The following is a 70,275-nucleotide window of genomic DNA, read 5'->3' on the forward strand; positions in this document are numbered from 1 at the left end:
AGAACGTCAATTTCTCACCTGTGCATGATAGGTAACAACCAGATGCCAGAAGGGGCAAAATATAGTCTGGGTGGCCTCAGTCTTCTTGTCACAGCGTTTCCTGGAAAGTCACAGGGAAAGCAAAAAGTAATGTGTTCAGAAGTTCATGGGTGAATCCATAGCTGTATTCTCCCAAAAGTTACAGAGAGGCGCAGGATTTCCTTCCCAACAGCAGGTTGTTCCTTGTTAGTGGAACCTGCAGCTGCATTTTGCTCCTTCAGAATCTTCAGCTCTTTGTGGTAGTGGGTAATAAACATCTACAACAGAGAATGATAGGTTCAAAGCAGTAACTAGCCAGGTATTCACCAGAAACACAGTTTCCGACTCGGCACAAGCCCCCTGCGTGGTTACAGCTCTCTGGTCCATGAGCATCTCCTGTTCAAAGAAGAAGAAAATTGGTGGGTAAAATGCATGGGGTTTCTTCTGGTACCGGTCACCCAACCCAGCACTGCAAGCGTGCACAGAGCCTGAGCACGCACGGCTGCAAAAAACACACCCGGGATCTCTGTCCCAAAGGAGAACTTCAGACACCTGTGTTATAAAACCCAAGGTCCAGAGCCAACCTCACTCAAGGAACATTTTATCACGCGGTTGTTTTTTCAGGACGTTGGCAAAGACATTGGGAGGTCAGAGCAGTTGTCCTCACCCTACCAAGGAGGCAACTGCAGCCTGAGAAAAGCCAGAAACATTTTCCCAGAGCACAGGACATCTCCTCTAGGGCTTCTCCAACCCATCTGCTGCTAGAAAGGCAGCGAGGTGCCTCATTTTCACAGCATCTTCCCTGCTTATATTTCTGTTACCCCAAGGGATTTAATCATGCATTTTTCCAAAGTGTCTGACCCACTGTCTCATCCAGAAACCTGAGGACACCTTTCCCCCTCACTACCTATAGTATTTTGATTGATTACGCAGTGAGGAAAGATTATTCCTTTTCCCAGATACCTCTGTTTACCCCTCTTGGCCTTCCTGATCTTACCGTGACCAATCAAGGAGACGAAGATGAAAATGAACCAAAGAATCTCCATTGCTTTGGTTCTGCTGGAAAACCGTAGGGCTGAGCGTGAGATTTTGCAGAAGCCTCTGCGTGCTGCTGGCATGCTGGATGGCATCTGGAGAGAGGGAGGGAGCAGGCAGGAGTTAATTATATTCCCGTCTCGGGAGTAACACTTGCTGCTGAGAAACCCTCCGTGTCGTTCCGACCCAGTGCTGTGGCTCCAAACAATGTTGGCTTGCTTCACGTTTGCTGGTTATTGGCTTCCCCCATTCCTCTCCCAAGAAGATGGCATTTTGTACTGGTAGAGTGCCAGCTGCAATGGAAAAAGAGGCTCAAGAGGATCCTCTGCTCTTCACCTGCAGCCAGCAAAGTCCACGGGATACTGATGGGTGGGAGGGTGCCAACCTGCAAGGAAAGAAACCTGAGGAGCTGCAAGGAGGAGAACCACACAGGCAAGGAGTGACTCGTTTTTCATCTGAGCTCATGTGAATATTTTCTCCAGCTGAAACCTGGGTGTGATTTTTTTCCTGCCAAAATGGCTATTCTGGCTTTGGCTTCTGAGGAATTTGGGAGGCTTCATTCCTGAGTGTGATGAGCGCAGAGCACTGGTGGAGGAGGTAGCTCAGCAATGCACCTCTTAGTGGTAATTATGTGATAGACGTGCGGCTCTTGCTGTAAAATCAGTTTGCGATATTCCAGCCGCCCTTGCCTGGTTGCTGCTCCTTGCCTGGTCTTGCTGTTTGCTGGCCCTTCAGCTGTGTTAATATAACAGTGTGTGTGAATTCATCCTAAAGTGGATGGTTGAAGGATCGAGGTTAAAAATTCCATTGCCTCTCAAAAAACATAGTTCAGATAATAGAGTCAAAGTTTGCTGTCCTGGATCAGCAGGCATGAAAAGCTTGATTTATGTCCCTTGAGATACCTAGGTATGCAGGATTTCTGTTTGAGTGACAGTGACAGACAAGAAGCTCTGGAAGCCCAGCCTGATACCCTCGGTCATCTCAAGTGACACCAATGTCCACCTGTGGGCACCTGAGTCTGGCCCTGAAGTCGAGAAGGATAAAAAGATTTTGTCTGTCTCTAGGCTCAGATGGGATAAAGCATACTGTTTGAAGGCAACCAGTCCTCATCTAAGGTAGTGATGGCAAACCCTTCATTTTGCTTGTCCACTTAATGTTCTGATTACTCCATGGTCACCTGCTGGACCAGAAATAGGTCCAACCACCCTCTTGGAGCAAGAACTAGTCCCTTAGGAGTGGGATTGTTCCCTTAGGTCTAGAGCAAGAGTGTCAAACTCATTTTCACCGGGGGCCACATCAGCCTCGCAGTTGCCTTCAAAGGGACAAATGTAATTTTAGGACTGTATACATGTAACAACTCCTGTATATAAAAGTCCTAAAATATCATTCAGCCCTCTGAAGGCAACTGTGAGGCTGATGTGGCCCCCTGGTGAAAATGAGTTTGACACCCCTGGTCTAGAGCAAGGACCTGTTTTGGGACCACCTGTTTGCACATCGTGGTGTTTGGACTTGCCCCTCTGGGTGGTGGGCAAACCTGCAAGGCAGGTCTGACAAAAGAGCTGCAGCTACAAACCGTTTTGTGCTAGAGAGATATTGATCTCAGAGGAGCAGCAAAGTCAGCAGACTCTGATAACAATTTCCAGGAGTGCCTGCTTAGGTTTTGCAAAGGACTGAATTTTTCTACCTCCTCTCCCCTGGCCATTTTTTGATGTGTTGTTTTTTCAGTGCATTTCCACTCCAACAAAGGGGTGTGGACTTGATTTTCCCCAAGCAACACTGGTCTCTTCTCCTCATTTTCTTCATGCCTTATAACTGATGACAAAGCTTGGCTGGTCCCACTCATTGCTGTGTGAGGGTGAGATGTATCCTCTCTTGAAAGACTTGTAGAACTTCTTGCTCCTCCTTGCTGTCTGTGAGACTGGAAGGTGTGTGGTAGACCAGGATCCTTCTCATGCTGTCCCAGATGCTGGACCACTCAGTAAGGATGCAGGGAAGTGAAACAACTCCTGAGTTGGAAGAGAAACTTTCTTGCCTCTGGCCCATGACAGTGTGTATCAGGTGAACCTTGCAAAGAGACTTTGGAGAGTCTTCTGTGATCTAGGGTGGCAAAAGAGGATACACATGTAGACGTATTTTGTAGCTGAATGTTTTGCACCTCTCATGACAAGAAAGCTCTTGAGGTGCTGGAGCGAGTTGAGAGAAGGAACGGAGCTGGGGAAGGGGCTGGAGCACAAGGGTGATGGGAGCGGCTGAGGGAGCTGGGGGTTCAGCTGGAGAACAGGAGCTGAGGGGAGACCTTCTGATCTCTGAGCTGCCTGAAAGGAGCTTGGAGCAAGGAGGGTGTTGGTCTCTTCTCCCAGGTAACAAGAGACAGGATGAGAGGAAATGGCCTCAAGTTGCACCAGGGGAGGTTGAGGTTGGATCTGGGGAACAATTTATTTCCAGAAAGGGCTGTCAGGCATTGGAACAGGCTGCCCAGGGCAGTGGCGGAGTCACCATCCCTGGAGGAGTTTAACAGACACATAGATGAGGTTCTCAGGGACATGGGTTAGTGGTAGACTTGGCAGTGTGAGGTTAACATTGGACTCAAGGACCTTATAGGTCTTTCCCAGCCCAAACCACTCAATTATTCTAGCACTCTAGGATAAGAGCTTGCATGGAAGGGGCAGGACACGTTGCAGTTTTGCCAAAAATGAACCCCTCACCTCTTTTCTTTTTGCCCCTGTGAGATAATTATTGGCTTTTTAAGACAGCACTTCCCAAGAGGGATTTGTCCCACGGATAGCACACACATACCTGTGGTTTGTTATAATCTGTTAAAAATATGGTTTGAGGTGACTTCTACAGCCCATCCCCCTGCCTAAAGTGTGGCCACTGTGGCTCCTGCCCATAAGGTGTGATTCTGTGTGTGACTTTCCACACACAGGCACACAGTTGGTTCACTCCAGAGTGGAAATGGGGTATAATTGGTTCTGTGTGCAGTACAGACAATCCAGTGCCCAATATCTCCATGCAAAGCAAGGGGTGGACCAATGTATTAGTACAGATGCACCTTTGTGTTAATTCCATGGATTACTGAGGCTAAATTTCGTAGCTGGACCGGGGAGAAACATTTGTTTATGAAAACAGGGGCAGCAAAGGCAAGATACTCAGTGCCAGGGTTTTGAGGGCAATGTCTTTATTTATGTGGATAAGCAAGATCCTTTCCACCTCTTTGGCAGAGTTGAGGTATACACGTCAATGAGCCCTTCCTCCTGCCTTCAGATAGCCCTGGTCCACGGAGAGCAGCCAGTGATGACTATGTGTGTCTTAGGAAGGCCGGAGGAACATGGTGTTGGCTTTAAAACCACCTCATGACATAGCAGTCACTGGATGCACACCATCTGCAAATCTGAGCACAGCCCTTTTCATTTGGCATTGACCCAGCATCTTCTGAGAAATGAAAAATGTTTGGCTGGACAGCTGCAGCTGCTGGGACCTTGTCCTCCATGAGTCCACGTAGCTGCTGAGCCATGGGGCTCTGTCACACCCCCAAGTCACTCCATGTTTTTGGTTTGCAATGTGCCTTTGCGGGTGGGTGAATCACTTTCATGACGGGGTTTTCATCCATGGTTATGGTGACTTTGGTGAGTCTCATGATGGGTTTCTTTGTGAATTGTGCAGACCACGTATTTTTTGGCACCTCTCTTATGAGGAAAGGCTGAGAGAGTTGGGTTTGTTCAGCCTGGAGCACAGAAGGCTCTGGGGAGACCTTATTGTGGCCATTCTGTACTTAAAAGGGGCTGATAAGGAAGATGGGGACAGACTTTTTAGCAGGGCCTCTTGCCACAGGACAAGAGGTGATGGTTTTAAACTAAAGGAAGGGAGATTCAGGCCAGACATGAGGAAGGAATGCTTTACACTGAGGGTGGTGAGAGCCTGTCCCAGGTTGGCCAGAGAGGTGGTGGATGAACCATCCCTGGAGACATCCCAGGCCAGGCTGGACGGGGCTCTGAGCAACCTGAGCTGGGTGAAGATGATTATATGATTCTATGTACTCTTTCCTGTGTGCTTTATCTGCACACAGGCCCTGATTTGGGGCTAGTATCAGGCTCTTTATACTTTGCTGATTTACATGTGATGGCACCTCAGTGAAATCTTCACTGCAAGCCATTAACTTGCTAGTTACAGTGCCTCTTCCTCCTGTACTGAAGCTGAGCGCTGCCCTCCTTCATGATTCAAGGAAGCTGAGATTTTGAATCAATTAGTGAACAAACTGCCACCACCCAACAAAGATCAGCTTAAAATAATGGAAAAAAAAAAAGACAAGACAAGGAAGAAGAAACTAAGACTCAATGGTGAGACTCCATACGTAAGACACAGGAAGATTTAAGCCCTAAATGTTTTTAAACAAATGGTTTTGGATAGTTTTGCCCAGCTGCTCAGAAAGACTTCCCATAGATGGTACCTGTGCAATTCATTGGTAAGAACAGGGAGAAGGGGAGGAGGACTTGACTGGCGTCCTGCTTTGGAGAATGGGAGTTGAGTAGTGTAGGTATGACCTGACCACACCAAATGAACAGTCCTTATTTCCATCACTTTAATAGAACGAAAAGACATTGTCTTTCCTTCTGTTGGGAAGGAAATGAAGGAAGGAATAATGAAAGACAAAAGGGAGGGAGGTGAAGTTTGGATTACAAGGGGATGTGGTTTCCAAGGATGTTATGGTGAAGTTTCTGTGGATTTCAGTGTGTAGGTGTACTAGAGAGACATTCTGCCTTTTTCCATACATATACAAGTGTTATACCTGATTATTTAGTATTTATTACCTTCGTTATATAAAGAAACGTGTCTTCTCTAGTTAATTATACACTTCTCATGTTGAGAAAAACAGATGTCTTCTCTACAACACTAGGAAGAGAACTTGTTTGTTTGCTTGTCCATGCATTTCTGCGTTTTTCTGCAATTCTGTGAGGCCATTATTACAATTCTGTGCAGCACTTCCATTCTCTGTGAGGGCAAAGTCCCACTTGTTCTTGCAGACATTTGATTTCTGGAGGTACACAATGACCACCCTCATCTTGACAAGTATGGAAGTTTGATGTCGTGTCTGGAACAAAATGGATTTTAAGTCAAAACAGAAAATATTACATCACCATCTGAACAGACTCATGCATGGAAGTGTCACGCAGTTCTGGTTACTGTGTCTCCAAAAGCAAAGACACAAAGAAGGACTATGGGGGTCATCAGAGCACTTCTGTAAAAAGAGGAATTTGTGACCCACAAACTTGGAAAAGAAACAATTAAAGGAGGGATATTGTAAAGGTATGAAGAAGGTGAATGCAGAATGACTGCTTTTCATTTGCTGTACGGAAATAGGTGGTGCTGGATAAAACTATGAGGGAAGAGGTTTCAAAACAAACAGAAGTAGTTCTTAATGTAAAGAGGAAAAATCCAGTAAGGACTTTTAAACACAAAGATGCTTAAATCTTAAAGTCCTGAGCTGCAAATTCATGACAGCCAGCAGAATTTATAAGGAAGTGGAATTATATGGTTGTGGCATTCACTAGGTAATTTGACTCACACACAGTAACTGTATAGAAACTTCCACTTCTGGCCACAGACAGATACGTGATGCTGGATCAGATTAGCACAGTTAGCTATAAATCATGTATTGACCTAATGATACACGTTGGCTATTGAGGTGCTCCAAAAATAAGCAAGTCCAGGAAGGATTAGACAAATTTACAGGGAAGAGGTCAGCTGGCCCCTGTTAAACACAGCAGTATGGGTGCAGTCAGCAGTTTCCCAAAAGGTGATTGTAGGGAGATATATCAAGGAAGAAGGACTCTGTGGGCCACAATTTTTGTTTTCTTTCCCTAGATATCTGTTCTTTCAGAGACAGGACATTGGGCTACGTGGTATTTGGCCAGCCCAAAATAGTGATGTTGTTCCTGTGCTCCACAGAATCATAGAACAGTTTGGGTAGGAAGGGACCTTCAAAGCTCATCCAGTGCCCCCCCTGCCAGGAGCAGGGACATCTGCACCAGCTCAGGTTGCTCAGAGCCCCGTCCAGCCTGGCCTGGGATGTCTCCAGGGATGGTTCATCCACCACCTCTCTGGCCAACCTGGGACAGGCTCTCACCACCCTCACTGTAAAAAATTTTTTCCTCATGTCTGGCCTGAATCTCCCCTCCTTTAGTTTAAAACCATCACCCCTTGTCCTATCACAACAGGCCTTGGTAAATAGTCTGTCCCCATCTTTCTCATCAGCCCCTTTTAAGTACTGAAAGGCCACAATAAGGTCTCCATGCTGCCATTAAAGGAAGAACAGTCAGGTCTATCTTTGTAGATGGGAGAAGGTGACTCAGGCCATTTGGAGACACATCAAGAGTGTTTTGCTGGCTTTAGTAACCTCCTCTCCAAACGTTGCCTGCCTGGGCAGGGTTTCCACACATACCTATGCAGCAGGTTTTCTGACGCCAAGAGCAAGTTCCAAACGCAGCAAATGGCTCCGGGCAGGATTTGGATCGGAAGCAGAAACCGTGGTATCCAAGACAATGTAAGGTGTCTTTGGGCAAGCCGAGACCTACAGGAAGAATGGGATTCCCAGCTACGCTGCAGGATCAGTCCATTTCTCATAGTCTTCCTCCTGCCGAAACCCCATGGATCCCAATTAAAGGTCTGATACAAATGCCCCCAAACCCCAACTTTTCCAAAAGTTTTGAGAAGCCGCGTGAGACCTCACAGGACTCCAGGTGAGGCCTTTGTACAACTAGAGAAAAAAGTAGCTGTTGACAACAATTTTCTGAACATATCCTGGGCATGCCTGTTGTTGTGGGTAGGGACAGATCAGACACCGGATGCTTCCAAGTTCTAGGGCTGCTTCAGTCTAGTCATGTAAGGAACAACACAATGTCCGTATGCTCTGAGATGTCCCTATGACTTCAAAAAAATCAAAAGCTGGGATCTGGCCCAGTTAACAGGGACAAGAGGTTTGCCCAGCTCCTTCCTTCTCTGAAAGCCTTACTCCAAGACAGGGAATTTCAATAAGCATGAAGAAAAGCAAAGCTAAAAGCATAAGCACTGACTGTGTCAGTGCAGCAGAAGGGATGAGGAAGAGCAACCAGCATATCCAGAGAACTAAAGTAAACTTCACTGATGTAGTTCAACTTGAGTAATACAAGGGAACGCCTCTGCTTCTCTCTTACTGTACAAAAAGGAGACAATTTATGACCCTGAGATAAGAAGAGGCAGACGATTTCCATGGTGCCCTCTTGCAATAGTGCCACAAAGTGGCATAAAGAGACTTCAGAGAGTCATAAGAAGGCAACATCTGGTAGTGGTTTCTGTGGGCTGGTTCTGGTTTGACATCTGGTCACCATAGGTCCATTTTTCGCTTTGGTGTCTAGGCTGAGAAATAGGGAACAGCTCTAATGAAAGGAGCTGAAGAGCACGGAAAAGTACGGTCTGCACCACTGCACGAGCTAGTTGTACCTCCTACATGGGCAGACCCCAGCGTGGGTCTTACCCCTTACCTGGAACAGCCTGGAGGAGGAGGAGGAGGAGAAGGGCCATGAGGCAGGAGAAGAGTTTCATGGTGGAAGGTCTCAGCTGCAGTCTGAAGACAGGGCCACAACACCAGAACCTTTTGAGTAGAGGAGTGAGCACTCTTGCATTTATAGGGTTGTGGGAACAGACCTGGCTCTCCAAGGGACCTTGGTAAAGAGTTCAGCTTGACCGCTGCACACGGCTGAACCTGAACAATGGCAGAGTGTCACAAAAGCAAGCGGAGATATAACTAAACCTCCCTGCCCGGCCACTGAGAAGGCTGCTTCTCAATACCAACCCACTCGGAGAGTATCATTACTTGAAAGCTCAAGGTGGTTGGTAATGGACCACCCAGAGAATATTAGCCATTGTTTTGGTGGGAGGGAAGGCGCCTGGGAATGCCAGAAGCCTATTGATGATGATGAGTGTAGCAGGAGGTCCAAGGTGCTGCTGCAGTGTTTGCAGCCTCCATTCATCAATGGAAATGAATTATTTTTTGCATCATTTCCATAACTGAAAAAAAAAATTTGAACCAACTAAACAATTTTCTTTCTGAAAATATTAGTTGGCTGATATTATGGAATCAATTCAGTTGCCCACATATATACGTCTAATTCCTGTAGGTTATCCTAGGGTATCCTAGGAATCTCATGGGGCTACCCAGTAAGACATAGGACCTCTGAGACAGTCCGTATGTGATCAGAGGAGAAAATGGATGGCCATGTGTATGGCCCAACTTATTTAAAATGGCACTAGACACTCGTGTGGTCAACTGACTGAAGGTAAATGGTGGTGGTCAGAACTGGACTCAGGTACTAAAATGTAAGCATCTACAATGTGGCTGCATAAGAATGAAGCGTTTAATTAGTGGTTCTAGGACTCAAATAACCTATTTAGCTACAGTGGGACCTTAGGATCCAACACGTGCAGAAATGTGCACTATAGATACTTGTACTTCTCCGGCCAAGCCGTTAAAGATGCCTCAGGGATCCTATCTGGTCTCCAGCTACTGCTTCATGAGGGTGCAGATCCTCCATAACTCCTACATGATACCTGCCAGCCTCAGGCAGACATTGACATTTCTAATATCATAGGACCTCTCGGATGGCTGTAGTCTCTATGTGTGGGTAACTGGGTCAACTCCTAAATGTTTTTCTTAATCTTCAACTTCTGGTTGTGGTCATTTTGTAGGAAAAAAAAGAAAAAAAAGAAAAGAAAAGGTTATAGAATAATTTATAAGGTCCTGCTTTGCGATGCAATGATCAAAAAGTTTAACACAAAATAAAGCACCTCTGATAGCAAGGAGTCCTGTCCCAAAACCCACCATGTAAGCCAGGAGACCTGGGGTCCTGTTACTACTCCAGCAGATATATGATTTTTTTATATCACATACAACATGGTCAAGAAAGCAAAATGAACATTTTTCTCTAGCTCTTGGTAGTCTGAAAAGGATCATTAGTAGATTTAAGTACCCCAGGGAAAAACAGAACCGGAGCTAGCTCGCACATCTCCTAGCTACAGAGCTGTCAGACAAAAAAAGTAATTACATCGCCTTATCCAGCAGTATTATATGAAACAGCCTTGAAAAGTGTTTCTTCCATACGAATTGTTGCAGTGAATGCAAGCTGCATTGACAGCTTGCCTTGGTGTGACAAAATTCAAATTTATTTGTAAAGAGCAAGACTACTCCTAATTTTCATGTTTGGATATCTAGTTTCAGATACCTGAATATGTATGGATTTAGATACCCAACTGATTTAGCTTTTTTCCCTTTCAAGGGACTTACCTGAGAAATTACTTTGAAACTTCTGGTAAGGTGAAATGTATAAGATATTATTTCCAAACTATTCATCTTATACATTAATCAAAATTATTAAATCATACACATCATTGTCTTTAAACAAACTGGGAACATTACATGAATGATGCCTATGTATTTTTTCGTCAGTCATCATGACAAATGTGAGTTACAGCAGAAACTCAATAAAATGTTAGTTAACAAAATAAAACATAATCTTAATAAAATATGAATCATCCTCCTTTGTGTGAGATACAGAAATCTGGCACTTTGTCAGAACAACATCTTAATTTGTTACATCTGTAGTGGATAAAATTGGAATTTTTCTCCTTAAACCAAGTTATTGCATCTGTCAGAGTGAGAAGTTAACTCCAGGAGCAAAACAGGGAAAGCATATACTCAACATCAAAAAAAGAAGAAAAATCATTTTGTTGAAGAATTATGAATGAGCCTAAGTTAAAGAGCAGAGATATCTTTGAAGCTAAGAACACAGCCCTTTTTCTTTATTCTTTGGGAACATAGGATATTCCTGGGTATTTCTCACAGTATCTGTATTTTTTTAGAAGCAGCTTCTAATCAGATACTCGTTTACGTGGCAGTAATGTCTGCAGCTCCTCTCAGACCACACCAGAAAGTGTCCAAGACGTCCCAAGTCCTGCTGCCTGCACGTAGAAAACATTTTGTACTCTGATGAGAAAGGATAGGCACAAAATGTTATCAGATCAATGGGTTTGTGGTTAGGTTGCCTGCGAGCAATCTACAGCCTGTGTTCCACGCACCGCTGAGCTTCCGAGTGATGCATCAGGCTGGAAAACAGAAAGGGGTTTGATCTGGACTGAAGTGAACTGGGACTTCTCCAAATTACTGCTATGGGATTGCCATTGGAAAAAAAAAAATCAATATTTCTTTTCACATAAAAATTTCCATTCGTACTGAAATAAAACTTTCAAAGTTGTGTAAGATACAGAAATAAGAGTTTTGTCTTTAGAAACCCCCCCATGAAGTGCTGCCGCCTTAGTTTCATGCATGACTTTAACAGCAGAAAGAACCAAACTCCAGCCTGTCTTCTGCATGTAGAAAACCGCTGAAGAACAGCACCTCCAACTGAAATATCACCCATGCTGTTTTATTTCCAGAATTGTTTAATAAACGTAACTAGTACCTGCAAACAGCTGGAAGGTCCACTCACAACTTCGGGGCCAAATTGTTGCAAACTTCATACAAGCATCAAACTATTGTAGGTGAGATTCCTAGTGACATGGCTTAGTGACAGCATTAGGCTAGCAGTTGAACTCGGTGATCTTGAGGGTCTCTTCCAACAAAAATGATTCTATGATTCTACTATTTCTTAACTAAGAAAGGATCCTGGGTCAGCTCTGGGGTGGCCAATGGCCTGAGGTAGTCACCAGGAACGTGGCAGACTTAAGTCCAAAACTCTCTCCTGATAGTTTTTGACATTACCTTAGCCAACAGGTTCTTCTTGAGCAAGTCTCTCGTGATGTCTCCTACTATTCCTTCTGCATCAAAGAAGTGCAGGGAACAGCTCAGAAAACGGGGTGGGCTTCAGCCATGTAGTCATAGGTATATCTCCAGGTGAGCTAGGTTTCTGAGCTTCCGTGGCCACATGGCAGTCATCTAGTGATGGCTTAGGCACCCTTGGGCATAAGACTTGACCAATACCATATCTCTTCACTCCGTGCAAGTGTATCGCGTACCCCAGATAGCTGAGGGTTCACTAACAGCATCAAGTGGCTATGTTTACATAGATCATAGAACCATAGAATGTCCTGAGTTGGAAAGAACCCACAGGGATCATCGAGTCCAACTCCTGTCCCTGCACAGGACAACCCCACAGGTCACACCGTGTATCTGAGGACGTTGTCCAGTCTCTTCTTGAACACTGTCAGGTTGGGGCCGGGACACCTCCCTGGGGAGCCTGTTCCAGTGTCCAGCACCCTCTGGGTGAAGAACCTTTTCCTCATGTCCAACCTGACCCTCCCCTGGCACATCTTCCTGCCATTCCCTTGGGTTCTATCACTTGTTGCCAGAGAGATCAGTGCCTGCCTCTCCTCCTCCCCTTGTGAGGAAGCTGTAGGCCATGATGAGATCTCCCCTCATGAAGCCTGAAGATGAAGTCTACTGGGAAGACTGAGGCAGAGCAGTTGGCAGAGTCAACTCAGCTTAACCTTTACTGTGATGTACGCATCAGCTCCTGAGTAGGTCTCTAGACCCCATGGGCTGTACAGCTTGTGGGATCCACTGAGACATCTGCATCTGAGAGTACAGGGCTGCTCAAGATGGGCCAGCGTAACCTGTAGGGCTCCAGCTGCCCATCTAGAAGGTCTCAGTTGTCCCACAGGGTCTGTGTCCCATCTACCTCCTTGAGATGATATCTCAGGTACACTGGGACATCGCAATGCACACAGGTGCTTATGTCAAGCTGTTGATCTCTGGAAACCATAATCCTATCCCAGCTCTTTCACTTTGCAGGTGGGTTCTCTAAGCATGGAGGGACCATGTAGTCCAGAAGCACTTTCTCCCCTGCCCAGCTTTCAGTGGGAGTTCTCCTGAAACCTGGAAAACATTTCCTGATAGGATCTGCACCCAAACCAGTTACAACCTGGGGAAACGGGATCACTTTAAAGTAGTGTTTAATGCTGCAGTGTGCCATAGCTATGGGTTAGTCTTCAGCAAGAGAGCTTACAGGGCACAATAGCGCTCCTAACTTGATGCACTGCCCACTTACGGTGGTCTTCAAAGATTCCTGGTGCTCAGTCTTTATCATTCCATAATACCGTTTGAGTTTCGTTTCCCATGGAGCCAGAGGTGCTGTTATAGTCTATGCAATTGAAGACCTGCTCCTAAGCACTACTTAAAATTCTAGGAGGCTTCTAAGTAGTCCAGGTACTTTTGGACACCTTCCTTGTAGTGACAGGATTGGTTCTCTAATACCGTCCCAGGTTTACTTTGAAAATGCTGGAAAATTAAGATGAGAAGAGCAATAAAAAGGTATCAGGAGGTTCCCATGGCTCGAGGAAGGCACAGAGTTAAAGAGGCTTTCATACACAGAGAGTGATGAGGCGTCTCTGTATTTGTATAAGCAGGCAAATGAAAAATCTCAGAACAACTCTGTAAAATCCATAGCCTCATAAAGCTGCCATTACTTGTTAGCTCAAGGTTCACTTTTATTCCATGACAGCAAGGGACTCTTGATGAATCCTTGAAAATCCCAATTATAGGATGTGGTGTAGGCAGTGAAAGGGGAAAAAGGGGTCCTAAATCAAGGGTAGGGTAGCAACATCTCTAGAAGTGCTTTTCCATGCCAATACTGTGTATGTGTGAAAAATGTGCTTTCTCATTTCCAAGGGAATAAAGGTGCCTGCCACAGGACAGGGCAGCTTTGTAGTATCAGATGAGAAGGTGGTGGAAGAGGGGGAAGGAAAAGCCCCTCTTTTGTAGGAGAAGTCTATGCAGTAGGTCAGCCCTGTAAAAATCCATCCACCTGCACTGGTAGAGGGGAGGTCCACCTTGCCATACCATTTCTTTAGGATTCCTGTTAATTGCCGCTAAGGACCCTGCTAATAACATTTCTGTTAGATCGGGGACTATGAGAACCATCTTCCCCTCTTAGCAGCAGATGATGAGGGAGATACGCAGGTACAAAGGCTCATGTATGTGATAGGCTGGCAGGGATGTCACAGAGCACCATCTTATAGAGACATCCAGATGGTTAATTAACCCATTCAAGTCAAGCCAGCACAGACCACAGGTCATTTCCCATCTCCACTCTTACGTCATGCAAAGCATATTAAAGAACCAAGAAGAACTTATACCTTGAAGTATTATAACAGATTATTAAGGAAAGCTGTGCAGATCAATTAAGGGTCTTCTCACATGGTTTCAGTTTGAATGGGTTGTTATCTTATGGAAAACACATGTGTTATCAGAATGCATCAGCCTACACTTCCGCAGAGAGGTCATTTGGCTTCATAATGCATTTAAATAAAAGTTTTAAAATAAAAGCATGTGGAAATTGCTCGAAGGTCTCCCCAGTCAGTATGTCCCACTGCTCTCGCATGCCTCAATTCCTCAAATGCTGGTGCATTACCCCAAGAACAAGGTATTTCAGAGTCTGGAGCTAACTGTCTTGGTTTGTGCTCGAGCTGCCAGAACTTTATTTCCATGAAACGTACTGTATGATTAAACCCACTATTTTTCTGCTTAAAAAGTAAGATCTTGCCATCTTAGAAGAGACCAGCACTGTGAGTTCCTGTACCTATTGACTGAAGCCACTGCTCAACCCCTGAGTGCTCGTGCTGTTCTCTTAAACAGCATCAAATTCTTTAGGGATACCCACAAACTAGACACGAGTATTTGTCCCCTCTCTGCTCCGGGGAGTCCTGAAGAAATGCTTTGTCACTTTTATGGCTTTCCAAAGGATAGTTTGACACCTTTCACAAAGCAAAATAAAATTATTTGGTTTATGGGAACCAGTGTTTGCATCACAAGACATACAGCGGGGTCATGCAAGGTGCAGATTATCAGAGTTTGCAGATGTCGTGAGCAGCACCCTTAGTTTTGCAGGTGTACAAAAAGCAGAGGAAAAGTGAGATTTGCAATACAGTTTTCATAAGGATTCAACTGTACGGTATTTGAATTATGCTATAGTCATACTGAAATGGTAGCTGACAGCACAGGTTCTCCTTCAGAGCAAAAGAAACCAGTTTCACTTATTTGAGCCTGTTTCTGCACCTGATTATTTATTGATGTTGTTCTGACCCAGTGGCCTTGATATCAACAACATAAACCTTCCCCTTAGTCAATGTGCATTGTTCTCTGCCTTCCTGGTTTCTTTGTTAGTTTTTCGTTTCAAATTTGCAGCTGCCTTTGAGTGTCCTGGGCAGCCAAGTAGCAGAAGAGCTGTTTATGTCCATTTTCAGGCATTCCAGGGCAATAAATGGATCAAAGACCTTGACAAGAAAACTTTGGCGAGCTTGGGTTCCCATTGAAGCCAAGGGGAATATCTCAGCTCTCAGACAGGACACAAAATTCTACTTAGTCAGAATGGAGCATGAACCCAATTTTCCAAATCTGCAAAGCTAATTTTAAATTTACGAAAAGTGGACCTGTTCTGTCTCATGATGGACTGGAAATTTTTGCCTTTTTTTTTTTTTTTTTTTTTTTTTTTACTGGAAGTGGAGGACAAATGCAACATCTCAAGTGTGTTAATAACCCGGTAGAGTGCTTGTCCAATAATCTTACATTCAAAATCCTTCCCCATCATTTCCAGCCGTTGCACAACGTTCTCACTGTCAGGATAAGCACTTATATGAACATGTTTCCCTTCAAATTATGATTTAAATTGATGTCAGAAAAAAACCCCAAACCTTTAGATTTGGAGTGAAATTGACTTTGGTAAAGGGTTTCCCTCCAGAGTCCCTGTTGCTTGGAGCAGATCAGATCAGCTCTCCTGACTCAGAGGTGACCCTATGATTGTGATGCACAGAGATGTTCGCCAGCAATTTTAGCCAAGGGTTACACTATATATATTGAAGTAAAATCCCTATTTCCAGTCCATCTTGCTCCCAGCAGTCCTATGAACACTGGAACTCTCGCCACCTAGCAAAGAATCGCCACCTCATTCTGCCTTGGTGCCTCTGCATTTCATTTGTTTATTCTCCTCCTCCTTCTCCTCTCTCAGGTTATTCCAGGCAAGAGGTGCTTTATACGGATCACAGAAGAAATACACATGGGGAAAGCTCTGCATCCTGCCCATGAGCTGGTTCAGGGCTCCCTCTCGTGGGGGATGATGCTGAGAGGCACAGAAAAGTTCTTTTGGGCAGGATTTGCTCAGATGGACAGGTCGGTGTTTGCGTCTTTGCTCCATCTTCAGCACTGACAACCCACAGATTACACACATGAGGATTATTGCGTTTGGAGAACAGGGATGGGTTTTGGTTGTAGACACTACACTTTAGGGATTGGAGTGAGTTGCCCGCATTCCAGATAAGTGTATAACTATAAAGATAAAATTTTTCTAACTTCATAGAATTTCATATACCATATGCTCATTAAACATTCAGGTATCTGAAGTAACATCTCACCCCAGGAGACCTTCATGTGTCGTTAATCAGTGCTGCCTCATACAGTCAGAAAGCAGTAACCACATTATGCCAGTTATTTCTTTAAAAAAATAAAACTCATTTTAAAAAGCTGGAAAATGCAGAATTTCATTAAAGCTTCTGCTGAGATTTCTGCTTTTGCAAGAGAATAACTTTCCATGTAGAAATGTACCCTAGCACTGGCTCAGGTGAGAGTGCTGCGACTTGCTCCCAGAAAATCACTCACAAATAAAAATCTAATGTAGTTCAACAGTGGTCTTTCCCTCCAAACAAGTATTGTGTATCTCATGTATTTACATACAGTACATACAGACGGTGGGCAAGTATCTCATTGGCTACGCAATTCAAGCAAACTGTCCCCAGCCTCCTGCACATATGGTGCCACCACCATGTCCCTGCCCTAGCCAGCCTAGTTCCCAGAAGACTTCTTCCAGCATGCTGATGTGGGAATGGAGTGGGAGAGGAAGAAGGAAAGCTTCATCTCCTCTCTGACACCTTTGTTCATGACAATCTCGGACTAGCCACCCTTGGGAAAAGGACTGGGCAGCCACCATTGACAGTGAACCTTGCCTGCACTGTTGGGAGACCTTGCTTGCGCTGGTGGGACATCTTGCCTTCTTTGCAGAAGGTCCAGCTGCCTTTCTTAGCCAAAACAGGGTTTGATAACCCACAAAAAGAACTCTGGTGTCCACCTGTGACTGGATTGAGCCCATGGGGTGTCTGCCCTTAACACTGTCCACCACAGTTTCTGGGAACATACTCAGAGACCACCTTGGGCTGTGCTGCAGGAGGAGACCTGGTCCCCTCCCTGTGTTCTACCCTGGGTCAAACCCTGCAGCCCAGGTTCTACCCACACTGACCCTGCAGATCAACCCATCGCACTCTGCACGTTCATCCTCCAGCCTGGACTCCTCAGTGCAACTAGGCCTTGTCTGCTCTTCTCCTCCACATCTGCAGCTGAGGGGTCCCTGGACACCCCGGGATGCTCCCCATGGAGAAGACATCTCCATCACCCAGGCCGGAGTCTATGCCAGGGAGCTCCATCCTTCCACCCTGACCTCGTGGCGCAAGGGCAGCGCGTCTGACTCCAGATCAGAAGGTTGTGTGTTCAAATCACACCGGGGTCAGCCTTGGGCCACCACTGGCCACCCCATGTACTGCCCCTGCTTTTCTGGAGGGCTGGACTGGGTCAAGGGCAGGGCTCTGCAAGGTTTTGGCCAACTCAAGGGGGCACCACAGGAATGGGCTATGAGGGAAACATGGTGCCAAGAACTTTTCTTTTAGCCCAGTGCTGGCTGGAGATTATGGATCATGATCAAAGCAGATGTCAATGCAAGGGCATGTTGTGATGGTTGTCTGCAGCATGTGGTCTCATCACAAAGCTGAAGGAATGGAAGGCTTCCTCAGGAAAGTACAAGAACCTTCGTGAGTACAGTGACTCAGTCAATCCTGGAGGACCTGGACTTCTTACCCACTGCAATACTTGCCTGGGATGGTAACATGGGGTAGTACAGTCAGTCCAGGGGATTTCTGGAAGGGATCAAGGACAATTATTCAGTGTAGGATTATGGAAATAGGGAGAGCTTGCTGATGAACAACATGAGGACTGTTCTCAAGAAGAGTAAAAAGGAGGATTTAGGGAGCTCTAATCCAGTGAGCCTCACCTCAGAGCCCACATGAAGACTATGGAAGAAATACTCCTGAAAGCCTTACCCAAATGAAGGATGTGATGATGGCTGGAAACAGTGACCATGGATTTACCAAGGACACACCACTCTTGGCCAATGTGATAGGTTTCTTTGAAGAGATGACTTCCACAGTGGCCAAGAGGAGACCAAGGAACATCACTGATCTTGACTTTGGTTTGACGTCTGACGGGGTCTCCCAGACTTGTCACTGTAGCAGGACACGGAGGTGGATCACCTCAGCTGAATCACAAGGCAAAACAAAATGACAAGACCAGGGGGCTGAGGGTGTTGTGGTCAGCATTTGGCAGCCCAGCTGGTGCTCCTCACCACTTGATATTGCATTGCATTCTTTGATGTCTTTGTAGTGTTTGCAGAAGATGTTCGAAAGGTTGAAGGATATGGGCAGCCGGTCAGGGCTATGGGGCAGGTGAGGGGACAGGGCCAGTGGCGCAATGGACAACGCGCCTGACTACGGATCAGGAGATTGCAGGTTCGACTCCTGCCTGGCTTGACACTTTTAGCCTGGCAGCCGTTCCTCCTGCTCCCTCTGTGAGGACCTTCCTTCTCCTGCCCATCATCCATCCTCCCAGACTTTCTGCAGGGCAAAAGTGCTGGGGTGTCCTCTTGCCCTGTGGGAAGTAAAGGTTTCTCCAGACCTTATAGTGGATCTGGGCACCTTGTCTCGTCACTGTCCTCCACTCATTGCTGACTTCCCTCCATTCCTGCTCCTCACCCATGTACCAGACTGGGAATACTGCACCCAGCTTTGGGGCCCACACTATAAGGACATTGATCAACTGAGGAGAAACTTCTTTCCTTTGAGGTGTCAGAGCCCTGGACCAGGCTGCCCAGAGAGGTTGTGGGATCTCCTTCTCTGGAGACATTCAAAACCCACCTGCATGCGATCCTGTGTGATCTGCTCTGGTGACCCTGCGTTAGCAGGTGGGTTGGAGTAGATGATCTCCAGAGGTCCCTTCCAACCCCAAACATGCTGTGATTCTGTAACTGGAATAAGACCAGCAGAAGGCCACCAAAATGGCCTGTCGTTGGAGCACTCGCCATATGAAGATGAGCCATCGGAACTGCGTTTATTTGGCCTGGGGAAGAGGTCTTCCAAGGATCTTGTAAAATATGTTTTCTATACTCAACTAAATCCTCTTGCACCTTTCTCCTGCTCTACTCACAAAGCCCATCCAGCGATGGGAAGCCCTCAGAGCTCCAGGAGGACCAGGGCCAGTGGCGCAATGGACAACGCGCCTGACTACGGATCAGGAGATTGCAGGTTCGACTCCTGCCTGGCTCGGCATTTTCCTGCCCACAGCCCAGCCATGCTGACAAGGGACTTCTTCCTCCATGGTGGCCTGCCTTCGACTGATGTTTCTCCCTTCTTGCTGGGCTTCTTGCACAGGAAAACTTCCCTTACATCAGGGGATTCTCTGACTGCATGTATTGGCAAAAAAAAATTCACTGTGAGGGTGGTAAATCACTGAGATAGGGACCTGAGGGGCTGTGAATTCTCCATCCCTGGAGCTATTCAGAGTTCAAGCAGACAAGGCATGGACCTCAGTGTCCCAAGTTGAGCAGAAATTTGGACTAGAGACCTCCACATGAAATTTTCAACCTGAATCACTCTATTATTCAATGGGATGTTCCTGCTTCCATCTTCTTTTGCTGCTCCATCCCACATAGGCAGGCTCATGGGCTTGTTACTACCTTTGTGGTACTGGCTGGGGCCAGAGGCGCAATGGACAACGCGCCTCACTACAGATCAGGAGATTGCAGGTTTAACTCCTGCCTGGCTCATCCTGAAGCTGCCTGAGTGCTGTGGAGGTGACAAGGGACAGTTGTCTTCATGAGATCCTTACCCTTCCAGGCTTTTTGTCCATCTGCCTGGCATCAGCGTTACAGGAGCATCGTTTTGGGACAGGCTGCATCAAAGCTACGAGTGTGCCACCTACTTCACCCTGCAGGTGGCTTGCAGAAGGAAGGTCAAAGTTGGCCATACACAGGCTAGCCCAGGCCAGTTGACCATCAAACTAGATCTCAGGACCCACAGCTCACCTGCCCTGCCCTCTGTCATCAGGCAGGAGGAAGTGGAGGGCAAAATTGGTGGCTTTGGGTTGAACTCACCCCTCAGCTGGACCCCAGAGCTTCAGAGAGCCCTGGGCTGCTCCAAGCCCTGTGTGGGCTGGAAATTGTAGCCACACTTCCCATGAGGCAAGCAAGATGTCTCCTTCAGCCAGCCAGAGCAGCTGAGGGGCTGAAGACCACTATCTGAAAGGAGGTTGTATCATGGAGGTTGTTGGTCTCTTCTCCCAGGTAGCAAGGGATACAACAAGAGCAAATGGCCTCAAGTTGCACCAGGAGAGGTTTAGATTGGATATTGGGAAAAATTTCTTCCCAGAAAGGGCTGTCAGGCATTGAAACAGGCTGCCCAGGGAAGTGGTGGAGTCACCATCCCTGGAGGTGTTTAAAAGATGCAGAGACGAGGTTCTTAGGGATGTGGTTTAGTGCTTGAGTTAAGTTAATGGTTGGACTCGATCTTGAGGGTCTCTTCCAACCAAAATGATTCTATGATTCTATGATGTGCTCTTGCTGCCTACCCTCCTTGTAGGGGCGACTCAGCACAGGCACCACTTCTCCTGGGAGATGGGACCAGTGGGACCAATACTGACCTCCCCTCCATAGGTGAGTAGGTCAAGGCTGCCATGGATGGGGCAGGAGGGAGCTAGGTGAGGACTTGCTAGGTGAGGACTTGCCACTTCCTTTTGAACACCAAAACACCCAGGTGGTACAAAGAGCACAGTGGGGGCACGAGGTGGGACCAGGGGCTGGGGCCAGAGGCGCAATGGGCAACGTGCCTCACTACAGATCAGGAGACTGCAGGTTTAACTCCTGCCTGGCTCATCCTGAAGCTGCCTGAGTGCTGTGGAGGTGACAAGGGACAGTTGTCTTCATGAGATCCTTACCCTTCCAGGCTTTTTGTCCATCTGCCTGGCATCAGCGTTACAGGAGCATCGTTTTGGGACAGGCTGCATCAAAGCTACGAGTGTGCCACCTACTTGAAGAGCCACCACTCCTCAAGTCCTTTTTGGCCTCACCTACTGAATTCCTAAGCTGCTGGGCAGAGAGATTGATCCTGAGGTCTCTGAGTGTGTGTTTTCTTCATAAAACGCATGCAGATGTCTTCTCTGTCATCCTGAGCACCACTGAGTGAAAGATACCTAAACCCCACTAGTAACTGTGGGTAAAGGGTGGGTGGAAAAAGGTCATGATGTGCCATGACAGCCTGAGGGTGCTGGGTCTGTCCAGCCTACAGGGCAGTAGCTCAGGAGGCATCTTCATTGTGCTGTGGGATTTGCTGTGCTGTCCCTGGCAGTGGCGTGGGTCCCAGCTCCACCATAAAGTCTGGAGAAACCTTTACTTCCCACAGGGCAAGAGGACACCCCAGCACTTTTGCCCTGCAGAAAGTCTGGGAGGATGGATGATGGGCAGGAGAAGGAAGGTCCTCACAGAGGGAGCAGGAGGAACGGCTGCCAGGCTAAAAGTGTCGAGCCAGGCAGGAGTCGAACCTGCAATCTCCTGATCCGTAGTCAGGCGCGTTGTCCATTGCGCCACTGGCCCTGTCCCCTCACCTGCCCCATAGCCCTGACCGGCGGCCCACGTCCTTCATTCTGTAGAACATCTTCTGCAAACACCACGAAGACATCAAAGAACATCCAATGCAATATCAAGTGGTGAGGAACACCAGCTGGGCTGCCAAACGTTGACGACAGTGCCCTCAGACCCCCAGGTCCAGGTACTTTGCTTTGCCTTGTGATTCAGCTGAGGTGCTCTGTCTCTCTGTCCTCCTACAGTGACAAGTCTGGGACACCCTGATAGAGATCAAACCAAAGCCAAGATCAATGATGATTCTTGGTCTCCCCTTGGCAAATGTGGAAGTCATCTCTTCAGAGAAACCTATCACACTGGCCAAGAGTGGTGTGTCCTTGGCAAATCCATGGTCACTATTTCGAGTCATCATCACATCCTTCCTTCATTAGGATAAGGCTTTCAGGAGTATTTCTTCCATAGACTTCATGTGGGCTCTGAGGCAAGGCTGACCAGACTAGAGATCCCCAGATCCTCCTTAATATTATTGAATAAACTTATTTTGTTGTTCATCAGAAACCTCTCCCTATTACTGCAATCTTTCATTGAGTAATTGCCCTTGACTCCCTCCAGAAGACCCCTGGTCTGACTCTACCACCTTATGTTACCCTCTTAGGCAAATATCACCCAGAGATAATTCCAGGTCCCCCAGGAGTGACTGAGCACACAGTTAGGGAGCTTCTTGCACTTTCCTGAGGAAAACTTCACTTCCTTCAGCTTCTCAATGAGGCAAACTGTTAATGATTGCACTCTGTGATCTTAAAGGTCTTTTCCAGCCAAAATGATTCTATGAAACTGTGGCAGACACCCACCACAACACCTCCGTGTGTTGGCCTCCACTCTGGTCATGACCCATAACCTCTCAACAAGACCCATACCACCAGGATCAAAGCAATGCTCTGGGCATCATGTTACCCACATAGCCTGTTCCTGAGGTGCCCCACTAGAGTTGGCCAAAGCCTTGCAGAGCCCTGCCCCTGACCCAGAGCAGGCCCCCAGAAAAACAGAGGCAATACAGTGGGTGGCCAGTGATGGCCCAAGGCTGACCCCGGTGTGATTTGAACACACAACCTTCTGATCTGGAGTCAGACGCGCTGCCCTTGCGCCACGAGGTCAGGGTGGAAGGATAAAGCTCCCCAGTATGGACCGCAGCCTGGGCAGTGGAGATGTCTTCTCTGTGGGGAGCATCACAGGGGTGTCCAGGAACCATAAGAGGAGGGCTATGGGAGGTCGAGAAGACAGGTGACCTGGCCGGGGTGGGAGAAAGGCTAGGGATGTACGGGACAGAGGCGCAGAGTGAACGGCATGTGTCCAGGATATGTGCAGGCAGCTGAACTCAAACCGCACTCCATCCTCCTGTTAGGTGGAAGGCGATCCCAGACAGGCTGTGCAAAAGGCGTGAGAGTCCCTCCTGCCACAGGGTTTGAGATGGGTTCTGTGCATCTGCCACGTGAATGGGGCCTCTCTCTCCAAGGAGGTGGTGGGCTGCCATCCCTCCTGCCCTCTGGAGGCACCACACTCAGGTCTCTTTTTCTCCTGGGAGAGGCCCTGCAGGGTTGCTCTGGGCAATGGTCATTTTCTGGCCTTCCTCCTCTGTAGTACCTCATTGTGAGCCCTCCTTGCAGGCTTAGAAAGGCAACTGGCAGAGATGCGCCCACTCCCTTATCAGATTAATTGAAAGTCCCCTTCCCTCAGTGAAGACACCATGGCCATAAAGTCCAGGATGATATTTGGACAAAACATCTCACAACCTTGACCTCGTGGCGCAATGGTAGCGCGTCTGACTCCAGATCAGAAGGCTGTGTGTTCAAATCACACCGGGGTCAGGATGTCCCACCTCCGTGGGGTAGCACTGTGAGATGGACATCTTGTGGGCCAGGTTTTTTGCCCTCCCACTCTGTACTCCACAGCCCTGGTGAAGCGCAGTAAATGAGCCATGGCAGAGTGGTCTTTCCTTGCTGGACCAGTGTTGGGAAGTATCTGGATAGCTTCATCCTTCCCTCATCCTAAGTCTACAAAGGAGACAGGACTAGTGGACATACCAGCTATGGCTCCACGTATGGGTGCCTCTTCTCCCGATCCCCCTCCAGAAAGGCAAGGGCATCTGACTCCAAAAGAGGACTTCTACAAAAAGCCCAACCTGCAGTCTCCCGATCCACAGCAGGGCACATTATCCATTGCAGCACTGGCCTTTGTGAGCTTGACACTCTGTGACAACATGTTGTCTTGTTGCTATTTGTGTTTTTTTGCCTTCCATCTTATCACTGGGCACTTTGAGAAAAGTCTAGGTCCATCTGCTCCATACACTGCTGTTAGGTGGTTGAAGGTTGGGATAGGATCCTTTTGCGTATTCTTCCTTGCTTTGAATGAAATCAACTGTTTCCACCTCTCCTCATATCTCAAGTACCCAAGTTCCCACTACCTTGGTGGCTCTCATTGGACTTGCTTCACTACGTCAGTGTCTTTTTGTTGATTCTGTTGAAACACTTGACTGTGAGGAGCTGAAAACAAGCTGTCAGGACTAGACATAAGGATCTTTAACTCTGTACTTACTCTCTTCCTGGTCCCACATGTACTTCTTGGTGAGATGGACAGAGGAGGTGGACGGCTGGAAAAAAAAAAAAAAAGAAAAGAAAAAAAAGAGAAAAAAAAGACACTCGAAGCTATGAGAATGACTTTATATGGGTTATATTTCATTAAAAGTAGCTGAACTCTTCTAAGGGCTCTTTAAAGGTGAGCTTTAAAAGACAGAAACAGGAGGCATAATGCAAAGAGACAATGGAGCGGCAAGAAATGAGTAGGGGGGAAAAAGAAAGTAGTTTCTCCAGCTCTACCTACATCAGGGGTGCATCCTCCCACAGCCGGGTCCAGGCTGCTACTCCTGGGATGGGACATCTACCACCACCCTGGGCAACATCGTAAAAAATTTCTTCCTCGTGTCTGGCCTGCATCTCCCCTCCTTTAGTTTAAAACCATCACCCCTTGTCCTATCACAACAGGCCGTGCTCAAAAGTCTGTCCCCATCTTTCTTATCGGCTCCTTTCAAGAACAGAAAGGCCACAATAAGGTCTCCCCAGAGCTTCTCTTCTCCAGCTGAACCCCCCAGCTCTCCCAGCCTGTCCTCCCAGCAGAGCTGTTCCAGCCTCGGGTCATTTCTGGGGCTACTCTGGCCCCTCTCCAGCAGGTCCATGTGTGTCCTGTGCTCAGGACCCCAGAGCTGGACAAAGAACTTCAGGTGGGGCCAGGTCTGACTTGGCAGCCCAGAGGACTCTGCCTCGCAGGTCCTGCCTAAAGATCAGTGATCCATGGGGTGACATATTTTTGCATCGATAAGGAGTTAGGCTCTTTGCCAAAGCTTTAGACGTGCTCTTTGTACCAACACCCACAAAACCATACACAGTGCCCCTCTGAAGGGCTGGAGAGGAAGGTGAAGGGTGGGTGAAGCTGTATTTTACACCCCCAGCAAAGACGTGGGCGTGAAAACTGTACAGAGGACTATTGAGAAATGCAACCCGTAATGCCGCTAGCAAGTCTTGGCCTTTCCAAAGGTCATTTGCCTGGCAGTGTCTGGCTCATTACCCAGGAGGAATTCCATCCTAGGCATGGTTTCCCAGCAAAGTCATGCACAAGGGAGCGGGAGCTATTAGCCGTGGGTGGCTGTGTGGAGACCTTTATGCAGAAGGCTGGAAGTGACCCTCTTAGCTGCGGTGGGTTTAGGTCCCTGCAAACAGCCTTGAGCATTTTGTCAGCTTCAGCAGATGAAAATCAGACTGGCTTATGCCCTATAGGCGTGTCTGTGAACAAGGGAGTTCAAAAATGAGTGACTCAATGGCTTCATTTTCCTTTTGAGGGATTATTTCAGGCTGGCCTCTACAGATGCTGCAGTATCAGTCCTGCTCCCAGCTCAGACTGGACCAAGCCTCATCCCCCAGCATGGGAGCCAGAGTGGTGGGGAAACACCATCCGTGGATGGGTGGATGTGATAAAGAGAGAGGCAGAGAGCAGGTTTACATGGTGTTCCCAGAGGCTTATCCACCCTTATCCTCAAGGAGATATCTAAGGGACAGAGACAGCAGATATCAAGAAGACACTTACGGTCTTGTCTCTGACCTCTAAGGAATGTCATAGTCATATATTAAGGTGTTTTCAATCCACTAAGGGCACAGTTACAGCAAGAAAATTAACTGAAACTTGTCTTAAACTAGGAATTTGAAAGCAAACTTATTGGTGGTGAAGGCAGAAGAAAAGAGCTCTTGGTCCCCAGCCAGGTGCTGCCCCTTCTGTTCCCATCCCCAGCAGATGTAGACCACCAGGTGGTAGAAAGTAAATACACATACACCTCCAGCCCCTGTGTGCATCACAAAATACACTGATTAGTTCATTGAAAATTGATTATGTACTTGATTACATCGTGATTTACATAAACTAAAAGAAGGGAGATTCAGGCTGGACATGAGGAAGAAATCGTTTGTGCTGAGGGTGGTGAGAGCCTGGCCCAGGTTGGCCAGAGAGGTGGTGGATGAACCATCCCTGGAGACATCCCAGGCCAGGCTGGACGGGGCTCTGAGCAACCTGAGCTGGTGCAGATGTCCCTGCTCATGGCAGGGGGGGCACTGGATGAGCTTGGAATGTCCCTTCCCACCCAAACCATTCTGTGATTCTATGATCCTACAACTGTTTTTTGCCTGTGACATTGACCTCAGAAGATGTGAGATGCTTTCCAGAGGGCTAGAAATTAAGTAACTAAGTAAATTGAAGTAACTAGGTTATTTATTATAAGCGAGTTCTCCAGGTGTCTTGTTTTCTTTGTTCTTTAAAGGATTATAGTTGAAGTAATCTTTTATAGCTCCATGGACATATTTTGTTTGTTAGATGAGTGACACATTTTCTTTTAGCATTAACCCTCACTGTGTGTCATCTGTCCAAGTAGACGTCTGCAATGGTTGACTTCCAATGTGGGATTTAGATGTCTCTCACAAGCACCGTGGCAGGCACAGGCAGGAAACCCTGTGGAACTCCGAACCTTAATCAGGACACCAATCTTTGTAGGAGTAAATTGTCTTAATCCCAAAGGGTTTATAGCACATGAAATATTGCTAGCAGCAAAACAAAGAGATGTTCCAGACAGCTGAGCTATGGGGAGAGGGAAGGGAGGTGATTGCTGGAACACCTTGTTAAAGATTCATTTGCAGTTGGTACAAAATCAGATAATATGAATACCTGTAATATGATTAGTTGCAAATACAGACTGGAAAGCTGTATTTCTGTACTAGTAAGAGTGCCTTTCTCTAGATCCTGAGATCTCGTGGCATGATGTGACCATACCATATGGTGCAGCTGTCTTAGCCCCCAAAACAAGGTGACCACATCAGGCTGCCTACTGGAATAGTTCCTAGCCAGGGTGAATAATTGAAACAGCCCAGGAATTTCTGGCAGAGCTAGCAGAGGCTAAAACTGCCAGGGCTATTCTAATAATCTAATATTTGTGGATGATCAGGCTTCACTGATCATGTCCTGGCACTTTTTAATCTGTTTGTACAGACACAGAGAGGTCAGCTGAATCACTGTTCAGACTCTACTAACTGTATTAGGTACAACTCAACAGATTATAAGGAGATTTTTGATGTAGCAGACACAACGGACTTCTCTATTACACATGAAAACAAGCGTTCATATGCAGGTGATGGTCAATGCCATGCTGACCTGTAATATATATACATGACTCCAATTCTTGTGGCTGCAGTATTAGCAGCTTCATACCCAACAAGAGCCAAAGGAACTCCAGTGATCTCAGTTTTGATGATGACAGTACTAGAATCAACAGAAATCCACCCAATACACCACAGGAATAGCCGTTTTGGTGCTGCACAGACAGAAGCATGTAGACGCTGCTCATCGTCTAATGAAAACGCTTTGGGTTTCTTAGATCATAGCCAACCGCACAGTAATTCCTAAAAATGAAAGCTTCTGTGCTATTTCCTATACCATCCACACAGAAGCCCCAGCTCTTCCAGGAAAAGCATCACTGCAGCAACATTAGCGCCATGTGACAGATCAGGAAAGTCATCGTGTAAGACCGGAGAAATACTGGCCTTTTCTCCATAACACCCAGGAGATCCTCCCTCCCAGCCTTCTTCTCAAACACTGATTATTATTCTTTCTCACTGCCCATCTTTACAGAGGAATCTTCCTTTTGCATGGGTTTTAGGGGCACAGAGGATATTGCATTACGCTGATTTTCAGCGTTGTCATGTGCAGATCTAGTCAATGTTGACTCACGGTACGTATTGCAACATGAGGCCACATGCAACTGTGATCAAAGCAATCAAGGGTAGGTAATAATTGACTTGGTTCCGAGACCTCAGCATTGCAGCATCCCTGAACCTGACATGCACAGAGGCTCTGCAGCCTCCTCTCCTGCCCACCTCAGTTTTGTGCCTTTCCAGTGCTGCTAGCAAGTCTCTTGGACATCAGGATTCTGTAACTGCTCTTTGCTGTATTTTTCTTCCTCTAAAAGGTTTAAGGAGTTTAATAGAGGAGCTATCACAAGGGCAGTGAGGACTGATGGAAGAACACGGGTGAAATGTGCCTGACGGTCTTTGCTTTGAGCCTTGTGCAGCCATTTAGCCCACATGAAATGGCATAAAACACTCTACTGACAACCCACACGTGGGAATATTTTGCAAAAGAGCAAAGTGTATCTGTTAGAGGATTTCCACTACTGCATCTCCATGGATGAAGCGACAACAGCCCTTGTGTTCCCATTAAAATTATCCTGTATATACATGACGATAATGATAAAGCGAATGTAAGATTTCAGTCTGTGTTCTTTTATCTTGTTTGCTAAGTCTTGGAAGCATCAGAAAAAGGGCAGAATTGAAGAACATAATATTATCTTAATTAGTTAACTTATTCATGACTAATGGGAGATGAAGCACTGCAAACATAAATCACACTTTGTGTGTTGTGAGGATTTGTGTCGTAATTAGGAAAGCCAGGAGGATACTGAAGTATGTGCTGACGTGAACTTGGTTTTAATGGGATGTAAGCACATGCTTTCCTAAATAAGCATGTGCCTATAAGGTTTTAAAGGCATACTTATAGTAAAAATGGCAAAATCAAGTCCTACTGGTGACCAAATACATGTACCCCAATAAAAATAACCGTTCTCAAAAGTACAATAGTTCTTAGATTCTAAAGAAGAAGAAGAAAAAAAGTTTTATCAGCCACTAGCTGTTAAGTTGTACTTAAGAGAATATATTTGAGAAAATGTTGAGGCAAAAAACAATCAACACCATGTATGGTGCTCGTTATGAACTATTATGGGACGTAGTTTGTCAACCAAGAAGGGAAGAGAAGAAAAATATCTGCCTTGCAGAAGACCCAGAAATCTACTCAGTCATTGTGTGTACTTTTATCAGGATGAGGTGACGTTTGCAAGGGCTGGCGCCACTGAACATTACAGACTTTTTTGCAATATTACCTTCAGAAAGCTGTGCTGCTAGGGCAAAATTCAGCAAAAGTGGATTGCAAACGTCAAAACATAAATATCTCTCCATACCTCACAGATTTACAAAAATGCCTCTTAGTAAATGGAGAGAAATGAAGGGAGCACCATTCTGAGACATTGTGTCCTTCATGATCATCCAGAGATCTGCTGCTCTAGCAAGTCCTCCTTTGCACTCAGCTGTTGGAGCACAGACAGGGGAGCTTCTGCTATTATAAGATGCCCCTCTCATCCTGATCTTAAAGGCAAAATTAAATGTCCTTTGAGTATCAGGTGTGTCTTTCCTTCCTCTAGTTTGCTACAAATATACTCAAGGAATCTTTTATGTCTTACTTGCATTGCAGTATTTTTACATAAGGTTTTAAGTATCATCCCCCCAAACACCTGTTTACTCAGCTTGATTTTTTGGGGGGAGGTACCTACAACTGTGGGACACAGCTCCGTGCACACATTGTCATTTGGTGGCAAACAGCTTGCACCTGTCTTTATTTTTACTAGGACCCAAAGACATGGAATTTTCCTGTTGCTCTGAATGACATTTTCAGGCTACTGCAAGTGAGGAGGGTTTAAAATACTCCTCACTTTCCTAGAGGACTGCTTTCCTTCTGCAAGAAATAAGGTTGTTCACAAGATCCATGAATGCTATTGTGATTTGCATCACTGAAATTTAAACAATTTAACTCTGATGATAGTTTTGTTGTATTCCACACATGGGAAACAGTACAGCCCTGAAAGCAAGCAGAGATTGTTCAAATAATGCCCTTGATAGTAGAGTGGTCACCACCTTCCCCAATGCAACATTCTGATTTTATTTGAGGAAACCATGACTCCTCCCCAACGTGAACTTCTTTAGGGAGCAATGACCACTCAACAAATACACTTCTGTTTGCAGAACATCACATCACTGTTGTCCCATGTGTATGAAAAGCAGATGGGGGGAAAATCACATTTCCATGGATCTTCCTCCATAAAAAATCAAACGGTTTTGTTTTCTGGTTTCTTCATGTTCGTGTTCCAGGTCAGGTGCCTGTCTCTCTGTCAGGGCATCCCACTTGCTGAAAGAGAAAACAGAAGAGTGATAAATCAAGTTTCCATTAAAAATGGGGAAAGCTGGAGAGTTGCTGGTAGGAAAAAAAAAAAAAAGGATCTTTTCCTAGGCAAAGGTACAAAAAAAGGACATTCTGGAGTGCTTGGTATTTCCTGGTAATTAGATTTTATGGGTGGAAGAGGGAAATCAGTGTTTATCTTACTGTTATTCACTGCATGAACACTTGGGTAACTCACCTTGTTAGTACTTTCTCAGCTGCTTAAGCTTGCCCGTTATTTTGCAGATTAAACATAAACAACAGTAATGTTTTAATCCTACAAATAATTCTCAGAACAAAAATACCATTAACTCCCAGTTAAATATAATAAATGAAGTAATAAGGAAGCAAACCGCTCAACCAGAATACCAGAGCTAGGAACTGAAGAAACATCTGGGCTTTGACAGAGATTAACCTGTTTATTATGTGTGATGGTATTGGGGCAAAGGGAGGATTCTCATGGGTGCACAGCTGTTGCAGTCATTTGACATCTACAAGCCCAGGATTTTGTGAAGAAAAACCTTCAGTACAATGATCCCCTAAACAATGGTTCTCGGAAAATTTACAGCTCTGAAGTGAAGAAAAAGAAGATATTACACTTCAAGGCATTATGTCTGACTAGATTCTTATGGAATCAGCTTGTTCTCCTAACCTTTTGGGGCAATAAGTGGGGAAACAAAAGGAGATGTCAAAAGTTGGTAAAAAAGCAAAGCACTCAAGGTGGGATGTGAGAATTAAAGGAGGGAGAGACTTTGTGTCAGCCCTCTGCAGTGAGTGAGGATGTCCTGAAACCTGTTTAAAAAGTGACAAAGCGAAGTTACATCATCTGAAATGTTTCCCAACGCTTTCCTCCGCCTTTGACATCATCTGCCTGGTGACAGACGTGGGGAGAAAAAGACAAAACGTTATGTGACTTGTCAGCAAGTGACGGATCCAGAGTCAACACTGGGACTAGGCTCCAACCTTGGCTGACTCCCAAGCCCTCTGCTTGACCCATCCCCACGTCTGTGTTGGAAACAGGTCTGCAAAATCCATGCGAACTGGTGCAGCTCGGTGGGGCTTGGCTGATGGTCACGTTATATAACCGGCGTGGTCAGTGGAAATTCACCCTTGGGGATTGCAACGTGTTCGCCGCACATTTTATTGCAACCCACCATCAGGGGGATCACCATTCTGCTTTCCAGAAGGTTGGTCACAGTTACTTATTGACAAACCACTCAGCCATCGAATTTACACGATCCCACAGACCCTATAAATACCAGGTGCCTTTCCTAACCTCTTCCACAAACAAATTTCATCCTCTATTGGTCTTTCAGGTGCTTTACAGGAGAAGACAGTCCACAAACAACTGGGAGCCATGAGGATCCTCTACCTGCTCTTCGCCGTTTTCCTCCTCTTCCAGGCTGCTCCAGGTGAGAAGCAAAGTAAATCCTACAAAGAATGAAAGGGCTTTCATAAGCAGAAGTGTGAGCACAGGAGGAAAAAAGCAACCACCACCTAGCAGACAAAATCTGATGGTGCCGGGATGGTGCTACGCAGCGGGTGGGACCAAGAATATCTGTGCTCATGGGGGATGTCTTCCTAAAATGCAACACATGATTTATTGCATATTTATCCATCATAAGTTTAGGCTGAAAACTAATATGTTAACATCTTCCCCTTCCCACAGGTTCTGCAGATGCTATTTTTGGTGACACCGCAGTGTGCAAGAGCCAGGGGAATTTCTGCCGTGTTGGGTCATGCCCACCCACCTTCACCGTCTCGGGGTCGTGCCACGGGGGGTTGCTGGTCTGCTGTTCAAAGTAAGTGCTGCAGGACCAAAGGGCATCAGAGGGTGGTTTTGTTCTGCCATTTTATCTACTGTTTGTAGATATAATGCAAGATATTATTTGAATAACATGCACAACTCTGTGGGGCATGTAGGGCAGCCATTTGTGGGCACGTCCAGATGGAGGATTAACAAGTATACATCGTAGATGAATGTTTAAGGACACAATTCATTTTGATGGAATTACGCATGAGAGTCGAACTTCAGGAGGGTCAAAATTTCCCAGAATTCCTTATTTTCCCCTTTATTTTGAATTCTGATAGGGATTTTTTTTCCTCCCAAGAAATTACTAGGAAAATATCTCACAGTATTTTCACCCATGAGGGGAGACAATGTCACCTCCCTCCCTTTGTTATTTTCATTTCCAAAATTACCTAGAAAATTAAATTTTAAAGGAGAAATAATGTTCACAGAACTCTGTTTCTCGTTCTCCTCTCATCTCTTGTTCCTCCCATCCAGCACTGTGCAGCTTCTAGAAAGATGAAGAAGAGTGAATTTGTTAGTGACTGGAGACAACTGGGTGTGCATTTCACTTTCGACTTTGGAGGCCACTTTCTAATGATGTTTGGAGTTTCCCTGGTAGAAAGATTTTTTATTTACTTCAGGTTTTCAATGTGATTTTGAGGAATGTACTTTAGCTTAGAATAAAACGCATTTCTCAAGGATTTAATTCTTAATAGTTTTGTTCCACTTATAGCCACGCAACAATCATTGCCAGCTGCAGTGACTATCACATACACTTAATTGAGTGGCAAATTAGAAGAGGTTCCTCTATCTTTTGATGAAAAGGACAAGTGTGATGACATAACAGGAGATGTTCAGGCAGATCCTCAGCCACTGATGTGACTGGACAGAGCCTGGTTCAAAATAAAGGAAGGACTCAGACCCGTATTTCCTGAATTTTCCAGAACTCCTTATTCTGTTATTTATAAAATTTCCAGGGTTTAAATGTTCCCACAAACTGAAGAAAGTGTGATGACCTGGCTCTAGGGAAGAGGTTTCATAGCATTTCTTCAGCACATGGGGATCCTCAGTCAGGCAGTGGTTTCAGGAAACCCAAGTCAAACCAATAATAAGACATGTTTGTTGTCAGGAGATTAAGATGCTAAGGAAGCATACACTTAGGAGCTCAGAAAACTAAATGGTACAGAATCAACCTGATATTAGATGATTTTATAAAAGGAAGACTCTATCCCTCTGGCTGTGAACAAACATTCCCTTTAAGAAGCAATTTCTACTGATGGTAAATAGAGGGGTAGGAGCAGATGGCCGGTGTCCAACATCAAACTTCTGTAACAACATCTGTTGGGCGTCATCTGAAGAGAACTGAGGCTGGGAAAGGAACAAGACCTCTTGAGTTTGGTTCCAGGTGTTAATTTTTCTGCAGAAATACTCTTTCTCAGAAGAATGTGCCCAGATGTGACATTGATGGATGTTAATGTTCAGGATTAAAACTCTTCCTATTGGGCTATTAGATTTCCACCTGGGTTGATCAATACAGCAGTAGAAGTTGAAACCAACAATGTATTCTAAAGTAAAATATATTTTTTTTTCCAACTGAGGATTTGACCTACTGAAAAGAAATCTTTGAAATTAGACACAAAGAGTTTCATACAGTAAGCTACATTGAGATGCTCAGTGACATTTGAAGTGCCTTGGAGTATTTAAATCATATAGACAGTCTGGCCGAGATAGCTCGTGACCCATGGGAAAACATTGTTTTTCAGAAAAGGTGTCTGGGGTCCAAGCACATACCCCAGAGCTCTTCAAATGGCCCTGGATTTGTGTGATTAAGTAACTAGATCAAATCTCTGATCTTTATTTTTGGGTGATCTGAATCAGAATTTTATTACTAGTGGAAATACAACTATTTTGCCAGTGACCATAGCTCCCATGGACGGGATGTCTGCAGACCCAGATACCCAGCACACACGTTGGCATCTAAATGTAGGTTTTTAAACCTGCAGGCTGAACCCACCCTGTTCATTTATTCTGAAAGTTATTTCATGGGTATTGAGGCTTTTAGAGACTGAGCTTAGACTACAATTCAGCAAAATAACAAGACCCTTTGTATCCTTACAGGATTTTGGCAAAGTAAGAAGAGAAGGCTTTCCTGGGTCAGTGCCCTTGCACAAGCAACATTTCCATTGCCTTGGAGAGGTGATTTTGATGGATTCCTCCTTTATCTAAACCCTCCTGTAATTGAGCATTAAAAGAAGCTTTCAGAGGTCACTCTTGTTAGCACACTGCTTCTGGAGATCCAGGTTTTCCCTCGCTGAAGTCACTCCCTTTTCTGCTTTTAATACACAAGCCACTTTGGCACATTGGCCACCTCTTCCAGCCTACCTCACAGGGATGTTCAATCAATTCAGGTTCATGCCACTCTTGGAGGGTGTGAAGCAATATATACATTATTATTTTATTCACACACGAAAATAAATGTCTTCTTAAACCAAGAACTGTTGTCTCTTACTGTCACTAACAGTAATTTTCTCTGGGGTTTTAACTCTTGTTGAGTCATGTAATCCTTGCAAACAGATAAGTCCACGCAGACTCACATATTCCCAAGCAATTTGGAAAAGAGGATGGGTAAAACAGCAACCAGGTTTAATGATGATATTAAAATAATCAAGATGACTAAACTGAATAATGAGTGTGAAGAACTGTACAAGCAACTCATGGTAGTAAGTGGATGACAAAATGGCAATCAAGAAACACCTCCAGTATTGCAAACTTTATATATGTATATATATATTCCTGACTTCGTAAACACAGTGACGGGGTCTGAATTATCTCCATCCAGAAACAAGATCTGGGGTGTTATAAAGACTGTTTTTGAAAACATCAGACCTGTGTTCAGCAGCAGACATAAAAGGAAATTAAATGGTTTGTTTTATTCAGTAGTGCAGATATAGCCACGAGCTCGATAGTGCTAAAAATGCAAAATCAAAATGTTTTTCATTGTTTCCTCCCGTAGTTACAGATGCACAATCAATTTCTTTTCTCCCATCACAGCTAGTCATGGAGGCCACAAGACCATCTTTTGGAGTTGATTTCCTACATCTATGCTGAAAAGATGTTAGGGCAACACACGGCTGATTTCATCATCATTAGAAAAAAACTTGGAATTTTCCCATTACATTGTAGCCTATTTTTAAGAAAGTTAATTAGTCCCCATGTTTCTAAATTTGGAGCTCTATCAAGCCAAAGAAAGAGATGCTCTTTCCCCACAACTGTAGCCTCTTTTATTTGTATCAGAAGAGTCTAAAAAGAACCCAAACCAAAACCAGAAAGGTAATAAGAAATCAAAAAAGTCAAATTACCACAGGATTGTGCAGCAGTTTATTTACTTCTTCTTGTCTTAACTTCCTTATTAAAAGCTTGACCATGCTTCTGTGCTGTTAGTCTGAAGAGGACAACATGTTCAAATTTTTGCTGTTATTTTGGAAATATCCTGCACCAGATTTCTATAAACTGTATTTGTGCAAGGAAAAAAACATCTCGACTTCTGCAGCTTTGGATCTCTCAAATGAGGTTAGATGACTTTCTTCTGAATCAATACCTATAACAATATCATACTCTATGTTAAATGGCACCAAAGGGCCACATATTCCACTTACTTCTGAGGGTTCTTTGACAGAGAAGGCCTGAGGATATAGCAGGAACCCATGCTTGAAGCTGCCTTGAGTAACCTGCCTGACTGGAGTAACCTTACATTTGTATCAGCAACTAAAAAGTCCAGGAACAGTTTTCTGGTGAAATATAAGACCTCTCACTGTGTCTCTTGGCCTCCAAATAAGACAGTTGCATTCAAGATGTGTACCAAAAACTGTTCCTGGTCTATGCTAGCCCCTGAACCATGCCCAAGATTTGTCCACAAGATGGCTGGCTGACCCGAACAAAGATCCTGATAACATTTAAACAACATGCTAACCATTTAGCAAGCACATCTCACTGCCCATAACCTGGGCCTGTTCAACTTACTACTACAAATATAGACGATCTGTTCTCCATCCCTCAAGTTTCTCCTGAAAATAATTTCTGGATAAATTTAGGACAGACTGAGCCCCAGATTTCCTTCCTGTCCCAACAAAACACATCTCTAGTCTTTAAGTCATGAAGGTGTTAATCCAAACAGGGTGGTCTCCCCTTCTGTCTCTAGATGTTTCACCTCATGTCCATCAAGGTCTTTTGTTTCACCTCAGCAACCACTCTCGCCGTACATGGGTAATTGCAGGCTCACTTTCCCCTTTTTGCCCAACTTTCATGGAACCCATGGAGCCTCTCACTCCTGCACTTCCCAAGTCCTCTAAGTGCAGCCTGGGGTTGGTCTCATGTGGGGTCACATATTTCTCCTGTGTCACTCGCCCTACAGAGACCTGCTTCTCCTGCACCAGTTTGCTGGCTTTTCTCTCTCATGCACTGAATGCTGAGAGTTCTCCCCAAGAAGTTCCTCATTTTGTGTTTATTGAGAAGTTCCCTCCTAGGACATAATTTGTATTTTTCCCTTGGAGAGCTGGCAGAAAGGTGGCTGGTCCCAAACTGTTTGATAGTGCAGCTCAACCTATGGGAGAAAAGAGATCTCTTGATTGATGTACACCTTCCAAAGCTAATGCAGGACCTCAGGAAACCTCCTCCTTGAGCACCTGAAGAACAGAATTGTTTTCAAAATGGTGATCGGGATAAGAACCTTCCAAACATTTACTGATCAGTGGCTTCTTCCTCTCACAGTTCTCTTCCATGGCAGGGAACCAGATTGGAGATGTTCTCGTGGCCTTTCAGTCACTAAACCTGAAGTTCCCCCAATGAAACCCAGTTTCATGCATGAGCAGCCTCTATCAAGTGCTTCATCAAGGGGAACGAACATCATGTACCTTCCACCCACTGTCTGTAAACATCGGTGCCTCTCACCATCATTTTTTTTCTTGTACTTAACTTCGGGACAGGGGAGCTCAACACCACTGATGTTTCCATCTGTTTATTTACTCCTAGACCACAGGAAATTTTCTCTGAATTAATTCTCCCCAGCTGTTTTGGCAGATTAGTTGCTCATCACTTGTAATTCAAATCAGGGACTATCCTTCAAGGCCAAGGACATTTGCACTCATTGCCTCACAGCCCAGATAACAGACCACAAACAGCAATTTCCCAAGCTGAAAATGCAAACGGCAAACCAATGACCCCCTGAAGGAACAGTGAGAGAAAGAGATGAATTTACTCTTTCTGGGTGATGAATTGCCATTTCTTTACAGGACAGGTCTCATATAAAATCCCCCACCCATTCCTTTGCTACCAGGTCAAATATTAACTCCAGCAGACATGTCAAGACACCAGCATCTTCTCCTGGTGCTCAACGAGATGGAAGGATTATGGAATCATAGAGTCATAGAATCATAGAATGTCTTGAGCTGGAAGGGACGCACAAGGATCATCAAGTCCAACTCCTGTCCCTGCACAGGACAACCCCACAGGTCACATCGTGTGTCTGAGGACGTTGTCCAGTCTCTTCTTGAACACTGTCAGGTTGGGGCCGGGACACCTCCCTGGGGAGCCTGTTCCAGTGTCCAGCACCCTCTGGGTGAAGAACCCTTTCCTCATGTCCAACCTAAACCTCCTCTGGCACATCTTCCTGCCATTCCTCGGGTTCTATCGTTGGTCACTGAAGAGAAGAGCTCAGCCCTGCCCCTCCTGCTCCCCTGGTGATGAAGCTGCAGCCCCATGAGCTCTGCCCTCAGTCTCCTTCAGGATGAAGTAACCCGGTGACTTCAGCCACTCCTCATATGGCTTCCCCTCCAAACCCTTCACCAACTTTGTAGACCTCTTCTGGACACTCTCCAGTAGCTTTATATCTTTTTTTATACCATGGGGCCCAAAACTACACACAGTGCTCCAGGTGAGGCTGCACCAGTGCAGAACGGGGCACCTTGCCCAGGCTCCCATTCCCCAGTATCAAGCAGTCTTCAAGGGGGTTGTCATTGCCCTGGGTGTATTTACCTTTCCTTGGAGGGAGCCTGGACCCAGGACAAGCACCGATGCTGCTGCTCTCCAGCCGGAGCTGGGGGAGAGAGGTGATGAGGATGGAAATTTCCCCCCTTTCTTTCCATCTCTCTGATATTGTTTGCTTCCAAAGAACATTGAACCACGTGTGATGGCATGGGCCAGCCCCAGCAGGGTTAGATCAGCAGTTTCACTCCTCAAAACAAACAACCCTGCCCTTCATGCTGCCTGGGACAGACAGGATGAGAATTATGTAAGGAGTAGACAGGTGCATTTTCCTTCTTCATTAAATCCTGTTATTTTTGCAAGCAAGCTTCCCCCTTGATGGTTTCCTTATGGTTGGCCATGTTTTATGATCACGGACAGCCCCTTTCTTTCCCTTTTTCTGGCTATGCTCTGTTTTCAAAAGTGATACTGAGGGTGCCGGTGGATGAGGTGCCTGTCTGAAACCTTGAGCAGGCGTCTTGGATTGTGGGGTTGTGTCTATGTTCTAGATCACAGATCAGAAATCAGACAGCTCATCAATGTCCCCTTTGTCCTCCTTAAAATAAATTCCCAGCACACACATAGACACAGAGCACTTTAACATCAAAGACTGACTCCTCAAAACTTATTTTCCCACATTCAGAAGGAAAACAGAGGAGAGATGATAGAGAATTCCTTCCTTATCCACCGTCTGAAGCAAAAGAAGCAGGCAACACAGTACAGAGCACGAGGTGCAAATTGTTTCATCTCCTGTACCCCTCATCTGCATGTATGGGGTTGGTGAAGATGCCAACTGTAAAGGCAACAGCCCACCACTGCCCACCCCAGCTCTCACAGCCCCATGGCAGAGCTCTGAAGCTTCGTTTTCTCATCACGTTCCCCAAGAACTTCATCACAGAAACCCTCCACTGGGTCTGGGAGGTACAAAGGGAGGGACATGTGCCTTTGAGACCCCCAAACATCTTCTGGGTGTTGTGCCCATCACACGAGACAGATGGATCTGAGGCTTCCCCTCCTTCCTTTAGAGTCTTGCATCTGGGCAGGAACAACCCCAGGTTCCAGTACAGGTTGGGGAATGACCTGTTGGAGAGCAGTGTAGGGGAAAGGGACCTGGGGGTCCTGGTGGACAGCAGGATGACCATGAGCCAGCATTGGGCCCTTGTGGCCAAGAAGGCCAATGGCATCCTGGGGTGTATTAGAAGGGGGGTGGTTAGTAGGTCCAGAAAGGTTCTCCTTCCCCTCTACTCTGCCCTGGTGAGACCTCATCTGGAATATTGTGTCCAGTTCTGGGCCCCTCAGTTCAAGAAGGACAGGGAACTGCTGGAGAGAGTCCAGCGCAGGGCAACGAAGATGATTAAGGGAGTGGAGCATCTCCCTTATGAGGAAAGGCTGAGGGAGCTGGGTCTCTTTAGCTTGGAGAAGAGGAGACTGAGGGGTGACCTCATCAATGTTTATAAATATATAAAGGGTGGGTGTCACAAGGATGGAGCCAGGCTCTTCTCGGTGACAACCAACAGTAAGACAAGGGGTAATGGGTTCAAGCTGGAACACAAGAGGTTCCACTTAAATTTGAGAAGAAACTTCTTCTCAGTGAGGGTGACGGAACACTGGAACAGGCTGCCCAGGGGGGTTGTGGATTCTCCTTCTCTGGAGACATTCAAAACCCGCCTGGACGCCTTCCTGTGTAACCTCACCTAGGTGTTCCTGCCCTGGCAGGGGGATTGGACTAGATGATCTTTCGAGGTCCCTTCCAATCCCTAACATTCTGTGATTCTGTGATTCTGTGATTCCGTTGGACCTCAGGGGTCATGGTGCCAGTCCTGTTTGTCCTACCAGTATTACATAGTTGCCCAACCTCCTGAGCAGGGATAAATGCTCATGAAGCATGGAGGAGAATTTGTCTCCTTTCCATCTGCTTCCTCTTGCCCCTCTTCAACCTCCTCACCTGCCCTTGGCTGTAAAGAAAATTTTTGCTTCTTTCTAAATCCAAGTTGTGACAGAATGAACTAATGTGTTTTTTTTCAGAGACTGAAGCACCCATTTCATGCCCTACACCCAATTTGTTGCAGTCGTTTTGCCAGACAGACACCTCTCTGCCCTCTATGCACAGACAACGCTCACCTCCTGCTGTTATTCTCCATCGCTTCACTGTGCTGCCCTCACTGAAGCAGTAAAAAATTAAGCACCCTCATGACTTGATTTCATTAATGATTCTTGGCTTATACAGTTTGTCTGAAAAAAACCCAACCAACCAAAGAAAACCACACTCTTGCAGTTCTCACATGTCTCAGGAGTGGCATTTCTTGGAGACATGCGCAAGTACTAAGAGTGCTGTACCAAGCCTCCGTGACACTTTCTCTGATCCATCTTATATACGTCTGGTCCTTCACATGCATGAAAAAAAATCTGATTTTTTTTTTTTTTTTTTCAGATACTGAAAAAGATTACAAGGTGATAAGAGATGTGGAGACACCACATACAACTAGACCTAGTATGCTGAATCTATGAAATCAGAAAGAGATGTGAGTCTTTTCATAACCAGGTCAGGAAGGTGACTAGCAGCAAGGAAAAATGTTACTAAAACAAAGTCTTTTGGGGCAAAGAATGAGGAGGTTTAGACTCTCCACAAAAGCTAGACTGTGGAAGAAGGTTCATGCCATCAGAGTACAGTATGGGAATTCAGTGACTGTAGTAGCAGGGAGCCACACAACCTCACCATTTTCAGGACAGAGCTTAGTTGATTGCCAAAAGGGAATTGGGATGAAGTCTCCTGTGATAGTGTAGCACAATACACACCAGTGTCCCTTCCAGTCCTTTCTGTCTGATGACTTCTTCTTCAAGTTTTGGTACAACTCCATGGCTAAAGTGACAAATATAAGATGCAGAGAGTAACAGAGCTCTGAATCATTCTAGAAGAACATCTGGGAGACTGGAGCTACTACCACGTCTGCAGATTTCATAGCCAGGATAAGGAATATACACATTTTCACCCCTACCCTGCCTTCTTCAGTTGCAGCCCTACAACTCCACTCTAAGCAAGGACTGAAGCTCTGATGCCTTTCTGCATTCAAGGAGGAGGGTTTGTTGCCTCCTTGTTTCACGCAGCCTTGCAGACCAGCTGTCCTGCCTTTAGAATCATAGAATCACAGAATCATTTTGGTTGGAAAAGACCTTTAAGATCATCGAATGCAAATGTTAACCTCACACTACGCTCACTGTGCCTGGTGGATGACGGGAGGACAGGCTGACACAAGACCATGGCAAAGAGCCATGGGACATCAGCAGATCTGCACGGTTGACAGTATTGCAAATCACAGGAACCCACCTCCATTCTCCTCCAATCCTGTGTCCTCCCTGGATGCAGCCCACCAGCTGGCACAGGGTGTGCAAGCACAGAGGGATTTGGCTGCTCAGGCCAGCCAGCGCGATTTGGTCATTGCTCAGGTCGGGCATCTTCAAATGTGTTGGGTTGCGACATCTTTTTACATCATCGGTCTCTACAGTAATAGGGCAATGAACTCGCTGTTCTTCAGACAATTGCTCCTCCGCCCCCCTAATTCTCTGCAATGCTCCATCCCAGAGCCTTTATAAATACAGGGACTGGGCATCTTCTGCCTCAAGCATCAGCTTCTGTCCATCTTTGAGTGTCTTCACACCACTACCAGCTGGCAGTCATGAGAATCCTTTTCTTCCTCATTGCTGTTCTCTTCTTCCTCTTCCAGGCTGCTCCAGGTAAGACTGAAAATAGGTGAGATGGAGGCTAAAAAGGTGCATGTGCAGAGAAGCCCATTAAAGCCCAGTGCTGAGGTTCAGATAATCCTTGTGCTATTGGGCTCCATGACTTTCATATTAGAAGGCCTCTTCCCTAGTCATAGTCCTAATTTTTAAGCTATTGAGTTGAGTTCCTTGGTAGTCTTCTTGATGGTCTCTTTCTAACATCTTGCATTCCTGTCACATGATGATGTGGTGGAAAAAAGATGCTCCTGTGTATTCATGCAATTCTTAGGCTGACACTTAGGACACCATCCTGCAATGTGAGAGCTTTGCCTTCTCACGTTCACACCCCCACCTCCTGAACTGTGTTTTCTAGATTAGTAGACCTCCTATATTTTTGGAAAGAAAAGTAGTTGTGATGGTGAGGCTTTGCCTGGACTCTATACTGTCCATTTGCATTAAGAAAGTTTGGACTACCTGTATAATTCCAGGCTGTTTGGGGGACTTCACAGAAGGTTCAACTATCTCCATCCCTGATGTGGTTTGCAATACTCTCGAGTTTATACTTAATTTCCTAGACAAGCAAATGTCTTTCTACTTAATGAAGAAATGTAGAACCTCTTAAGCCAAAAGCAAGCACTGGTAGGAGCTTTAGATAAAGTCTGCACTGTGTGCTTCTGGAATGCTTTCTTGGATTTTCCTATTTTATACATCACAAAAATTATTCTCGATTTTGAAACAAACCGTGGCCCCTGAGGTGGCTGCAGGGCTGGTGTAATCCCAGTAGAGTTTCTGGGAAAGGAAAATAAGTTATTTTATATCTCTTCATAAAGACCTATGCACAGAAAGGACCCATAACACTTTACAGTGTTTTAATCGAGGAGACAAGGAAAACCAATGTCTAATGATTTCTTTAAAATCAGCTGAGTGAAATCAGCAACACAAAATGCTTGAATAACATGATTAAGATAAAAGACATGAGAACCACTAGAACAAATTGATTGAAATGTGGTAGATCAGTTTGCATGCCTTTCAAATTATCGATAGAGTCCAGTATGATGGTAGCTGCGAATTGAGGTTGGCACAGAAAGTACCGGGTAAGATGATCTTGTGCTTAGCAAGAAGTTGGGGCAGCTGATAAGGGCATAGATATACAAGGCTTTGGGCAATATAAAAGACAGATTTAAAACATACAAAAATAACACAATTTGAATCTCAGGCTGAACATCCCAGTGGGAACATGTTTGATGTTAATGAACAAGAAATGCTAAGACTTGAGGCTGTTTTTTTTCAGCTGGAATAAGCCCAGGCAGTTCCTTGATGATGACGGAGCTGCAGCCTTTGCCACCACCAGAACATTTGGCTCTTCAGTTCTGAACATACCAACACAGTAGAACCAGCATAGCATCTCACTAAACCATATGCAGCACTAGCAACAAGTCACTGACTTTATTTTACAGTGTATATTTAAGTATATTATGTATTTTAGTCAAGCGAATGTCAGTTCCATTGGTTCAACTGTGATTAAAAATTTGGTTTCGTAAAGCTTCATGCCATCTGTGTTAACTGTATGATATTTAACATGGTAACACAGTGAACAGGTTTCCTGTGAGCATGCTGCTCATGATCACGAGGCTCAATGCTTCCTGCAAGAAAGATATTCAAAGTAGGAGATCAGGGTTATGACTCATAAATACGCTTTACATTTGCTGAAACTTGAACTGAAAGTTTGAAGAAACTCTGGACATTTTTATATCATCACTTTTTTTTCTGAGATTAATGTGAGATTAATTTTTAAAATACAATTTTTCTGTGTCTCCTATGGCTTTTTCATATAACATAGTATGTCTGTGCATAACTGGAATGGCAAGCACATGTCTTCAGGAAAAATGCTAAGGAAGCAGACAGTTATCTAGCATTATAACCTGTTTTTCTGTCTAGTTTGCATTTCATATGGATGTAAAGACCTTAAGAAGGTGTGATCAGGTTACCTCAATCACAAAACAGACACTGTGGCAGGAAACCACATACCACAGCAGCTAAACCTGATGCTGTAACTCTCCAAGCTTGTCCCTTGACAAATGAGTGTGAATTTTTCCTTGGGTTCTTTCTGCAGCTTACAGCCAAGAAGATGCTGACACCATCGCATGCCGGCAAAGTCGGGGCTTCTGCTCGTTTGCCGCGTGCTCTGGTCCCAATGTTGACATTGGGACCTGCCGCAGTGCAAAGCTGAGATGTTGCAAATGGTAAGATTAATTCCTCCTAAGACATGCCACTGCAGCAAGAGTAAATAGGCTTACTGGGCTTTTCCCCTTTTGAGGATTAAACAGGTCACCTCCTCCAGCCCCCTATATCCCCCCAGAAAAAACCTTTAATTGCTGGGCCTTGTGGTGTCAAAAATACCAGTCTGCTTTCTCTGAAAAACCACAAGGAGAAGATGATGATGAGCAGGGAGTAACCTGGACTTTGCACATCTAATATTGCTAATAACATACCATATATCATAGAATCATACAATAGTTTGGGTGGGAAGGGCCCTTCCCAGCTCCCCCAGCGCCCCCCCTGCCATGAGCAGGGACATCTGCACCAGCTCAGGTTGCTCAGAGCCCCGTCCAGCCTGGCCTGGGATGTCTCCAGGGATGGTTCAGCCACCACCTCTCTGGCCAACCTGGGACAGGCTCTCACCACCCTCATTGTCAACAATTTCCTCCTCATGTCTGGCCTGAATCTCCGCTCTTTTAGTTTAAAACCATCACCCCTTGTCCTATCACAACAGGCCCTGCTCGAAAGCCTGTCCCCATCTTTCTTGCAGGCCTCTTTTAAGTACGGAAAGGCTGCAATATAGTCTCAACGAAGTCTTCTCTTCTCCAGGCTGAACACTAATCACTAATTATCACTAATAACTTCTTCCAACATGAGTCTGGTACCAGGGCAGAACCAGATCACGCTCGAACTCTGCCTGTACTAAGCAGAGTGGACACAAATGACTTGAGACAGTCACCTCTGGTGACTCCCCCTCAACCCACACAGGCAGGAGATATCCCATGCAGAGTGTTTCTGCAATATGCTGTGGTCCAGCTCTGCAGTTGGTGTCATTTCATACCAAAGGAGCTGTAACAGAACTATCTTTTTTGGACCTCATTCCTTTTTTTAAAATTATTATTATTATTATATTTGCATTTCTATTTAATCTAATTGGGTTTCAATGAAACATGCTGAAGGAAGCAAAAAAAAAAAAAGTGAGAAACCTTGTCACCCTTTTTCATAGAAAAAAGGCATGGAGGAAAGTGAGAGGATGAGCCACTTTGTTCAGTGCAGCTCTTTATTCCTAAAATAGTTTTACTCTTAAACTCTACCCTGTCAAGTATTCTGGGTCATCAGCAGCTGTAGCTGCATAGCTGTGGTGTGTGCATCCACATCATCTGTTTTATCTGAGTTGTCTCCTGGCCAGAAACACAGGTCAGTGATCCATATGAAAAGGATCTCTGGTAGTCTTTCCTAGAACCATAGGATCACAGAATCATTTTGGTTGGAAGAGACCCTCAAGATCATCGAGTCCAACCATTAACCTCACACTGGCACTGACCCATGCCCCTAAGAACCTCATCTACGTGCCTTTTAAACCCCTCCAGGGATGGTGACACCATCACTGCCCTGGGCAGCCTGGTCCAATGCCCGACAGCCCTTTCCGGGAAGAAATTTTCCCTGATATCCAATCTAAACCTCCCCTGGCCTATGTGTCATTTTATGTCTATGGTAGTCTGAGACGGCCAGGTATAATTTACCTGTTTGGATGGAGATAAGTGGAGTATCTATGCACCTGATTTTTCTTTGCAGGACACCCAGTTCCTAAAACTGACACCTCACTGACCACACAGACGAGAGCTCTGGGCATCTGAGACATCTTCTGTTTTTCACATTGATGGATCCCAGCCTTGGTGCAAACCTGGGAAGCCTTCCCATGGGGATGAAGACGCTTAGGAGCACGAGAAGATCAGAGGAGGAGTTCTTGCACCCCAATCAAGAGATTTGCAGCTTCAATTATAATAAAAGCAAGTCACTGTGAAACCACGTTACTGACATTTGCTTATATATACGGCTTTTGCTGTTCTTATTGTCTATAAAAATCAACCTGTAAATGAAGTTTATTTAACTATATTAATTTAAGTGCATGTGTCATTGAGTCCTGTTAAATTGCCCTGCAGAGTGTCTGCATTGCAGTGATTTGTGTGGCAACATATTTATTAATAAGTCAAAAAGCACTAGAACCCATTCTCTCTGCCATCCTAGTCCAGGGCACCAGGCTGGGGTTCAGGAGGCAGGATCACTCCTCCGCTCCTCTACAGGGTTTCATCTTCTAGCCCAACCTGAAGGGCTGGGAAAGGTAATGTAAAGAAACCTGGGAGTGGCAGAAGGGCAACTTCTTAAGTCTTGAACCCATCTTGTCACACTCATGTCATTCTGCTCCCGATGCCTCTATTTAGTCTAGACCAGCATCATGTCAATGGGATTTTACTTCTCCGGATCGTAAGCTAGTCAAGCTATTAATATTTATCACTACATCATGACGTCTGGAGGCTGCTGGCTGAATGTCCCTCAACCTGGAGTCCCTGCACCTGCTGTTACAAGGTCTAGATACATCTCCCCTTTCTTTTCTCCTCCCTTCCCCATCCCTAACATCCCAGAGTGCTAATGCAAAGGCCAAAAGGATTTGAAATAAGGGATGACTAAAAGTATCCATGTTCTCCATGCCACAAGTGCTACGGATGGTTTTATAACAGCTATGGGCCCTGAACACGGTCAGTGTGTGGCAGGTTGCTACTAGGCTAATCACAGTCGGTTTGGAGAAGATATTTTTTACTGTTACTGGTCAACCTAATAATAATAGGACCAGGGCATATTCCTGATGATATGTGGGTTTGGTTTCTTCTCCTCTTCTTGGAGAATTTTATTGCAGATCACATCTCATGCTGAGCCCAGGTGAGATAAGAGACAGAACCTCCAGTAAAAACAAACACCAAGAAAACTCCTCACAGATATAAGGATCAAACACAAGTATTCTTAAGCAAGTTTATTAAAATTTATTGAGATACATAGACTACGAAATGTGGACACCCCAGCTGAGCATTCAGTATCTCCTGGAGATTTTGTCTTCTAGAATTATTCACATTGTTGCTAACTCCAAAAAGAAAATAAAATAATGAACATCTGTTCTGAAGGCCAAAGGAAGAACCTGCTCTGCATCCTCTCATGGAGACAGGTCTCCGCATCGTGGTGATCTGCTCTTTGGGATAGATGTTGTTGGCCACAACATAGATTCAACAGAAAAACACTTTAGAAAAAATATAAATATTGCTACTTTTCTAGATGGTTCAAGAATTGCTTTGGAATTTCTTCAAGTCGTTAAGTTTGTTTGTAGAGGAGTTTGTTTTCTTTCTGCTGTTGTTCATATTTTGATGTGTGCATGTGTATGATAAATGCATATCTTCAGCTCAAAATTCCAGATTTTCCAACGGGATAATGCATCTCCTAAATTGCCAGAAGATCTGCTTTAGCCAGTCTGAGATGTCAGCCATCACTAATCATACTGCAAAAAAGGAAAGAAACTTTCAGATTTTGTACTCATAACTAGGAAAGGATTTGCATAAGAAGCACGAAAGGCACTGATTGAAAGCCTCCTCCTGGAGAGGTACAGATGTTTGATTTGCTGCTTGATGCACACAGAATCATAGAATCATTTTGGCTGGAAGAGACCCTCAAGATCATCGAGTCCAACCATTAACTCAACACTCACTAATCCGTGTCCCTAAGAACCTCATCTCCACATCTTTTAAACCCCTCCAGGGATGGTGACTCCACCACTGCCCTGGGCAGCCTGTTCCAATGCCTGACAACCTTTTCCAGGAAGGAATTGTTCCCAATATCCAACCTCAACCTCCCCTGGCACAACTTGAGACCATTTCATCTCATCCTTGAAGCCAGTGTGACTTATCAAGACCAGTTTGAACCAACTAATGGGAACAGCAGAGCAAAGAGTTCATTTCTAGCTAATGACTTACCTCTGCCAAAGAGATTTGACTGTGATCTTTCTCATGAGGCACTCATGTCATTAATGGTGCATGGGGAACTAGTGAGGAAATCCTCAGGAAACCCTGTGTTGGACTATATGGAGTCTCTGCTCGTTTGCCAGCTTGCACTAGAGGAATTTCACATTTAAAGAGTGGTCTGGATGTGTGAAAGTGAATAATAAGCCCATTGACCCAAGAAACACCTGATCTTCATCAAATCCATAACTCACCACTGTCCGACAGCAAGGGACCTCTTGCTGGCAACGTCCAAAGGGTCTCGTGTTGGGTAGAGGACAGTGGTCAGTGGAACAGGTACCTCCAGCCTGTTTGCATTGCTCATCATTATTTGGTGCACGCATGAAACCTGTGAAAACCAAACCAAACCAAACAAACAAAACAGATTTTCCTTCCCAAAAAAGACTAAGAACCACTTGGGGTCATAAAGCAACAGCAACAGCCCAGTCTGTGGGCTGACCCCATCCATATCATTAAATTATCTTATTTTCCAAAGTGGGAGGGTTCAGTGCATCCAATGGACCCAGTTGGTGTCTATTCAATGCTAAAGTGTGACCAGCACTCTGGTAGTTGGTCTGGGAGAAAAGGGCCTAAAACTCATCTTATTTCTGCTTCTATTTTACGTTCTCCATGCTCACGGTCTTTCCTCTGCATTTCCTTTGATTTTATGTAGCTCTTACCTAAAGTGCCTTGGAGCACTAAGAGGAGAACAGGAAAGAAAAGGAAAAAGATCTTCATGTCCAAATTCAGTGTCGCCAAATACAACAGCTACTAAGAAAAAAAAAAAACAGAAAGAGGTCATGCATTTGTCCTGCAGTTGCCATCACCTAATCCAAAAGCCATTTATGACATATAAGATGCATTTTATTAATAAAAATGGTCATTTATGCAATAATGCTCTAGAATAAATCTGTTGAACACATCTAGTTGAGGAAATATATATTTGAAAGCACATTGCATAAAACCAAGAAAATGTATTTGTGCCTATAAAATTTAAAATAATTAGATTAATATTGTGACTTTCTTTCCATCAGCTGCAAAGAAAGCCTACACCAGCTGCCGTGAAGTCTCCTGTTTTTGAATCCCATACGCCCTGGATGTTATAATTTTTTTAAAAAGCAAGAAAAAGAATGAATTTCCTCTAAATTTATCCAAGTATTATAAAATAAACAAACTTTTCTTAGATCCCTTTTATAACTTCTGGATAATGCTGCTACATGCACAAAATCATCGATGCCTCCATTTAGAGTTTTATCCATTTTTATTTGAGTAACCATACTGGATCTGGCTGGGATGAAGCTAACTTTCTTCATGGCAGCCCATATGGTGCCATGCTTTGTTTTTTGTAGCAACCCACTTAATGACTAAAATGTCAATTTTATTCAATTATCACATATTTTGCTTCCGATATGTGTGGATAATGACTTTAGCTATTCTAGTTTCTCTGGATAGTAAACACTCAGAAACTTTATTTAAATGTTAGCCACCTTCGTAGCTTACAAACCAGTAGTAAGTCCTTGAAAACATCTTTACAGAAAAAGCTAAGGAGCCATCTATCCCTTCTGTCCATAACAACTCTGTGATACATGCCAGCTGAAAGCCTCAAAGTCTCTCTTCACCATCATTTCTTCCTGCAGATTCTAATTAACTTTTGAAAATTATACAGAATACCATAATCCTTCAGAATCACTGTTATTGACTGTAGCAATCAGCCAAATGCCTTACCGAAATACCAAACATCGTACATTTTAATAGTTTATGAGGATTTAATTAAGCTGCAAAATTCTACGTCTCGGAGTGATGAATTGCTTTCTAGAGAAGCAAAGAATATTACCAAAAAGACATGTATTTTTCTCCTTATCTGCTGCAGCTGGTGTGGAAACTAAACCTTCAGCTCACCCTAGAGGACTTCAGGAGAGGGGTCACAGTGGCCAGTCTGTCCTACCTGGCTCCTCTCAATGGGGAGCTTCACAGAGTGGTGTCTTGCCCCCAAAAAACTGTCTTTATGCATTCCTGCTGATGACAGAGCTGTCACAGACCAGCTGGCCATCCATTCCCAGCAGCTGAAATGTCACTTCCCAGCAGCTGATGACAAATGGTGACCGCTCATGAACTCCCTCCCCTTTCTCTGGCTCGTGAGCTGGCTCTTCCGAAAAGCACCTCACACCACCCTGGTTTGTGTACAACATATTGATCCATCGTGGGCTGTGAAAAAAGCATCCTAGGACATGCACTGAAAACTGGTGGTTTGGCTCCAGCGGGGACCTAATCCTACAGGACCACCCCAAGGCCACGGTGCCTGGTGCTGACTGCAGACAGGTCCTCTCTGAAGCCTGGAGGTACCTACCACAGCACCTAAACCGTTACATTAGAGAAGCTCAGTTTTTGCACAAGAGTTTCAAAAAAAAAAAAAAAAGCTCCCAATAGGTCTCGTGAGCTGTAGATAGCATCCTGAGAGCAAAGATGAGTTGAGAACCCAGTCTAGATTGAGAAAAGGAGGCTGAGGGGAGACCTTCTCGCTCTCTACAACTATCTGAAAGGAGGTTGGAGCAAGGAGGCATCAGTCTCTTCTGCCAAGTAACAAGTGATAGGACAAGAGGAAACATCCTCAAGTTGGTCCAGGAGAGGTTCAGATTGGATATTGGGAAAAATTTATTCCCAGAAAGGGTTGTCAGGTGTTGGATCAGTCTGCCCAGGGCAGTGGTGGAGTCACCATCCCTGGAGGGGTTGAACAGACACGTAGATGAGCTTCTTAGGGACATGGTTTAGTGCCAGTGTTGGGTTAACGGTTAGACTCAATGATCTTAAGAGCCTCTTCGAAGCAACATGATTCTATGATTCTAAGAGCAAGCTTACCTGTGCACCAAGAATATTTTAATTTTCACGCATTTACCACATCTATATTCTACTCACTGTAGAGGAAAAAACTATTGTTTGAATAATCAAAGTTTTAGGGAGGTACCCATTTGCTAGGTGGCCAAAAGAAACAACTTCTATAAAATGTTTTGGGCAAACTGCTCCTCTGCACTCCCAGAGGGTTTAGACCAGAATGACTGGTGGCAGCACCATTATTGCTTCAATCCTGAAGTCACCCAGGGGAGCCCAGAAAAAGATGTTGTGTTTTGATCGTCGTACTACTAAGAGTCTAGAAAAGAACCCAACATCCTTGTAATCCAAACGGCCATCTAAACAGCATCATCTAGGCAGGTCACCTGCCTTCCAGAAGAGGGCAACGAAGAGCTAAGACTGAAATTTCTCTTCAACAGCCTTCTTCAGTCAACAAGACATAAATTATTCTGACAGCAGGGTTTTATGGATTTTCTTCTTAATTATCCTGATGTCTTCTGATTCCCAGCACTGACATGTTAGTGAATTATGTTTTCTGACAGTCCAACCTCAAAGCTCTCAGTGTTTTGCAATCTGCTGTGGACACCAGCAATGGACAAGATGCCAGTCCTTGCTCTGAAAAAAAATCACATTAACGCAGTCAGGTCCAGAGAGAAGGAGTGTGGGATTTCCTTTGCCTCGGCAGCTGGATGCAGATGACAATGAGTATCCGGGGAGGTGGGAGACATGTACTTCCTTTGGAAATCCTCAGTGTCTGTGTCACAGGAGCCTGCAAACCTATTTACTTGGGTCCAAGTGATATGATAAGAAAAATCCAAATAGGCACTTTAATTGCCCAGAGATAGTTATTTTACTAAATCCCATTCCTGTATAATTTAATTCATGGAACATGTGTATGTGTTTTACAGTAGGCAGCAGCATTTGTTTCTATGATTGAGCTTTTTTCTTTCCTTTTAAAAAAATATTTAAATAATTAAATTTATTTATTAAGTGATGAAATGTAAAAAGATGGAAATAAACACTAGGAACATTAAATCCATACATGTGTTTTCAGGAACACAGAGCTCTGAACTGAGCTTTTAGGGTCTGTTTCACCTCAGTAAATTCAGACAAGCAGAAGACAGACAACAAGTCACATCCTGAAAAGGATCTTAAAATAGGATAAAATTAGTATTTCCTCCTGTTTCCCACTTTGTGCCTGTGTTAGCTGCCCAACGGGGTACAAAACAGATCAAAGCTCAAATACAAATCAAGACGGGAATAAGATAATCAATTAATGAATTGTATCTGTTGTTATACATGTTGGTAAACTTACCTTCAATTTCTTAAATATGGTAATTAAACTATCTGTTATTTTAATTACAGTACACTATTATTGACTCAATATCGTTTTGGCTACCAAAACTCACAAAAGGGATACTGTGTGGAGCCCTAAAAATCATGTTCTTTTGTACAGAGAATATATGCAAACACTTATATACTTGTATATATATATTTTTATGCCTGTGTATATGTATGTATATATTCATAATATATAAATATTCTGAGAGAAATAAAAGCTGAATTTTCTAAACTGCTTTATATTTTATCTTAGCTGAAGAAGATATGAATAAAAAAGAATAATCCAGATATTCTAATATGTGATTTACTCGGGAATAGTCAGGATATTAATTTAAGTAATTGTTTATTTAAATTTACATTTATTCCATAATGATGGCATTTCTTACTCTCATGTTTCTCCACAGTCCTCCTAGCAAATCCACATTATATATATGTATATAGTGTTGTTAATATGGACGTGTGGAAGGACTCTTCTAAATCCTGGGTGGCTTTTTATCATTCAGCCTTCCACAGACTCCTGTCCTCTGTGAATATCCAGGTCTCAGTTCTTTTGCTGGTACTTAGCCAAGTGCCACCTGAGATGCCCCTGTGTCCCCCTTGTCCACCCTGGCTGCTCCAGCAAGGTTTGGTCTCCCCAGTTGGAGATCTCCAACAGTCCAGAGCATCACAAATTGCTCTCCATGTCTGTGAATCAAAGACTGGCTGGGGTTGGAAGGGACCTCTGGAGATTATCTAGTCCAACCCACCTGCTAAAGCAGGTACACCTAAAGTAGATTGCACAGGATTGTGTCCAGGTGGGTTTGAATGTCTCCAGAGAAGGAGACTCCACAACCTCCCCGGGCAACCTGGTCCAGGGCTCTGGCACCTCAAAGTAAAGAGGTTTCTCTTCATGTTTAGATGGACCCTCCTGTGTTTCAGTCTGTGTCCGTTGCCCCTCATCCTGTTGTTGGGCACCACTGAGAAGAGTCTGGTCCACCCTCTGACATCCACCCTTGAGATATTTATAATCATTGATAAGATCCCCTCTCAGCTTCTCCAGGCTGAACAGCCCCAGCTCTCTCAGTCTCACTTCATAAGAAAGGTGTTCTAGGCCCCCGAATCGTCTTCGTGAAGGCAACTGGGTTAAACCCTGTGTCTATATATTGCTTCCATCATGACGCAGCTTACCTCTGATTATGGGATGTCCTCAGCCAGCTCGAAGACACAAAGATCCTTCACCTCCTCTCTGCCATCCTCTTCCTCCAGTGTCCTCTGTGCAAATGACAGGAAGGGATGACAGACCTTTGGTACAATTGCTCAACACTTGTCCTCATGGCACATCCCAAATTCGCAAAAAACATGAAATCCAGCTGGTGAACAGCCCTGCTGTCCATCGGGTGGCCTTGGCCAGCCCTGTGGAAACCTGCCCAGAGCTGACTTGGACAAAACCTGCCTGGAAGTCATGGCTGCTGCCTGCTGTTTTGTGCACAGTGAACTGCCCCTTGCTCCCTCTGGGCACGGTGGCTGGGCTGCAGCTCTCCCAATTGTAGACACCCCCGAGCTCAGAGAAGACACAAGCAAACAGAAGACTTGCCAGCTGCCTCCAAAGCCCTTGAAATATAAGGGTAAATGTGCTGCTCAAGGAACCAAAGAGCAGGAATTCAGCTTTACATCTACAGAGCAGCAGTAATAATATTTTTTTGTGCTTCAACAACTGTATGACAAAGCCGTACATGGAGAGTTAATGCAGCTAGGACCAAAACATAGATTTAAATTGTCTAAGGTAGACATCTGAGATGCCTTTGCATTCCGGGCACTCAAGCAACTATAAATCACACAATCCTAGAATCATAGAATAGTTTGGGTCAGAAGGGACCTTCACAGCTCATCTGGACCAATCCCTCTGCCATGAGCAGGGACATCTGCACCAGCTCAGGTTGCTCAGAGCCCCGTCCAGCCTGGCCTGGGATGTCTCCAGGGATGGTTCATCCACCACCTCTCTGGCCAACCTGGGACAGGCTCTCACAATTTCTTCCTCATGTCTGGCCTGAATCTCCCTTCCTTTAGTTTAAAACCATCACTCCTTGTCCTATTGCAACAGACCCTGCTCAAAAGTCTGTCCCCATCTTTTTTCTTGCCCCCTTTTAAGTATGGAAAGGCCACAATAAGGTGTCCCCGGAGCTTCTCTTCTCCAGCTGAACCCCCCAGCTCTCCCAGCCTGTCCTCCCAGCAGAGCTGTTCCAGCCTCGGATCATTTCTGGGGCTCCTCTGGCCCCTCTCCAGCAGGTCCATGTGTGTCCTGTGCTGAGGACCCAGAGCTGGACCAGCACTGCAGGGGGGTCTCACCAGAGCGGGGCAGACGGGCAGAATCACCAACCTCCGCCTGCTGCCCACGCTCCTTGTGATGCAGCCCAAGATACGATTGGCCTTCTGGGCTGCAAGCCCACATTGCCGGCTCATGTCCAGTCTTTCACAGAATCACAGAATAACGGAATGTTAGGGATTGGAAGGGACCTCAAAAGATTATCTAGTCCAATCCCCCCACCGGAGCAGGAACACCCAGATGAGGTTACACAGGAAGGTGTCCAGGCGGGTTTTGAATGTCTCCAGAGAAGGAGACTCCACAACCTCCCTGGGAAGCCTGTTCCAGGCTCTGGCACCCTCACTGGGAAGAAGTTTCTTCTCAAATTTAAGTGGAACCTCTTGTGTTCCAGCTTGAACCCATTACCCCTTGTCTTACTGTTGGTTGTCACCGAGAAGAGCCTGGCTCCATCCTCGTGACACCCACCCTTTATATATTTATAAACATTAATGAGGTCACCCCTCAGTCTCCTCTTCTCCAAGCTCAAGCCACCCAGCTCCCTCAGCCTTTCCTCACACGGGAGATGCTCCACTCCCTTCAGCATCTTTGTGGCCCTGCGCTGGACTCTCTCCAGCAGTTCCCTGTCCTTCTTGAACCGAGGGGCTCAGAACTGGACACAATATTCCAGATGAGGTCTCACCAGGACAGAGTAGAGGGGAAGGAGAACCTCTCTCGACCTACTAACCACCCCCCTTCTAATACACCCCAGGATGCCATTGGCCTTCTTGGCCACAAGGGCCCAGTGCTGGCTCATGGTCATCCTGCTGTCCACCAGGACCCCCAGGTCCCTTTCCCCTACACTGCTCTCTAATAAGTCATTCCCCAACCTGTACTGGAACCTGGGGTTGTTCCTGCCCAGATGCAAGACTCTACATTTTCCCTTATTATATTTCATTAAATTTTTCCCTGCCCAACTCTCCAGCCTGTCCAGATCTCGCTGGATGGCAGCACAGCCTTCTGGTGTGTCAGCCACTCCTCCCAGCTTGGTGTCATCAGCAAACCTGCTGATAGTACACTCAATTCCCTCATCCAAGTCGTTGATGAATATGTTGAATAGTACTGGCCCCAGAACTGACCCTTGAGGCACTCCACTAGATACAGGCCTCCAACCAGACTCCACTCCATTGACCATGACATCATAAAGCTGATAGCTGATCTTGAAGAAGATACTCCCAGCACTGAGATTTCTTAAAATTGTCCACATAGAGTCCTGGTGAAACAGCCTGTTCTCATCCCCTTTCTCCCTCAAGCGTGACATCCCTCCTGGGCAGAAATGTTTCTGGTCCTCCTGGTTACATGGTCCAGAAGGGTCTATAAAGCATTGCAGCAGTCACCAGGGGAAGCTGGCAGCACTGTTAGCAACATCTATTCTGTTACATGTTTGTTTGTATTTACAGTGGCACATCATGTCATAGACACAGTTGCTGCAAAGGGCAAATTCAGGACTCCAGAACTTCACAAAAGTTTTAGGTCTCACCTCTTCCTTTAGTCCAAGGAGGTATTGAGCACTTCTTATACACATGGCCCAATTCAAGGACAGCAACAACTCGTGCAAGTTTTGAGTTACTGTGGTGCTGGGTTGCTTAAATCAGGAATAGTCCCAGTATATTTTAAGGCAAATCTAGTTTTTCCTTTACATAAAGAAACCATAACCAGACAGTCCCTGGGCACTCCTGTTCTGGCCTAACATCATCATTTCAATTAATATCCATGAAACCCAACACCACTCAGCTCCCATCTCCAGCACCAGCCCTATCCAGAAAATTACTCTTCTACCCTGTGCCAGCAAGTCCGTGTTGCTTTTTTCAAGCCACACACTTTTCCAAAGGGAATAGGGTAGACACAGGTGTGTAACTGTCAATAGGGAAAAACAACTGGAATTAGAATGAATGAAATGTCCCAGATAGAGATGGGGAGTTCCACTCCCTTGGGTCATGCTGTAAAACTTGGCAGGGAGCATCCCTTCAAGGCTGCAGTTTGTTATTTGAAAAAGAGTACCTATATATGTTTTGTAAAACCAAGCACTGTGGTATGGGGAAGAAAGAAGGAAATAATTCAGTGTTATTTTCCTACAGCTTTTACTTCTGTCTCTCCATAAAACTCTCTGTAGTCTTCTGCTGCAGCCCAGGTTTCAGCTTGCTGTGACCTGATGCTAAGGTCTGCCCCAGCCCAGGTCCACAGTGGGACCCAGGATGCTGAGGAGCTGAGCAAGCTGGATGTAAGAGCTGTAATGAATTAACCTCTCTGTTAATCCTGTCTTTGCACACCTAAAAATGCCTTGGGGGGGAAAAAAATGGGGATTTATGCAAACATGAGGCACCTCACAGCTGGGATGCCACCAGTGACCTGTGTCGTGTGCTGTCAGACCTCTGGTGACCTCCGTGCATCCACAGCTTCTTCTCAGCTCTCCCCTTTAAAACACCAGATCATAGAATCACAGAATGGTTGGGTGTGGAAGGATCCTCTCAAAACCATCCAGTCCAACCCACCTGCTCACGCAGGGTCACCAGAGCAGATCACACAGGTCGGTCCAGGCGGGTTTGAATGTCTCAGAGAAGGAGACTCCACAGCCGCTCTGGGCAGCCTGGGCCAGGCTCTGGCACCTCCCAGCAAAGAAGTTTCTCCTCATGTTCAGATGGTACCTCCTATGCTTCAGTTTGAGATATTTATAAACATTGATGAGATCCCCTCTCAGCTTCTCCAGGCTGAACAGACCCAGCTCTCTCAGTCTTTCCTCATATGAAAGATGCTCCAGACTCCTCATCATCTTCGTAGCCCTCCATTGGACTCCCTCCAGTAATTCCTGGTCCTTCTTAAACTGGGGAGGACTGCATGCCCAGCTGCAAGGCAGCAGCCTCCAGATGAGGGCACCACAGATCCAGACCGCCTGCTTGGTGGGACACAGCACAGCAAAGTGTCTGATGGTCAAGCTGAGAGCAGCTTGACTTTGGATTCTTGGCTCATGGACAACTATTCGCTGATATTGTGGAGGTGTAAATCTTCTGGAGCAGAGAGTGGGATAAGCAGAGACACATCCAGAGGAGATGAGGTAGTGCAGAAGAGTGGGAAGGTCCCAAAGGAAGAGGGATGAGGCATCTTGTCAGAATGGAGGATAAGGAAAGGTGGAAAGAAAGAACATTTTTTGCTGTCACAGAAAGAGACTGTGTTGGTTTTATAATAACTGGAAAACCACATAAAGCTGGCAGACTAAAGTAGACCTGGATGAAAGGTTTGCTCACTAATAGATGCTGGTAACAAGGAGATCTGCATTTTCTCCATGCCAAAAATCTCCTCATGTGGCTTTATTCACCAAGAAAATCCAAGTTGGAGATTCAGAGATTTTTTTTTTAATGTGTTCCCTGTGAAAATAAAAATACAGATAATTCCTCATCCGTACTATGGCTGACTTGGTGGACTTTCAGGGGTTTAAAAGCACGTGGCCAGCAAATTGGTCACTGCCATGGAAGAGGAGACAAAGCCTCAGCAGCGCTTCCTATCCATCTGATACCCATCCTCCCTACCTAAGGGTATTTGCTGAAGTCACCTGGATTATGAGAAATAAAATGTCAATAAAATGCCCTGACAGAGGATGGAGTTCTTCATACAGTATAGACTTAGAGCAGAAGGGCTTCAGAAATAGGAACTGCTGCTTCTGTGTCCCAGAAAGGACTTAGACTGAGTAACAGCAAATGTGCTCATGGCTCAGAAATTGTAAAATCTTGACAACATTTAGCATTTAAATATCTGCATATACACTGATCAATGCATAATATGCATATAAAAGCATACATGCACGTATATATAGAGAAAAAATGTGTGACTTCTGATGGCCAGTCAGAACTGGAAGGACTAGAAATTATATTTCTTCTTAATGAACTGCTTATCTTTTACAGAGAATTCGAGAAACGTACATGAGATAGGCAAGTGTGCTGATTACCCTGCCAGATGCTGGGCAGCCTGAGAAAGATTGAGTAAAAGTTCATATCAGGAAGGACACTGAAACAACAGGAAAAAAAATCAAGAGTAATCCATAGAAGCATTAGAAGTGAAAATATGAGATATTATAAAATTTTACTGGAAAGATTGTATTTATGTTATAATTTCATACATCAGAATTTCATTATGCACTAAACTACTAGTTATGTAATTAGATAGCTAAAAAGAAAGCAATGTTTATTCTTGCATTGAGGTGGAGATAAGACAACCAGAAGGTGAGATGTAAAGGACAAAATGTTATGAAGGGAAAAAACAACTGTGTTGCAGCTGCAAATCCGACAATTAAGCTGTGTGCCGAAGGCAGAATAAGGATCCTGCAGGACAAAAAGGAGCAGTCATTGCACATTCCCAGGTATTTTACGTAACCCTGTGGCCTAACGTATCTTACACCAACTTGGATGGTCAAAGATGGGTTGCACAAAGCTCAGGGGCATTGCGGTGAAAGCAGACTCAAAGCAGGCCCTCCTCTCTCATTGGAAGACGCTGAAGTACAGGACAAATTTGGCTGGAAAAGGCTTTTTTCATTGGCCTGTGACTGCACGACCAGCATCCCTAAACCTTTATATAAAGAGACATGTTTGGGTCTGGGGCACCAGCTGGAGAAGGCAGACGGACAGCAGTGGTGAACCTCCACCTCCTCCACTGGTAACTTCGCCTGCCTCTGGACAGGCACGCTCACTTCTTCATCTTCATACATTTCTTTTCCTTTCATTAATCTCAAGTCTAATGAGTATTCTGCTTTCATTAACCCCTTCCTTCTCATTCCTCCAGTGACTGCGTCCAGTCTATACGTGTCCTGCAGAACCTCAGTGCCCTCACACTGTGTGTTTTGGGGTTATCTTATGCAAGGACGGGAGTTGGATTTGATGATCCTTGTGGGTCCTTTCCAACTCAGGACATTCTATGATTCTATGAACCATGGGTTGTTTGCAGGGCTTGCAGGAGAAAATTGTGTTTGGTGACCTCCGAGGGGAGTGGACAGAAGCAGAAACCTTCACTCAAGGCATCAGAGACAGAGGGCTTGTTGGTTAAGAAATGTCCAGCTTCCTACAGAAACAGGCATCTGGCCAGCACAGACATTCAGGGTTGCATTTTGGACTACATATCCTGCCTGAATCCCTGTAACATTCTGAGTTGTCACCTTAATTGATGTTCGAGAGATCCAAATGTTTCTTTCAGACTTTCTCAAGGACAATGGTTGGCTTGGTCTCTGAACGCTTTGTGAGCCACAGTAGGTTGAGGGTGAATAATAATTCATGGGTCTATGTTAGTACCACAGTAGTCTGTCTGGTGTTGTACAGGTCTGGAAGATAATTTTTCAGTGCAGTAAGACCAATATTAAAAACAAAACCCACCAAAGCACCATAGAATCCCAGAATAATTTAGGTTGAAAAGGAGTCCTGGAGTTTCTAGTCTGAATTCATGCTCAGAGCAAGGATAGTTAGTTTGCTTAGACATATATTTGGTGAAATGTTGAATATCTCCAAAGATAGAGTTTTCACTTTGTCCATCATTCAAGTCCATTCTGTTTTATAAGGCTTTGGGTTTGGTTGCTCAAGGCATGTTTTAAGCAGTTCCTTGTCTTCCAGTCAGGAGGGGATGCTCCATTCAGTGTCTTTTGGTCTTGAGGTCTCATTATAGGTAAGGAATTCACATCCCAGCTGTGGCCATGAGGATCCTTTACCAGCTCCTGGTTGTCCTCTTCATGATGCTCCAAGCAGCTGCAGGTGAGGTGTGAAGTAGGTAGAGAGAGGAATTAGAGGAGAGAGACAGCACCCACTTTTGATTACTTTCATGGTAAATGACTGGTCGCTTTCCACCATGTAGGTCAACACTACTTTCCTGGGCGATTTGATCCTTGTGTAGCCCAAAATGGAATCTGTACCGCAGGGATATGTCGACGGCCATTTTACTGGGCTGGAACATGTACTAATGGATTGACTTGCTGCAAAAGGTATGTAGAAGTGCAGGGATAACTGTGGCAATGGCTGACATCCTCCTTATCTTTTCTCCAGAGCAACATCTTAGAGACACAGGTCCTCTAAAACACCCTCCTGTCCCATTTCTCCTATGCCAAACCCGCTGGCATAGGGGGTCCTCAAGGGGTCTTTGCATTCCATGGCAGGTTCTGCTCTGGTGCCATGAAACAATGAGAACCTCACTGAGAAAACCTATTGGTGAGTAATCTAAGACTCTCTCTTCTTCACCATGCAGGGGGTGGAGATGGCACTGAAGACACCCTGGATTCTCCTTGGAAATCCCTTCTGCTTCTACCAAATGGCCTCTGAATCACCCTAAGCCCTTTGCTCCTGTTAACACCAGTTCCTGCTGCAATGAAAAGTTCTAAAAATCTTCCTTTGTGGAGAAGAAAAATTCTGCATCTGCAAAACCATAAATAAGAACCAGGCAATGCTGTGGAAATTATTTCTTTCCCCCTCTTTAATAAAATTTGTTATGATGGCATCCATATGGTTGAACTTTGAGTGGGTTTTCTTGTAGGGAAGGAGGGGATATTTCACAGAACTGTTTGTACCATGGGCAGTAACACACAGGTGGACTGGTGGCTTCTACAGCTAGACATTTCTCCACTTGCACCCTGCTACACTCCCAGGGAAAAAGGAGGTCATTTCATTCTCTGCTTCCCAACAACCATACTCCTGCAACGTTCCTGCAGTGACCATGGTATCTTTGTCAGAGATGAAACTTAACTTCTCTCTGTGACGATTTCATGGTCCAGCAGGTACACATTCTGGTAGCTTCCAGGCTGCTTTTTGAAGGTATTATGGCATTTTTGACAGAGGTGTCAGAGACAGAATACATGCTTTCTGTCTCTTTTTTCCCTGCCATCGCGGCCTACAAGTGTAGAAAATGCCAAGATATCTCCAGATGCTTCCTTCAGAGAACCTAGAGGCATCTGAGAAATGTCACTTCTGAGAGGATCTCAAGCCAGGTAAAACTAAGTATATTTTGGATAACATCAGACCCTTGGCAGTGACACATACCAGAAAAAAATATACAAAGAAGGAAAGAGAAAGAGACTAGCAAACACATTTCCAAAAGTTATGAATGTGCAACATAATGATTTGGTCATTATCTTCTCAGAAGCAGTTGCTGAACGTGCACAGAACAGTGCCCGGTCAAATACATCACCAAACTGAGATGGTTTTGACTCCTAATGGCTTGATGTGTGGGTTTGGAGAGGAGCAGAGTTTGAGATTCTCCCTTTTGCTCCTAATTGCTTCATTTGCTGTGCTAGATACGACTCCTAAGATGGAGGTAAGATCCTCTTCCTCTCTGGGAAGTGATCTTGGCACAATTACCCAAACATCTCAATATGAAACTCATGATACTCTGCAGCCTCATTGTGAAGACGCTTCCCTCAATGGTGCATCCCACCTGCACCAGGCAGAGCAGCGCTTTCAGTTCCAGTGCCAAGACTCCGAGTACTGTATTATTACATATAATAAAATTCTGGCCCCATCATAATATTTGTCGTCCTCCAAAGAAGGCTCCATGATCTGGACCTGAAATGGGTGGAGGAGTGTGGCATCGTTGATGAACTCTAACTTGAAGAATCAGAAGTGAAGACTTGCTGTGGAGATAAACATAACTGGATCATCTTCTGAACTTTGGTGAAAAAAGAATACTAAAGAAACACACTATTTAAACAGAAGGAAACTCTCCATGAAGACTCCCTGTCCCTCTGCACTGAAAATGGTGAGAAAGTAGATGGTGTTTTGGATAGAGAAGTTGTCAAGAGCCAAATGATTGTGAGGTGCTGCCCAACTTAGCTGGGCTGGATCCCTTGCACTTTCCTATCCAGGTATCCTGGGTAAATGAAAGTGTAGTTGGTGTTACTGTGATCCTAGTGTAAATCAGATCTATCAGCAAAAGACACTGGAGAAAAACACTGAGATTGTGAAGGGTAAAACACTGATATGTCCCTCCTGACATACAAAACTCACTGACTGTCTCGTGCTCCTACGAACAGGAGCTGCAAGTGGGGATGGAAAGGTTTTTGACCCTGAGAGCCATGAACCAAAATTTCAGTAAGGTTTGCCTCACCGTTATGATCTTTGGACAAGCAAAAGTGCTCCATCCATCCTCTGCTTCTCCCTTACCCATCTCCAGACAGAGGTATTTTGATGGAAACAACGGGAGTGACGATGTAGAATTTATAATCAATAGTGTCAAGAATGCCCAACATTAAAGCCAAGCTGTTGCTTGCATGTAGGACTTCAAACATGGTAAAAATTAATGTTGTGTCTTTGTTTCCTTGAGGAATCAGGTTGAGTAACACTAGCAGTTGGTAGGCAAGCCAACCGCAAACTCTTGGCAAGGTGTGAAGTAACTGCAACTTTTGTAATTTTATTCCCTCCGTTTTCTGCTTTATGGCCAGAAGTTCTTAAACACACCAGAAATGCAACTATCATTTTTTCCTACTGCAAATTAAGTTCACTTATAAAAATATGTAGAAAATAAAAATCTATATCTCAATTATCAGAGTATGCTTTCAAGCGAAATAATTTATAGGCATGTTTTCACATGCATATATATCTATGTCTGTCTGTGTATGTATGCACATGTGCACACTTTTGTATACTTAAAAAATTAATGTCAAAGTACTGAAAAAAATCACACCACTAATATTAATAACTAAACAGAGGAGCCAATAAGAAATTTAAATATTTCAGTTTAGTTTGGATAATAAATGATCTGTAAGACATGGTGTCATTTGCAGAGATAGTGGTCAATTAGAAACACTAGTCATTCAAAATAGCAAATGTATCATAACCTATTGTGATGTACTTCAGGTGTCATCTTAAAATATCGCATAAACAATATTTGTTGACTGAAGTGAGGTGTAAAGTAAAATATGATCTGAAAAAGTATTCAGTATTGGTGTCTTTGGATAGTTATTGGGTATGTCAGCAAGTGACTCGGTGAAATAGAAGATCAGGAGATAGGAAAGGATCACTAGACCTTAGAGATTTTGCTGACACTCCTCAGATCTTCATTACAAGGATTCATGTATTTGGTTTGGCTTGGATTTTACTACTGAATGAACAAAGACAGACCAGGTTTCTTAGAGATTTTTCCAATTGAGTTTGAATATCTCTATTTGGATCAAGATTCTATAAATTCTCTGGGCCTCCGTTCCAGTGCCTGACGACTCTCATTGTGAAAGATTTTTTTTTTTCCTTATATGTAATTGGAATTTCCCGTATTGTAATTTGAATATGTTGCCTCTCATCCTTCTGATATTTTGGTTCTTGAATTTTGATGTAGTTGCATAAGTAATCAGAATGAGTTTTGCTACTGTGTGATTGTAAATGTACTGATTTGTTGCCCAGATCTTAGGATTAGTATTATGTGGAGATGCTCGCTTGGTTGAACCTTTGGTTGAAATTTAACTCTCCCCTAAAGGATAAAAAGGAAGATAAATCAGGAACTCAAAGCTTTGGTGGCTGAAGGATGGAAGATTTCCAAGATCAAAAATGGTTTTGAAAGGTTCTCTTGAGGCCAGAAGTACAAGAAGATCAGCCGGAGTCATGGAAAAATGCTCAGTCAAGAGTCCTGCAGCCTGAGGGTTCAGAGACAACCTCTGGCACTGAATTTCCCTCATCTGATGTGTTTTCCACCAGCTGGACGGGTGTACAGAGACATAATGATGATACATTCACCCTATTTCTGTACATTTTATGCTCTTTACTTTGGCATCCTTACTGGCCGTGCAACACTAAGCCAATGGACCTTTGTTTTAGTTTCATACATCCATTCTGTGCTCTTAAATTCTTCATTTATGGAACAGAAAATAAACTAACTGGGAGTGCAGAGGAGCATGCAGGTGCTCTGTATTGCAATGGATTATGTTGCCCCTAAGCAGGAACAGTTCAACGTATGTCCCAAGATGTTTGACACAGACCACGGTGGCTTAACGTGTCTTACACAAACTGGAGTGTCACAAGAGGTATTGCATGAAAAACCTGGTGTTTTCCAGAAGAAAAACTTCAATAGGTTCAGAGAGAAACCCAGCTTTTTCACTGGGAAATGAAAAGCAGCGTGATTCTGGTTGCATTAAAAGCCACCAAAAAAAAAAAAAAAATAAAAGGGTAACTTTTTGATTGGCTCAGTGTGTACTTACTGAGAAGAGAAAGAAGTTGTCACTCCCCTCGGCAAACACGTTATAAAGGGACTCTTAGCCCCACAGCCAAAGCCCTCTGGAGAGAAGGGACCAAGAGCAGGTCTTGTGTGGCTTCTGGACTCACCTGACACCTGGTAACTTCTCAGTTCTTTGCATTATTAACCTAAACTTCTAGGCTATTAAAAAAGGTTAATTGTTAACTTAAAAAATTGTGCACAGTTTGAATAAGTAGTTCCATATATACTAATCCCTAGAATACTTTGATAAAAATACTTCACTTACTAACTCCTAGGAAAAAATCTGGCTGGGTCAGGCTACTTAACAGAAGTCTGTGTTCAGAGAAACTGGTGGTCTTTTTGATGAAAAACAGTATATATTCTTTACCTATGTCTCTATGTTAAGAAATTTGGTTCATTTTCAGAATTGTTAACTTTGCCTACTTGTTTGTCCTGATGTTTTCAAATATACAGAAATTTGTCTAAATTAATAATGGTAATTTCAAAGCTGTTTTGAGCCATTCTCTACCATTCCATTTGCAGAAATACATTTTAGCACAACATTATTTCCTTTCTTTTCTTAAGAGAATATGATTTGTGACAGATCAGAAGATTTTCTAATGCCATGATACACGACATTAACTACCTCTTCTTTAACCACAAGCCCTCTTCTAGGCTGTCTTATCCCATTTTGCTGATATTAGTTCAATTATTAACTCTTTCAATGAAGACATTACATGTTTGCTTTTCAAATTTAATTTGTCAAATGGGAGCTGATTTGATTGTACATTTCCATTCTAGAACTGATGCCTGTAGACTAAGACTGAAGATTTTAAGCAAGTTGATCTTAGCTGTTATTTCTTGATAAATTTTACCATTGCAAAATGAACATTTTTTTTCTGAAGTTTGTAAGTTTGACTATATAACGACCTCATTTTGCTTAGTGTTGTTAAATTATTAGATAAAACATTCGAATAAAAATAAAGTCATGATTGCATTTTGGCTAAGAACTATTTGAGAAATGTGAAAGAAATACAAGCAATCATACCATTAAAATAACTTAATGATCACATATGCTCAAAGCATGGTGCCCTATATATATTTACTTTTCCTAGAAATGCTCACGCAGTGGTCATGATGTTATATGGGTCTGACCGGATGTTTTTGAAACTTTGAAGAAAAAGGCAATATAAATGACATTTTGATTAACAGCATATTTGTACGGTTCAGAAGACTGTAGATCCCAGGGACTGTCTGTCATAGATCTTTCTTGGTCCTTTCTCCTACAGTGACACAGTAAATCTGCAGCCATGAAGATCCTTTACTTGCTCTTTTCTCTCCTCTTCTTGGCACTCCAGGTTTCTCCAGGTAAGATGGAAAAGAGATGCTAGGAGGGGATTTTGTGCACCTGAAGTGAACTTCCCAGCACATTTTAACCACTGCTGGTTAAAATAGCCAGAAACCGAGCAGGTGTTAATCAAATAGCTCAGTGCCTGTGGTCCCCTATGGAAACTCTTTCAAAGGTGGAGAAATTTAAGCCTGACAATATTCAAGAAGTATTTGGACAACACCCTCAGGCACATGGTGTGAATTTTGAGGTTGTCCTATGCAGGGACACCAGTTGGACTCAATGATCCTTGTGGGTCCCTTCCAATTCAGGACATTCTATGAAATTCTGACTTCTTAAAAAAAAGCGATTTTTTTCACTACTGGTATCTTCCTAAAAAGATTGTGATAAACTCTCTGGTGTTAGAAACATGAGATATTGTCTGTGGTGGCCATGATCTTTGGATAACAGCACACTCAGCAGTGCATATGCACATGAAAATTAAGCCTGGCCAACCATTTTTGGATAGGAGACAGTATCAAAGCCTCTGGATCTTGAGCCTTTTCCATAAGGTGAAGGACAAGGAGTCAGGAGGTGGGTATCATTCTCCACCCGGACTTTTGGGCCATCCATTTAGATGCATTGTGAGCTAAGGATCCCAGCTCTGCAAGGTGTAGACCTGCTTTGTAACCTGACCTCTTACACAGCCTTTCAACATGGCCAAATCTGGGCAAGAGTCCTTAAGGCAAGTTGGTACTCAAGGCAGGTCAATGCATGGGAGACCCTCCTGGCACTACAACTTCGTTGCCCTGCCTTGCAGAATGAGAGGGAAGGGAATTTTTTGTTATTTTTACAGGTTTCTCTTCACCTCAGCGAGAGATGTTTCTCTGTAGAAAAGGGACCTGTCACTATGGAAGATGTCCCATCCATCTGATCAGAGTTGGAAGTTGTTTTGGGTTCCGCTCCTGCTGCAAAGCGTGAGTTTGATATTCACCAAGTGTTATCTGCAGTATGAGCAGAAAAATCTATTTTGTCTGTGTCCTTAACCCCAAGGTGCTACTGAATGTTCAGACTGGATATAACGAAAAAAAACTATTATGCCATGAGGACAGTCAAGCGTTGACGTAGGTCAAGCGTTGATGTAGGTCAAGCTCCACAGTGCTCTTTCACCTGAGATGTGCACCATGATCTGCCCCATCAAGAAGGATAATTTATGGTTGGAGATGCCACCCTTGTGCTGTCCCAGCTCTGTTTGACCCCTTTACAGATCTCACTCCAGAGCAAAATATCAGGGTTTGATTTCTGCAGAATTGGGCTGTATGGGGAACAGAGGGGAATTTGGTTACACTGCAGAGTGAACACAGGTCTTAGAGTGCCATCAAAATGTGCAACAAGTGTTGTAAACAGAAATTATCATTTGAAAGTTAGCCTTTTATTTCGCTCAGGAATGAATGCATTCCCAATACCAAGACATATCAATTTAATTCCCTGCTCTTCCTGAAGCAATAGGAGTTCTTCTTACATGTATGAGTGCACAGGGCAGTCCCAGCACGGCTACACATGACACACTTGGAAAGTATTTATATCCAAGAGGAAAATATGCTTGGGCTGAGAGTGAGTAGGGAGGGAACACAAGAAAAAGAATCTGATTTTTTTTTCTTTCTTTCTGCAGGCCATGGGATTTACACAAAATTCACGAACCTTCCATAGAAGAGTGATGAAAATGTCTTCTAAACCTATGAATTTCCTTTGAATACCCTTCCTGCTAAAACCACTGGATCCTCCTGCAAAGCTTCATGCACCTTTCATTTTTAATGCAAAAAGCTTCATGATGTAGAGTAAATCTGAATGTAGTCTGCATTGCTTTTGCTCTTGAATAAATTGTTGTTGCTTAGCATTCACATCACTGAAACATGTGTGTTTGTTGCATGGGCTGAGGGTGATAATCTTACCTGGGTTTTGACAAACAAACCCTGGAGGGCAGCAATTTATTGTGCCAACTGCTCCTTAATTTGAGCTTTTCTGAGACACACACCCATTCAGGGTTAGACAGACATGGACTGAAGACCTTGCCCTCCAGTACCAAGACATAAGCTGGCTGAAAGAATCCTGTTTCCTTTTGTGGGAATGTGTTCAGATGACAAAATTATTTTCTTTTTTTTTTTTTCTTACTATGCAGAAAACTTTCTTGGGAAAAGAGAAATAGGAATAGCTAAAAGCCCAGACACCCACCATCTATTGAAATGTCAGCAATGTTCTGGCTTCTGGAAGATGCCCATGAGCATCCTGGAAAAGATGTAGGCCTATTTTCTTCTTTTTTTTTTTAATAGTGCAACAATTTATGCCTGTTCTTTTCCCTCCAGAAATTGTTTATCCTGTATATTCACAGCAGGGGATGTAAGTTTTGCTTTTTTTTTCCACCTGCCCCTATGAGATGATGCACAAAAGATAATAGATGGAGAACAGCTTATGCTGGTCTCTCCTCATTAGCTGCTCTCCCACTCCCTCCACCACTCCCTTCAGTTCTCCTTTGAGACATACACATTTCTGAAATATTGCTCAGAAGGGGATTTTGTTTGCCTGCCCAAAATTGCAGTTTTTATATGGCCTATAATTGTTTCTTTGGACTTCTTAGCAAGGAACAGATTTATCCTCAGGTGTCCCATCCAACTTATAGAATCATAGAAGAGTGTGGGTGGGAAGGGACATTCCAAGCACATCCAGTCCAACCCCTGCCATGAGCAGGGACATCTGCACCAGCTCAGGTTGCTCAGAGCCCCGTCCAGCCTGGCCTGGGATGTCTCCAGGGATGGTTCATTCACCACCTCTCTGGCCAACTTGGGCCAGGCTCTCACCTCCCTCAGTGTAAAAACATTATTCCTCAAGAATCGTGAGAAGTATCTTCCTCAAGTATCTAGAGGAGGCATCCAACATGCAATATGGCCATGCATTCAGGCAAAATCTCATGCTTCAGGCCTCTTCTCAGTGCATTTACAGCAGCTAGATTCTGTTCACCCCAAAAAGTAGTTCAAAGCTGATTGGACAGATTTTAGAAAAATATTTCTGAGTCTTTATTTCATTTTTTCTTCTCTTTCACGTAGACTGCAGATTTGCTCTCTATTTGGCACTGCTAAGAGAAAAGCAAAGAGAATGTGTAGGAGACTTATGGTTGAAAGCAAGTCCAGCATTCCATATTAAGAAGGGAAAAAAGATACCAGAGCAGAGACAAAGCAGTGAAGATCTGTGCCTAGAAAACTTTGTGGTGATTTTAGTTTTTGTCATGACCGAAGGTGTAAATTTTATTGAGAAATGCAAGTGTACAAAGGAGTTTGCTTACAGAGAACGCAGTTCATTATTACTTAACCAGCAGATTAGCAGGATTATTCTATTCTATTCTATTCTATTCCATTCCATTCTATTCCATTCTATTCCATTCTATTCACTTTTAGCCCAAATACATTATGAAAATGTAACATCTACCCTGTTGTTCCTTGTAGGATTTCCTACGCTAAACAACATTCGATGGTGTTAATTAACTCTCCAGAAAAGGTCCACAGATTATCTGCTTTATGACATTTAAAATTACAGATTTTAATTTTTTGCAGTCCTGTAACAGACAGGACTTGGAAGAGGTCTTGACTCTTCCACAACAACACATGGAGACCAGGCAGAATATCACACAGAACTAGAAATGTCACTACTGCCAACGTTCAAGCAACTGAAGCCGTCCTCACCAGTCTGTTGGTTCTCCTGACTCTATTGACTGGGACTGGACTCCAACCACCACTGTGTCTGTAGCCACCCAAATTAAGTCAGAGGAACTGAATCCCCAAAAAGTGTCTGGCATGTGGTATATATTGTGGAAGATATGACATATGTACTTCGCAGGTCCCAAAATATTTCATAGCAAAATATTTCTTCTTGCCTCAGCCCCTCTTTTACCTCCTGCAGTTCTGCCTAAACTTATTCAAATACTTAATATGCCCTCGAGTGACACTGCTTGGCAGTATAACCTTTTATGGTTATGTCTGGGAATGAAGTGCGCACCGTGGAAGTGAAGGACAAGAAACATCGTTATTTCTCAACACGGCAGGAGTTGGTGGGTAGGTGGCCACCAACTGTTGAGGTTTCTCTAAAATTCAAAAGCTGAAATTTCCTGTTGAAGTTTTTCAAGACTTGACCTTTACCTCGACAAAAATTCTGGCCTCTGTATAGAGAATATTGCTCTCTATGAATGGCCA

General features: G+C 44.5%; 4 protein-coding genes and 6 non-coding genes across 11 annotated transcripts; 7 read left to right on the forward strand and 3 right to left on the reverse strand.

The window, feature by feature from the left end:
• Positions 1–265: 265 nt before the first annotated feature.
• On the reverse strand, positions 266–1,148 carry LOC135987706 (gallinacin-12-like). Its single transcript, XM_065632776.1, has 2 exons — positions 1,016–1,148; positions 266–414 (listed from the first exon to the last, which is right to left on the reverse strand). The coding sequence occupies exons 1-2, from the start codon at positions 1,146–1,148 to the stop codon at positions 266–268; spliced, it is 282 nt and encodes a 93-aa protein (XP_065488848.1).
• Positions 1,149–17,558: 16,410 nt separating this feature from the next.
• TRNAW-CCA (transfer RNA tryptophan (anticodon CCA)) lies at positions 17,559–17,630 on the forward strand. Its single transcript has one exon. It is a non-coding gene; the product is annotated as a tRNA-Trp (tRNA).
• Positions 17,631–18,629: 999 nt separating this feature from the next.
• Positions 18,630–18,702, forward strand: TRNAR-ACG (transfer RNA arginine (anticodon ACG)). The gene has a single exon. It is a non-coding gene; the product is annotated as a tRNA-Arg (tRNA).
• Positions 18,703–19,421: 719 nt separating this feature from the next.
• TRNAR-ACG (transfer RNA arginine (anticodon ACG)) lies at positions 19,422–19,494 on the forward strand. Its single transcript has one exon. It is a non-coding gene; the product is annotated as a tRNA-Arg (tRNA).
• A 2,248-nt stretch (positions 19,495–21,742) lies between these two features.
• Positions 21,743–21,815, reverse strand: TRNAR-ACG (transfer RNA arginine (anticodon ACG)). Its single transcript has one exon. It is a non-coding gene; the product is annotated as a tRNA-Arg (tRNA).
• A 1,070-nt stretch (positions 21,816–22,885) lies between these two features.
• TRNAW-CCA (transfer RNA tryptophan (anticodon CCA)) lies at positions 22,886–22,957 on the reverse strand. Its single transcript has one exon. It is a non-coding gene; the product is annotated as a tRNA-Trp (tRNA).
• A 639-nt stretch (positions 22,958–23,596) lies between these two features.
• TRNAW-CCA (transfer RNA tryptophan (anticodon CCA)) lies at positions 23,597–23,668 on the forward strand. The gene has a single exon. It is a non-coding gene; the product is annotated as a tRNA-Trp (tRNA).
• Positions 23,669–31,773: 8,105 nt separating this feature from the next.
• LOC135987615 (gallinacin-10-like) lies at positions 31,774–32,240 on the forward strand. Its single transcript, XM_065632630.1, has 2 exons — positions 31,774–31,846; positions 32,104–32,240. Exons 1-2 carry the CDS (start codon positions 31,792–31,794, stop codon positions 32,238–32,240), a joined length of 192 nt encoding a protein of 63 aa, XP_065488702.1. The 5' UTR covers positions 31,774–31,791.
• A 9,651-nt stretch (positions 32,241–41,891) lies between these two features.
• LOC135987587 (gallinacin-9) lies at positions 41,892–46,038 on the forward strand. 2 transcript variants are annotated; one of them, XM_065632587.1, is made up of 3 exons: positions 41,892–41,976; positions 44,075–44,204; positions 45,796–46,038. In XM_065632587.1, the coding sequence occupies exons 1-3, from the start codon at positions 41,919–41,921 to the stop codon at positions 45,809–45,811; spliced, it is 204 nt and encodes a 67-aa protein (XP_065488659.1). In that variant the 5' UTR covers positions 41,892–41,918; the 3' UTR covers positions 45,812–46,038. The 2 variants fall into 2 exon arrangements, with proteins under 2 accessions (XP_065488659.1, XP_065488660.1); XM_065632588.1 differs by lacking the exon at positions 45,796–46,038 and having other exon boundaries at positions 44,075–44,208.
• Positions 46,039–66,017: 19,979 nt separating this feature from the next.
• On the forward strand, positions 66,018–67,793 carry LOC135987561 (antimicrobial peptide THP2-like). Its single transcript, XM_065632549.1, has 3 exons — positions 66,018–66,075; positions 66,891–67,011; positions 67,707–67,793. The coding sequence occupies exons 1-3, from the start codon at positions 66,018–66,020 to the stop codon at positions 67,750–67,752; spliced, it is 225 nt and encodes a 74-aa protein (XP_065488621.1). The 3' UTR covers positions 67,753–67,793.
• The last annotated feature ends 2,482 nt before the right edge of the window (positions 67,794–70,275 follow it).

This window comes from Caloenas nicobarica, chromosome 3, assembly GCF_036013445.1.
Source record: "Caloenas nicobarica isolate bCalNic1 chromosome 3, bCalNic1.hap1, whole genome shotgun sequence".
NCBI classification, from domain to species: Eukaryota; Metazoa; Chordata; class Aves; order Columbiformes; family Columbidae; genus Caloenas; species Caloenas nicobarica.

Bases quoted from the DNA above. Each gene is read 5' to 3' on its own strand.
- LOC135987706 (XM_065632776.1), bottom strand. From the start codon at position 1,148: ATGCCATCCAGCATGCCAGCAGCACGCAGAGGCTTCTGCAAAATCTCA. The intron at 415-1,015 runs GTAAGATCAGGA...TTCTTTGAACAG, and splicing joins CGTCTCCTTGATTGGTCACG to GAGATGCTCATGGACCAGAG.
- LOC135987615 (XM_065632630.1), top strand. From the start codon at position 31,792: ATGAGGATCCTCTACCTGCTCTTCGCCGTTTTCCTCCTCTTCCAGGCT. The intron at 31,847-32,103 runs GTGAGAAGCAAA...CCCTTCCCACAG, and splicing joins CCTCTTCCAGGCTGCTCCAG to GTTCTGCAGATGCTATTTTT.
- LOC135987587 (XM_065632587.1), top strand. From the start codon at position 41,919: ATGAGAATCCTTTTCTTCCTCATTGCTGTTCTCTTCTTCCTCTTCCAG. The intron at 41,977-44,074 runs GTAAGACTGAAA...TTCTTTCTGCAG, and splicing joins CCTCTTCCAGGCTGCTCCAG to CTTACAGCCAAGAAGATGCT.
- LOC135987561 (XM_065632549.1), top strand. From the start codon at position 66,018: ATGAAGATCCTTTACTTGCTCTTTTCTCTCCTCTTCTTGGCACTCCAG. The intron at 66,076-66,890 runs GTAAGATGGAAA...TTATTTTTACAG, and splicing joins GGCACTCCAGGTTTCTCCAG to GTTTCTCTTCACCTCAGCGA. The intron at 67,012-67,706 runs GTGAGTTTGATA...TTCTTTCTGCAG, and splicing joins TTCCGCTCCTGCTGCAAAGC to GCCATGGGATTTACACAAAA.